A 72,082-nucleotide genomic window follows, 5' to 3' on the forward strand; every position below is an offset into this window, starting at 1 on the left:
AGAACTGCCTCAAAGAGCCAAAGTAGCACAGTGGTTAGGGTGCAGTACTGCAGGCCACTTCAGCTGACTGTTATCTGCAGTTCGGCTGTTCAAATCTCACCGGCTCAGGGTTGACTCAGCCTTCCATCCTTCCCAGGTGGGTAAAATGAGGACCCGGATTGTTGGGGGCAATATGCTGACTCTGTAAACCGCTTAGAGAGGGCTGAAAGCCCTATGAAGCGGTATATAAGTCTATTAAATAAAATAAATAAATAAATGAACTTTTAAAGCACAGCAACAGTAACAGTGGCCACTGGAGCAACTTTTTTCTGAACCGAGCAACTTAAAATTTAAGCTGCGTGGACTTCCAACTCCCAGCATGGGAATTCTGGGAGTTGAAGTCCACCCAGCTTTAAAGTTGCCAAAACGGAGAAAACGGGGCTCTTGAGAGGAGAAGCGAAGAGATACAGACAAACGGGTAACCTGGGGAAAGCGTGACCGGCGTATAGAGAGCGTTTTTCTCCGCGTCGTCCATCTCGTCTAGTGGCCGTCCGGATGAAGGATGAAGAGCGGCCAGGCACCGGATTGCAGAAGGCTGGGTTTATCTAGCAGGCGTTTTTTTCCCCAGCAATCCAGAACCGATCGGTCTTTGTCCCTTCGCCTCCTACGGTTAAACCTCCTGGCCGCCCTCCCGCTTGCTTTTACTGGGACGTTAAGAAGCGACTGGCGGGAGGCGGAGAGGCGCTCCGAGCGAGGGCGGGACGCCGAATTGAGCCTTGCCGGTGAAGGTGGGAGATGCAGCCGCCTGGTGCTAGCCTGGCTCGGTAACGGTTGCCCCCGTGGCCGCGTTCCAGCGGCGGCCCCTCCCTCCCTCCCTCCGTGCCGCCTTCGTCCGAAGGCTGGGCGAAGCCGGGCACCGGAAAGCGCAGCGCTAATGTTCATTCATCATTAATGTGGATTAACCACCAATGTTACTGCAGCCCAGGATTGCAGTTGGCTTAAAAAAAAAATTGGCAGCTGCCAAATGCGATCCTAGGCTGCGTTAACAAAAGGGTAGAATCAAGACCAGAGATACGATGCAACCGCTTTATAGCAAAGCCTGAGTTGTTATAAAGAAACAACTAAGACTGCATTTGGAGTAAGGCATCCAGTTTTGGTCACTATAACATGAAAAAAAAAGAGAGAGAAGCTGGAAAGAGTGCAGAGAAAGACAACAAAGATGATTGGGGTGGGTGGATGCTGAAAGAATGGTTGCAGAAATTAGGTATGTCTAATCTAATGAAAAGAAGAACTAGGGGTGACATAGCAAGAAGCACTAGGAGTAGGGGTGGGTTCCTGCCAGTTCTAACCTCTTCTATAGAAGAGGTTCCACAAATCTACAGTGCCGTTTAGAACCAGTTCCAGCTTCCCCCCCCCCCCCCCCGCCCTCCGCACATCATCAAGATGAAGAGCGAGAGGAGGAATTCTGGGAGTTGAAGTCCACAAATCTTAAAGCTGTCAAGTTTGAACACCCGTGGGGGTTTTTTTCTAAAGGATTAAGGGTGCAAGGGTCTTGTAACTTGACAGCTTTAAGACTTGCGTGCTTCAAATGCCAGAGTTTCTGAGTCAACATTTTGGTTGCTAAGCAAGAGCGTTGTTAAGTGAGTTTCACCACATTTTACAAGTTGGCCACCCCCACCCAGTCACATGGCTGGCAAGCCACTCCCACAAAGCAGGCCACGCCTACAGAAGAGGTTCTAAAAAAATTTGAAACCCACCACTGACTAGGAGTGACATAATAAACAAGAACAACTAGGGTGACATAGCAAGAAGAACTAAAGGTGACATGATAAGCAAGGAGAACTAGGGGTGACATAGCAAGGACTAGGAGTGACATGATAGCAAGAACTACGGGGTGACACGGGATAGTGGCATTCCAATATTTGAGGGGCTGCCACAAAGAAGGGGGTCAACCTATTATCCAGAGTACCAAAAGGCAAAGACAAGAAGTAATGGATGGAAACTGAACAAAGAGAGAAGCAACCTACAACTAAGGAGAAATTTCCTGGCGGTAAGAACAATCAACCAATGAAAAGGCTTGCCTTCAGAAGTTGTGGGTGCGCCAACACTGGAGGCTTTTAAGAAGAGACAGGGATGCCATTTGTCTGAAATTGTCTCCTGTGTTAGAACGGGATTGGACTAAATGATCTCTGAGGTCCCTTCCAACTTTGTTATTCTGTTGTGGCAGCGCCAATTGTCTGCGGAAGGTGTGTAGCAATGATGAAAGACTACTCAAAGTGTCCAGAGCTCTGAGTGTTAATGTGGTTGGGATGTCCAGAAGCAGAGGGGGTTAAACCCTCCCCCCCCAACAACATTAGATCTTGATGACATGGAATATCAATTAGGGTTTTTTTAAATCATTTTTTCAAGCCGGAAATGAGTTCGAGGAGGAGCAAATGCAACCATCAGTCCAGGACTGTACATCTGGAGTGGTGCTGCCTTTTTATTATAACAAGATATAATAACTTTCGCGTTCAATGAATCCAGTGTTCAATGTTGTTCAGGGAATGTTCAGGGCATCTAGTGCTCTTCATCTACCGATAAGCTCCAAATGTTAGGCATGAAAAGCCGTGTCGCATTAATCTCTCTAGAACATTTTTTAAAATAAAATATTTTATTGTTTCCAAGGTAACAGAAAAAAAGACACAAAGATGCATACATTATCAAAACAATGCATAACAAGTGCTTAAAAAATAAGTGAAAAAAATACAACAGAAAATAAAAATATAGAAAAATGTAGTCTTAACTGGTCATTTGTACTGTTTAAAATTGCAACAGACTTAAAAAAGCAACTTAAAAGCCATCCTTGAGGTTTTGACTGCAGCCCTCCCTCCCTTAATGGCATTTCAAGTGGTTGATACAATCAGTTGCAGCAATCCTCTGGTCACATGACAACGATTTACAAGGGCTTTTTTGTTGGTTTCCAACAAAAAATGTCTATTGGATAAACAGGATTCACTTATTAACCACGTGAGTCACTAAGCAACTCTGTCCTTTGCTAAATTACCCTGGTAAAAGTGACTGTAAAAAAAATCTAGTCCCATCTCGTAGTACATTGACTAATCATGCACAACAACTTACAACTGAAATTCCAGATTCAGTTGGGGTTGTAAGTAGAGAATTACCTGTAATATGTTGTTACAAAAGTAAGCCTTATTAAACTTGCGACTTATGAGTGAATTGCCTATAAAACCTAGACTTTGGTTGAATAAATATAATAAAATACAGGTAGTCCTCAACTTACCACCACAATTGGGCCCCAAATTTCTATTATTAAGCAAGGCAGTTGTTATGTGAGTTTTGTCCCATTTTATGACCTGTTTTGCTACAGTTGTTAAGCAAATCGTTGTAGTTATTAAGTGAAGCATGTAGTCATTAAGGGAATCTGGCTTTCCCCATTGACTTTGCTTGTCCGAAGGTTGCAGAAGGAAGTCACATGATCTCCGGGGACACTGAACTGTCCTAGATATGTGCCAAATTGCCAACCGCCCACATTTCGATCATGTGACCGTGGGGAGGCTCATAAGCCACTTTTTGAGTGCTATTATAACTTTGAATGGTCAGTAAATGAATGTAAGTTGAGGATTACCTAGATTGAATTCATTTATACAAAGTACAATAAGTTAAAAAAGCATGATAATTACACACACACATGCATAATGATTGCATTGTTGTTGTTGTTAGTTGTGAAGTCGTGTCCGAGCCATCGCAACCCCATGGGCAACATTCCACCAGGCCTTCCTGTCCTCTACCATCCTCTGGAGTCTATTTAAGCTCAGGCCGACTGCTTCAGTAACCCTGTCACTGAATTATTTAATGATTGCATTAGAGAGTTATATATAGGATTGTAACTGTTTGCTATTGTAACAACATATTATGCATTAGTATCTTTAAATCTTATTACTCTTTCTAATGCCTTTTAACAAATTTTACAATGTTAAACAATATCAGGCCAATGACTGCATAACCTTTTATCAGTTCATTCTTCTAGCCAAACGGAGGTGCTGGCCAACTTTTTCTAAACCTTTTCTTCTTGTCCAATAGACATTAGAAGTCATATTATAATAACTTGTTTAATAATTTAAGATGAGTTAATTATTGATTATTAATATAAAATATTCCATCTTTTCTTTGCAGAGTTTTTACAAACAACCAATACGAATCATAATAATATACTTTAATTGTCCAAAGAACTATAGATTTGGAATGGTGAAGTACATTTTTCAAAAATAATAATTCTTCAAGAGTTGTAGACCTGGCAACAAGTCCAGATCAGACTATGAAATCCAAAGGAGCTCTAATCAAATCTATTGCCTTTCTTTAATTTTAGACAATCCAAATGCTTTTTGCAATAACAACCCCAGATGGTTTAAAAGTTTTGTTGGCAATAAATTGAACTCAAGTGCAGTGTTATAAATCCATGAACTTTTATATATACATAGATACATGAGTTTGTAAAATAGAATTAACCCAAAAGTATAAAATTCATGAACGAAGAACCAACATCATACTTCTTTATATGCCTCGCAGCCTTCAGTGTTGGAAATACAACTGAATTTTGGCCAGAAGAAAGAACCAAGGCACTGCTAAAGCATTAAAAAGTTAACATAGCCATCTGATTTTCATTTCCTCAGTTTTAAATTCCACAAAGAAAAAAAAGGGAAAACATATGCTTAGTGATAAAACTGAAGATTGAAGAAGTTAAAATTTCCGTTATAATAGTAAATTAATCAATGGCACAATTAGATTTGTCCTTTCCAAATGCTAAAAATCCATTAAAGGTATAGTAGTAACAAATGAAACTGTATATATATCAATATTCATTTTATATAAACTGTATATATATCAATATTCATTTTTACATATATCTTTACTATCCATTTTTAATCATAACTTTATATCAATGTTGATGTGTATGTCAGGGCTGTCAATAATGTCAGAAAGTGATTTATTATATGTATCGCAAGAGCCAATTCGGTGTAGTGGTTAAGACATCAGGTTGGAAATCTGAAGGACCGTGAGTTCTAGTCTTATGCTGGACACAAAGCCAGTTGGATGATCTTGGGCCAGTAACTTTCTCTCGACCCTGGGAAGAAGACAATAGCACATCACTTCTGAAAAAATCTTGCCAAGAAAACTGTTGACTTCTCTAGGCAATCTCTGAGAATTGGACAAAATTGAAAAAAAAGGGGGGAAATGCATCGTATACATGTTAAAACAGGGGAGAGCTTCACTCACTCATTTGTACCTGTTATATTGACATTGGTGTTGGACACTCTTAATATATTTTGATATAAAGCAGGTATTCCTTAACTTTTTGTTGTTAAAGGTTCAAATGCAGTGCTTTTACATTCATATGAGTTCCCAACTATCAATGTTTTAAGTTTAAGGTATGGTAATTCAATCACTGGCTTCTTAAAAGGTCATGAGCAAAAAAAATACTCCACGAAATATGCTTAAATGCAATAATGCAGTGTTTTTCAACCTTTTTTGTGCAAAGGCACACTTTTTTCATGAAAAAAATCATGAGGCACACCACCATTAGAAAATGTTAAAAAAAATTAACTCTGTGCCTATATTGACTATATATAAAATTATTTTCCCACGGCACACCTTACACTATGTCACGGCACACTAGTGTGCCGCGGCACAGTGGTTGAAAAACACTGCAATAATGCACTGGAATAAAACTTTTATGCTGTATGCATAAATAACATCATCATTTGAATTGGAAACCACCTGACTATTATCTCAACATACTATGCATATTTTTATAACAATGTTTTCGCATATATTCACATGTTTTAAGTGTATAGAGGGGTAATTCTGATTCTACGCATTACAAAGTACAATCCATAATAGTGGTTGTAAGTAGAAATATTTTATAGTCTATAAATAAACAAAATTGTCATGTTTCCATGCTTATATGGCAACTAATAAAATGTATATGGTGTTGATGGCAAAAATAGCGCTAGCATGTTTGTAATTCTTGTTCCTTTTTATGCCTTGTTTTATTTTATATGTCCTATTTTGTGGGTTGTATCCTCTAGGTTTTATTTAGTAAGACTTACTTGATCTGGCTCACTGGTTTGTAATAAAGAATTGGATTGGATTGGTTTGAATTATTTAGGTAACCTTTTGTGCAATTGTAGAGCAGTATGGCGTTAGCACTGAAGAAAATATATGGCAGTCATTAGGAAAACAGGAAGGTATAAAAAAGTTACTCAAGATTGCCTTGCCTAGAGTCTCTCTGATGTACAAGAGAACAAAGAATTGCTGTCAAGCTTTCGGGTTTATTATAGTCTAAATCAGGCTACATCTTATCTGCACATTGCACATACAGTGGTACCTTGGTACTCAACTGTTTTGAAACTCATACTGAATTTGGTACTCAATGCATTTTGACTTGAAAATTTTGTCCTGGTACTCATCAGTTGTTTAGTATTCAACACAAGCTAGAAATTGTTGGTGTCTTATGAGGAAAAAAAATTGGTTGGTACTAGTTTTGTTGCTCTTCACGTCTCCTGAAACCAATTAACAATGAGTACCAAGGTACCACTGTATTTGATTATTTGAAAAACAATCTGAAAACTATTTTTAAATGGTAGCATTCCCTGCTAGAAAATTTATTTATCTTTGTGTCAAGGATTAATTTTATTTGTGATATGATTGATTTTATGCCTATTTATTGATGGGTCCATTCATTTAAATATAATTTTATTATCATTTGATGTTGTGAATCAGCATGGGCTATGTCAGGAGTATGCAGAAACAATTTGAAATATAAATAAAACAAATGCTATTAAAGGAAGCCTCCATACTTGCAAGCACGAAATAACTGACATTTGATTATTATTTTTTAGACTTCTTGACAAACAACAAAAATAACATCTGAGGGTATTATAAAGGCAAAGATCTTGGCTGAAGACTGAGGCTTCTTCCCCTCTTGTTTGTGAGATGGTTAAACAAGAAGAAAAGTTTGAAAGAATCAAGTTAGGAGAACAATAGTCTTTTTTCTCATTCTTACATTATTCGAGATTGGACTAACTGGATTGGACACTTGACAATTTCTTTGACTTAGGAGAACTTTTTCATGAAATGTAGCTTCAAGTAACAAATTGTAAGGAAAATGATGGTCATGCAACCCAATGCCACATGGTTCTGCCATAACCCCCAAGTAGTTGCATCGATCCCTTGGCTTTTTAGGTATTGTTCTCCAGTGCACCTAGAAAGAAATACAGGCAGAGATTTTTAATCACCAGACGCTCCACCACAGATCAGAGGTGGTATTCAGCAGGTTCTGACCAATTCTGGAGAACCGGTAGTGAAAACTTTTGAGTAGTTTGTAGAACCGGTAAATACCACCTCTGACCAGCCCCATCCTCATCTATTCTCTGCCTCCCGATCGGGAGGAAATGGCGATTTTGCAGTAACCTTTCCCTGGAGTGGGGTGGGAATGGAGATTTTATAGTCTCCTTCCCCTGCCAAGCCACGCCATGCCCACCAAGCCACACCCACAGAACAGGTAGTAAAAAGTTTTGAATCCCACCACAGATGTAACAAGCTTGTGTGATACCAATAGGGGAGAATATTTATAGTTCAGGGTTGAAATATTTGTGGTTCAGGGGTCCTTGGTGCTCTCTGAGTTTGGTTGTTTTCTTGCAGATGTTTCATAACCCAAACTAGGCAATATCAGTACATCTGGATAATGTTACCTAGTCTGGGTAATGAAACATCTGCGAGAAAACAACCAAGCCCTTCTTCTGTGTCCCACTAGGTGTATCTCCCTCGGGGATGAGGCCCTCAGCATTCCCTGCCTTCCTGCTCTGATGGGTCATGTAGATGTGACCAGCAAGAGACAGTCCCTCAGAGAACCTGGTCCCAAGCCATGAAGGGCTTTAAAGGTGGCAACCAGAACCTTGAATTGCACCCGGAAGCAAATTGGCAGCCAATACACACCAGGGTCTACACAATGTGCTAAATGTGCACACCGGGGTCTACACAAAACCATGCGGGCCACTGCATTTTGCACCAATGGGAGCTTTCGGATGCTCTTCAAGGGCAGCCCCATATAGAGCATGTTACAATAGTCAAGATGGGAAGTGACTAGGGCAGGGATGTGGATTGGTTTGAGGGGGTCTTAAAACCATCACATAGTAATATTGTAAAATCAGGCTAGTCATGCGATGACCCACTTAATGACTGACATGATTTACAACCATAATTCCAAGCTCAATTATGGTTGTAAGTTGTTGGTATTATCAGTGCAAAGTCTTCACATAGGAAAACATAGTCTGGGGCACCTGATCAGACACAGGTGCTTTCTCCTCCTGATTCCCACTTTAAAATTATTCAAGACTTCATTAACAATAATATTGAAAGGCTAAGATGTCCTTTCTTTCACTTATAGTACCTCGTACCAGGATTGCCTCAAGTCTTTAGTACTAGGTAGAGAAAAACAGAGATCATACTTACGGCTGAATTGTGCTAAAGTCTGTGCAATTGGAGGCTTCATTTGTAGGGAAATTGCAGAAGTCAAGACCCACAAATTCATTAATCTGCAGTGCCTTTGAAGATGAGGAAACAATTGTGTTTTTGAAAGCATATCCAAAACAATGCATTCAGAAGTATTACATATTACGTGCACTAGACTTACAATATACCCATTTCTGTTGGAATTGCCTGTTTAGTTATATGTTTAGCTGCACTGGAGCCATAACCCATAAAGATAAATCAATATTCTCTCCTTGTATTATTAAACTCATAAAATCACAGATTCTGAGGTCTTGAAAGGATTTGATTTGTTTGCTATTCAGCAACACAATTGTGGGCTGGAGAATGTTTGTGGATGGATGGATGGATGGATGGATGGATGGATGGATGGATGGATGGATGGATGGATGGATTCGGTGGTGCAGTGGTGAGAGTGCAGTATTGAAGGCTACTTCTGCTGACTACCAGCTGCCTGCAATTTGGCAGTTCGAATCTCACCAGGCTCAAGGTTGACTCAGCCTTCCATCCTTCCGAGGTCAGTAAAATTAGGACCCAGATTGTTGGGGGCAAGAGGCTAACTCTGTAAAACCACTTAGAGAGGGTGGCATATAAGTCTAAGTGTTATTGCTATTGCTATGGACAGACAGATGGACGGAGAGATATGCGTTCTTTTCAAGATGATGTAGCACTTACTGTCATGCCATATCGAGGGATGCTGAAGTACTGGAGCCACGAAAGCCATGAGAGAACACTGGTGAGATTTACCAGTAACCCGGAGAAAATCTGAGGATAAAATCAAAGATGCAAAATTCAATTAAAAAAAGGAATGTAATTTTTGAAACTATAATTAATAAAGGATCAAACGTTTCCAGGAATGTTGAAGGCTGTTCTGTTTTCTCAACTAAATCCTTTCGCTTCCTTCTGCGTGTAATATCTTCTGTATCCCATCTTAGTTTTACAAACTATTTACCATCAAATTGACCTAGTGGTAAGAGAAATGCCCACATTTGGGCATGCTGGCTGGATGTTGATGTGTAACATACCTGATCAGCATTATGTGGGGTATGGATGATAATAGGGTGGGGGACAAGCAAATAGTTAGGGTTTGTCAATAGGGAAGTCACAATCATGCAATGGAAACACTTTCCTATGTGTGTTGTGGCAACAAATTCCAAAGGAAAGGGCTTTGATTCCATGATTTATTTATTTAATTAATTTATTTATTTAGTAAATTTATAGGCCGCCCAATCCCGAAGGACTCTGGGCAGCTTACAAAGTGAAAAGAAGAGAAATTAATAAAAAATAAAGGAAAACAATTTAAAAATATCACACATGCACCCAATCTGATTGGGGCTGGACCCCAACAATGAGGTCAACAGCCCCAGGCCTGCCGGAACAGCCAGGTTTTAACAGCTTTTCGGAAGGCTATGAGAGTGGGCAAGGTCCGGATCTCTGGGGGTAGCTCATTCCAAAGGGTCGGAGCAACCACAGAGAAGGCCCTCCTCCGGGGAGCCGCCAGCCAACATTGTAAGATGATTGTGGTGGGTGAACATTTTTTTGAACCCTTGGCTATCTGCTGTGGCCTGTCGGCCACTGGGCCCTCCAGCAGCTAAATCAGAGGGGGAGGGGGAGGCTTGAGAGACAGGGTCAGCATCCAGGCAACCTGAGAGCTCCGAGGAAGAAGAAGGAACGGAGCTGTCAGAGAGAGACAGAGACAGAGAGAGAGAGAGACAGAGAGAGAGAGAGAGAGAGTGGAACTTGGGCCGTCTGTCAGCCCTCAGATGGAGAGTCAACAGCACCCAGATCTGGGGGTGGCTGATGAAGCAGAAGAGGAACAGCTGGTTCCTCTAGTGCCTGATGTGCGGAATGCACAGACTGCAGGGGAGAGGAGAGCAGTGGAAATCTGTGAGTCGATCCTTGGGAAGGATGAGCCACCGCTGCTGATGCAGCCCCACCCTCTGGAGATAAAAGGCAGGGGGCAGAGATGAATAGATGTGGCCGACAACTATTCATCTTCCAGCTAGATGGACATTAGCCTGTGTTGAGAAACTTTTTGCCGGAGCTGCCAGCACTCCTAATTAAAAGAATCTTTGCGTTCACTTCAGAGGGTTTCTCGCGTTTGGGGAGCTGGGTCAGAACCTCTGAAGTTGGACAAAGTAGCCTTAATGAGACATCCGTTCCAGGTACTCACAATCATAAAAACAAAGCTGATAGTCATCAGAAGATTGGCGACAGCCACCACATCGTGTCCTGTAGCAATAGCAAGTGCCATCGAGGTTGCAGTGAATGACACCATCATCAGAGTAAACATCATTATAAAGAAAGCCTCTACAGTGGGTTTCAGGCCTAGAGAACAAGAAAAGCAGGATTGGAAAATCATATTGTCAAACACTATTTTACCCTGAGGATTAGATATTTTTTTGTTACATAATTCATTCTGATTTGCATAAAGATCCCTTTTAGTTTTTATAACGCCTATAGTTAGGGATGCGGTGTTAGGATGCAGTGGCTCAGTGCAGAGGTGGGTTGCTCCTGGTTTTACTACTGGTTCACTTCATGTGCCCATGCACAGTTCAATGTAAATTGTTTTTTGTGCATGCGCAGAACAATTTACAATGAACTGCGCATGCCTGCACACTACTAAACAACAACTGGCAGCGGCGACTAGGGAATCAGTTCAGGGGCGTGGCCAGCCTGGGTCGCTGCTGGTTCTGCGACCCAGGCCAAAATACCACTACCGAATCAGGCCGAACCAGGAGCAACCCACCTCTGGCTCAGTGGCTAAGACGCTGAGCTTGTCGATCAGAAAGGTCAGCAGTTTGGCAGTTCGAATCCCTAGCACTGCATAACGGAGTGAGCTCCCGTAACTTGTCCCAGCTTCTGGCAACCTAGCAATTCGAAAACATGTAAAAATGCAAGTAGAAAAATAGGGACCACTTTGGTGGGAAGGGAACAGCATTCCATGCACCTTTGGCATTTAGTCATGCTGACCACATGACCACACTCTCTTCGCCTTAGAAACGGAGGTGAGCACCGCCCCTAGAGCTGGGAACGACTAGCACATATGTGCATGGGGAACCTTTACCCTTTACCCTTTACCTTATAGTTTTATAGTTTAGTTTTATAACATTTATACACGAAAGATTTGTTTGCAGATATATTTTTCCAGATAGACAAAAAAACAATAAACTTACCTAACATGAAATAAACTATGCAGGTGAGAATTATGCTGGGTAAAGTCCTCATGGGTATTAAATCAGCCATTAGTTTTGAGAAGAAGTATGCAGAAATTTGATAGTATCCACTGATATATTCATGTCTATAACAAAACAGCCCAAAAAAAAAACAGATACTCAATTAACTTTCACTTGCAAAAGATCTACATTTTGGACCTCTTAAAACCAGTCTACACAGTATACCACATAATAATATAACTACTATTTATGGAATAAATACATTGTATTCAAACTTCATACATAAAACCTGGCTCAGCATTTCAAGTCTCTATGGCTGAGTTCACAAACTAGATAGATAAATAAAGCAATAAACAAATAAAAAAATAAACATCACCTTTTGATATATCCTAATAATAATATACATCCTAATCACAAACTCCCATTCTTAGAATACACATATTTAACCATTATTTCAGCAAAAACTGTGATTCCTTGTAATTTAAGACATTTCATTTTTGCCCCTGTATATTTTAAAATTTACAGATTAAAGATGGTATTCCAAACTTATTTAGCCAGACCTTTTGTTTCCGAAAAACTTTGTTTTTTATCTCTTGTATATCAACTATGTTTGCCAATTTTGTTTTTAACGAATGTTTTGAATGTTCTTTTGTCTACACATGGAGCTGTGTTGGCTCAGTGGTTAGAATGCAGTATTGCAGGCTAATTCTGCCCACTGCCAAGAGTTCAATCCTGATGGGACTCAAGGTTGACTCAGCCTTCCATCCTTCCAGGGTTGGTAAAATGAGGACCCAGATTGTTGCGGGCAATAGGCTGACTCTGTAAACCGCTTAGAGAGGGTTGTAAAGCACTGTGAAGCGGTATATATGTCTAAGTGCTATTGCTAGTACTATCCAGAATCATGAAAGGACTAGGTGGAATTCTTAGTAAATACCACAGATTAAAGCTACAAATACAAAGATAGTGACCATTATCTTGAGTTTTTGATTGCCCTATAGACACACCCACAGGGACGCAGTAGTTCAATGGCTAAGATGCTGAGCTTGTCGATCAGAAGGTTGGCAGTTCGACGGTTCAAATCCCTAGCACCGGGTAACAGAGTAAGCTCCCATTACTTGTCCCAGCTTCTGCCAACTTAGCAGTTCAAAAGCATGTAAAAAATGCAAGTAGAAAAATAGGCACCACCTTTGGTGGGAAGGTAACAGCGTTCCATGCGCCTTTGGTGTTTAATCATACCGGCCACATGACCATAGAGATGTCTTCAGACAGCGCTGGCTCTTCAGGTTAGAAACAGAGATGAGCACTGCCCCCAAGAGTCAGGAAGAACTAGCACATATGTGCAAGGGGAACCTTTACCTTATAGACACAGACACACAAACACCATAATGAGATTCAAACTTGCACACCCCTTGAGGCTTAGAATGGTTTTCACCACTCCAGGGAGACCATACTGCAAGTGAAGAGCTAGTAGATTAAAAGATTTATCACCAAATAAAGAATTCTTTTAGATGTTCTTCACCTATTATTATTCCTATTTTGTCTAAGAATGCTTACTTACATAAATATTTTCTTCTCTACCACAAAGAGTTCAATTGCTGAGATGCTGCTGAAACACTGATTAGTAGTCATAAAGAACATGGCACCAATTCTAGGAAAAACACAGGTTGTCATTGTGAGAAACTGGTCTTTTCAAGCAGCTTTTAGTTAAAAAAAAAATAACTGAGCCCAGTGCTCCTGATATTTTTTCTTAGCAAAAAAATATTCTGTCCCTTGTGTTCTACAAGGTGAATAGTAGATCAAAGAGAATGGCTTAAAAAAGGAAAGGAAAAGGATCTACAAAAAACAAAACTGGCTGAGGAAAATATAAATGATAAACCACAGAGAGTGATCTGGCTGGTTTTCCCCCCTAAAAAGTTGTCAGAAAAGGAACAACAATCTTGCTTTAATCTTGATCAAAAAACACATGTTTTTTCAAAATTAAAACAAGGAAAGTTATTACTTCTGGCAACCTTTTTATGTCAATTTTATGTGAGTGGTTTTTGACTTTAGAAGCAACAGATCTTGCTATTAAACAGGGCAGAAGTAAGGATGTCACCCACTTTTAGGAAAAGCATACCCTATTTCAATATTCCCAGCCCTTTTCAGAGCAGAAATAAAGCACTATCTCCAAAATATAATTTGTATAACGATGCCATTATGCAAAAACACGTACATAGTGATAAATATCAGACAAAATAGTGGAAGTCTCTTGTAATGTCCTACTTTCCAATTCCCCATACATTTTTGTGTAAATGTCTCAATTTGTTAAAATAAGGCTTCGTTTTATTTCAAGTTATCCTTGTTGGAATTCACACTCAAAACCAATATCATTCATTTGATCACCATATTATCCCCAAAGGACTCACCTATTTTGCAAACCTTTGCCATCGTTTGTTACACCAAAGAATATGGCACCCATGACTAATCCCAGGAAAATCGTAACCAATAACTGAAATATAAATATATCATATTATGTTCAGTTGTTCTTTTATACATCGTCACCGAGCACAAATTGACATCATCAAAACCAAAGACAATTTCGGCTTCCTTTTCTCCTCCAAATGGCCTTCATTCATTCTTTTAAAAATGAAAGCCAACATGCTATAAAAAAACAAAATTCCCAGCCATCACTACTAACCCGTGTTCAATTTAAGATAAGATAAGTGGAGAAGAGAGGAGAGGGAAAGAGATAACCTTTATTGTTGACTCAGCCTTCCATCATTCCGAGGTCAGTAAAATGTGGACCCAGATTGTTGAGGGCAAGAGGCTGACTCTGTAAACTGCTTAGAGGGGGCTGTAAAACACTGTGGAACTGTACATAAGTCTAAGCGGTATTGCAATTGCTATTCTCTCTTTTTTTTTACCATCGGCATGCTGGCATACATTAAGAATGAAATTCTGTTGTCTGCTCTCATCATTTTCCGTTTTGAATACATAGCGGAAAGAGGAAACTTGAGACTTCAAAAGGTTGATGCTATATTTAACATAAGAGCCGAGGTGGCGCAGTGGTTAAATGCAGCACTGCAGGCTACTTCAGCTGACTGCTAGATCAGCAGTTCAGCGGTTCAAATCTCACCGGCTCAGGGTTGACTCAGCCTTCCATCCTTCCGAGGTGGGTAAAATGAGGACCCGGATTGTTGTTGGGGGCAATATGCTGACTCTCTGTAAACCGCTTAGAGAGGGCTTAAAGCCCTATGAAGCGGTATATAAGTCTACTGCTATAAGGTTTGAGAATATATTGAGACCCATAAAAGTTTGAAAACACATCCAAGTCACAATGAGCCAAGCATGAGACTTAAACGGAGGCTTGAATAACAATCAGCATTTAATCTTTGATCAAAGTTTAAAGACATGATGGTCAGTTGTTCCCAACATACTCCAAGGATATGCAGGGACGAACTACTCTTCAGAGAAAGTGTAGCTCCTTTGAATACAGTTAGAGACATCATAGAATAACATCCTGGCTTTACAACACTCCTCACTAGCCTAATCAGCATTATCTCTCTTCTCTGTTCCCAGGATTGGCCATTTGGCCCCCTGTTGTGAAGGGCACAGATCAAAGGTGAGATACTTTCTTAGGCAGGATGGGGACATATCAAAGGTGTCAATTTTACAGCTCTTTACAGCTCCATTCCGGGATAAGTTCTATGCCCATAGATTGCAGATGGATAAGAGTTCAAAATGGCAAGGATCACAAGTTTTGACATTTTCCAGATATTCTAAAGACCCTAATAACAGGGCCACAGGAAGTCAATTGCAGGGAACAAAAGGCACTTACAGCATGCAAGCTTATATGTTGCAAATAAAAGGCATGATATATGTGTGTTACAGAAAACAAATATTTCTACCAATCAACAAGTTTGTATCCTTGATACAAACCGAGGTGGCGCGGAGCCAAGGTGGCGCGGTGGTTAAATGCAGCACTGCAGGCTACTTCAGCTGACTGCTAGATCAGCAGTTCAGCGGTTCAAATCTCACCGGCTCAGGGTTGACTCAGCCTTCCATCCTTCCAAGGTGGGTAAAATGAGGACCCGGATTGTTGTTGGGGGCAATATGCTGACTCTGTAAACCGCTTAGAGAGGGCTGAAAGCCCTATAAAGCAGTATATAAGTCTAACTGCTATTGCTATTGCTATCCTTATTACTATTGCCCTTCATTATTTAATTTATATTAAATGTGAATGGCTAGTTTTAGGAGTAATTGTTAGTTTCAGGAAAAGTTTGGAATTGTATTAGTAGTTAAGACAACTGATGTTTCACAAATTAGAACAATTTGTTTAGTCTACATAAGATATCGGGAAACAGTTATTCTAGGGAGATCTACTGACTTTATGCAACCATCTCAAGCTGCCAATAAGGGGGAATATTTGTAATTTAGGGTTGAAATGAAGAGCCTTTGATGTTCTCTGAGCTTGCTTGTTTTCTTGTAGTCTTTTCATTACCCTAACTAACATCAGTGCTGATGATGTTACCTAAGTACATAATGAAACGTTTACAGTAGGGGTGGGTTTCAACCGGTTCGCGGCGGTCCCCGCGAACCGGTTGGTCGGCGAACCCGGAATTAAGTAACTTCCGGGAACGGCGAAGGGCCCACCCGCCCGCCCGCGCTCCTTACCGGTCTTTAAAGGCTTCTGCGCTTCCACGCAGGGGCATGGCACATACAGCGCCTGCGCGATTCTCCGTGAGCAGCTGGATGGCACATACAGCGCCTGCGTGAGTCTCCGCGAGCAGCTGGAGCATCGCGCAGGCACTAAGACGCATGCATGAACTGCGCGCATGCACGAGGACGCCGCCGACCCCGTTCCAACCGAACCGATTGGAACGGGATTAGCAACCCACCCCTGGTTTACAGGAAAACAAGCAAGCTCAGAGAGCACCAAGGATCCATCATCTCAAGCTGTGTCACCATGGGATAAGACAGATATGGTAAGGATTCCTCATCCTTTATACAAAAGATCTTAGAATGCTCTGTAAAGGCTATGTTAACTCAAGAATTCTGGAACCTGTAATCCATGTGTGGAGAGCAATAATACTCCTCCAAGACAAAAGGAGCAAAACATATTATTGAAATAGTTGAACTACCATGTTTCCACGAAAATAAGAAGGGTCTTATTTTCTTTTGACCCCCGAAATAAACCCTTGGCCTTATTTTCAGGGAAGTCTTATTATTTTTGAGGTGCAGGAGGCGGTGAGCATGGTCACCTCATGACTGCTGCTGTGTTGCAATATTTTCAGGGAGGGCTTATTTTTGGGGGAGGGTTTATTTTAGTGCATGCACTTATTATCTGGGGAGGGCTTATTTTCAGGGAAACAGGGTACAAGTTGAACTACAAGAACTACACAGCGTTGTTTAAAATTTCAGCCAACGTAATGGTATCGGGCTATTGAGAGTTGATCTTTAAGAGAGTCCAAAAAATTGTCAAAAAGACCTAGTGTCAAAAATCGTGCAACTAAGCCAATTATATTAGAGAGCAAGGATCATAGCAAGACCAGTCTGAGAAGATTAATCCAGAGGTTTAAAGGAATACCTTGGAGCATTTACAGATTTCATTTCAAAACCATTCCTAAGGAGGTTAGGAAGATCAAAACAATCGAGAGGGACAGGAAGTTAGGACTCTCAGCCCTGGGGGCAGTATAAGGCTCTTAAAGAGCATAATTCTTGTCACAAGGTCAAGCTTTTACAATGCAATTAAAGGGATTTTCTTAACATCAACATACCACATCAAAGGAGGTTATGATGAGGCGATTATCGCCCCGTGGAGAGCAAAGGTTTAACAAGAAATCAAACAGATCTAATCATTTTATTAAGCTCCACTTCTAAAGTTCCCCAACACCACCAAACCTCTAAGAAATGATGATGAAAGGGGACAGATCATATCTGCTGTGATTTCTCCCTGGCAATTAACCTTTAAAACATAACTATTACACTATCGGGGACGCAAAATCAGTCTTTGTTTATTGAATCTAAGAGGACTTCCACACAGAATAGAATAATAGACTTGGAAGGGACTTTGGAGATCTTCTAGTCCAATCCCCTGCTTAGGCAGGAAACATTATAGCATTTCAGACAAATGATTATCCAATCTCTTCTTAAAAACTTCCAGTGTTGGAGCATTCAAAACTTCTGGAGGCAAGTTGTTCCACTGATTAATTGTTCTAACTGTCAGGAAATTTCTCTTTAGTTCTAAGTTTCTTCTCTCCTTGATTAGTTTCTACCCATTGCTTCTTGTCTTGCTTTCAGAGAACAGATTGACTCCCTCTTCTTTGTGGCAGCCCCTGAGATATCAGAACACTGCTATCATGTCACCCCTAGTCCTTCTTTTTATTAAACAAGACCCAATTCCAGAAACTGTTCTTTATATGTTTTAGCCTCCAGTCCCCTAATCATCTTTATTGCTTTTCTCTGCACTTGTTCTAGAGTCTCAACATCGTTTTTACATTGTGTTGACCAAAACTGGATGCAGTATTCCACGTGTGGCCTTACCAAGGCATTATAAAGTGGAACTAACACTTCACGTGATCTCGATTCTATCACACACAGTCACTGGACTCACCCATCAAATCTTCCACAGCAATTTCAAGCTGTTAAATTAGCATCCGTCATTACTTACAGCTCCTACCGCTGGCTAATGAAAAGATACAAAAATGACAGCCAGCTTATCCTCACCCTTATTCTTCTCTTCTCATATTTGCTTTTTTGCAGCCAGAAGGATTAAAACAAAAATAGGGAGAATCAGGAAACTACTGTGTGAGATGAGCAGGAAATTAAGACAACAGGGTGTCTCAGCTGCAGGAAAGTAGTGAAACACGCTAGAGGCAAAATACCTGTAGAGAAAGAGTCTCCAACCTTAGCAACTTTAAGACTCGTGGACTTCAATTCCCAGAATTCTGGGAATTGAAGTTCACGAGTCCTAAAGTGTCAAGGTTGGAGATGCATAATAGAGGGCAGAGGTTCTAGGAGGTCCAAGAGGCAGAAGTCCCAGTCAACAAGAAATTTACAGCTCTGTTGTGGCCCAGCAAGAGCCGTTGGAGCTGCCACCAGACTCCGACAGCAAGGGGCCCTATGAGTCGGCTCTGGAAGATGTGGAGGACCCTGGACAGGGTTCCGACTCCGAACAGGGTGCAGAGAGGCTGGTTGGCCACCAGGAGGTGCCTGAGGCCTGAAGCAGCGGTGAGAGCCAAAGGGAGCATGCTCCCGAAATCAAGCCTTGGAGTAGTGGGGAGGAGACAAGGGAGTGTGATCCTGACATCATGCATTGGAGCAGTGGGGAGGAGACAAGGGAGTTGGTCCTGGTTGCCCGGCAACGGAGGGCTAATAGGCATAAAGAACAGTTATGCAATTACAGGAGATAATTGAACTCGGCTGGTGGTAATTAGGCTCCTCTCAAGACTATCAAAGGAATGGCTTTCCACACGCTCGTCGCAGGAGTCAACGTATTTACTAGAGCTGGAGAAGCTATCGTGGCTCTCTTGGCAGGCTGGATTGCTGCCAAGGTCAGTCTGTGCTAGATTGCTGCCAAGGCCTAGTCTGTGTGTTAATAAATCTTTGAAGTATCTTTGTGCGTGCTTTAGTGTAGGGCAGCTCCATAAGAAAATATGAATTACATCCTTTGGATCAGGAAATGGAGTGATGATCAAGTTAGATCGTTTCCTAGTGAGGCAGCGTTCAAACCGGTGATATTCCTGAGAATGGGAAGAGTTTCGGAGAGGATCAGGTTTTTCTCCAGCTGATCTCCTCTGAGACCCTTTCCATAGTCAAATCCCAGCTGGGATTTCTCAAATTGGAAGGTGTGGATGATCAGAGATGCTTTAGAGGTGATAGAAAGGCATGTTAACAGAAACCAACAATAGCCAGCTGCATTTCTCAACAGCACTGTAAAGATTTCTCGAAGAGGAACAGTAAAAAAAAAAAATGAAGGACTTGAAAATAAAGTAGCATAGACAACTGTCCCAAGCAACACCTCACCAACTTCAGGAACAATAGCACTTATACCAGTATTTATATATCTCTTCATTAAGCTTTACAGCCCTCTCTAAGCGATTTACAGAGCCGGCATATTGCCCCCAACAATCCGGGTCTTCATTTTACCGACCTCAGAAGGATGGAAGGCTGAGTCAACCTTGAACTGCTGAGAATCAAACTCCTGGGAGTTGGCAGAATTAGCTTGCAATATTGCTTTCAGTCTTTGAACTATGTTCAAAGGCCTTTGAATTATGGTGCTGGAGAAGACTCCTGTGAGTCCCTTGGACTGCAAGGTGATCAAAGCGGTCAGTCCTAGAGGAGATCAACCCTGACTGCTCTTTAGAAGGCCAGATCCTGAAGATGAAACTCAAATACTTTGGCCACCTAATGAGAAGGAAGGACTCGCTGGAGAAGAGCCTCATGCTGGGAAAGATTGAGGGCAAAAGAAGAAGGGGACGACAGAGAATGAGGTGGCTGGATGGAGTCACCGAAGCAGTCGAAGCAGTCGGTGTGAGCTTAAATGGCCTGGAGGAATGTTATCCATGAGGTCGCAATGGGCTGGGCACGACTTTGCAACAACAACAACAAGACAACTAAATCCCAAGCAAAACCTCACCAGCTTCAGTAACAATAGCACTTACACTGGTATTTATATATCTCTTCATAGAGCTTTACAGCCTTCTCTAAGTGATTTACAGAGTTGGCATATTGCCCCCCAAAATCTGGCTCTTCATTTTACCTACTTCAGAAGGATGGAAAGTTGAGTCAACCTTGAGCTGGTGAGAATTGAAGTCCTGGCAGTTGGCAGAATTAGCTTGCAATACTACATTCTAACCACTGTGCCACCACAGCTTATCTACACTTAGAGTAAGCGTAAGATTGGAATGTCAACAGATAGGACCAGAGGTGGGTTCCTACCAGTTCGCACCTATTCGGTAGAACCGGTTCATCAAATCTACCGAACCGGTTAGAAGAGGTTCCACCAGTGGACCTGGAAAGCATTTTGAAATTTTTTTGAAACCCACCACTGGTCCTTGGATATGATTATTCTACACTATCATGCTCATATTTATAAAACTCAGTGCCTCTGTGAAAGGTAAGGATGACTCCTGCGTTTGTGGTGCAATCAGAACATTGTGTGTGTTGAAGTTGTTTTAACGCAAACCAAAGATGCCTTTTAAAAAACAAGTTTACATCATATTCTTATGCATGCCAGTGCTGTGTGTGAGGTAATTTAAGGTGGTTCTGACAAGTGTCGTCGGCATCTTCATATCCGGTCACATGGGCAGCAAGCCACTCCCATCCGGTCACATGGGCGGCAAGCCACTCCCACAAAGGAGGCCACACCCACAGAGTAGGTTCGAACAATTTTTGAAACCCATCACTGGATAGGACGCTTGAAACTTTTAAAATTACCTGTGCTATGGAGGCTTGAGGATTACCTATTAAATTTTTGAACATCCGTTTGGAGACCCACTTCATCTGATGAAAGAAGGAAGTGGAATAGGTGATTTTTTGGAAAGTGGTCTCTTTGGTTCCGCCCTTCAAAGACAGCTTGTCCAATTCTGTTTTGGTTTCTTGATTGTGAGAAGAAGTGGAATACTTCTCTACCAATTTCTCTGCCAGTGTCTGATCTTGAGTGCCATCTTTAAAGAGATAAGAGGAAAATTAATTACGTACATTGAATACGGTTTTGCATTCTCTGGGTGGGATGTCAATTTGGCTTGGACGTTGTGAGAATATTGTTGCTTAAATAGAAGCAATCCTTGACTTGTGACCACAATTGAGCTCCACATTTCTGTGGTTAAGCGAGACATTTGTTAAGTGAGTTATAACTTTTTACAACTTTTCTTCTGCCACAGTTGTTAAATGAATCATTGTGGTTATTAAGCTAGTAACAAGGTTGTTAAGTGAATCTGACTTCCTCATTGAACTCTGCTTGCCAGAAGTTTGCAAAAGGTGATCATGTGACCCAGGACACTGCAGCCATCATAAATATGAACCAGTTGCCAAGCATCTGAATTTTGATCATGTGACAGGTTGAAGCTGCAACAACAATCATGTGAAAAATAGTCATAAGTCACTTTTTCGGTGCTGTTGTAACTTTGAACTAAATGAACTGTTGTAAGTTGAGGACTACCTATTTTTATAATAATGATGATGACAGAAAACTGTACAAACTATAGATCTCAGCAAAGCCATTTCAGAACTGTTTGTTTGTTTGATCGATCTATATCTGCTTTTCCTTTAGGAACATGAGGAAACATACACATACTGAATCTCTTCATTTCGATTTTCTCCTTGGGAGATAAGTTAAGCTCAAACAAAGTTACTGAATCAAAGTCACCCAGTGAATTTTTGTGTAGGTGAGTTCAAACTTTGACTTGCATCTCACCGATCATGATCCAAAACTTTCCTTGTCACTCCCAAATCGGTGGGACTGTATATATCCTTTTATTTATTTTGAATTTTTTACTACACTTTTACATCTAAAGGTGGCTCATAGTGATGCATACTAAAATCTGAGATGAAATAACAACAATACAATACCGAGATTAAAATAGTAGAAAGAACCTAAGTCGGTCAATGATGGCCAAAAAATCCAGAGTCTGGTAGTATCTTACTAGAAGGCAAGACAAGAAACAATGGAGGGAAACTAATCAAGGAGAGAAATAACCTAGAACTAAGGAGAAACAGTGACAACAATTAGGAGAACAGCTTGCCTTCAAAAGTTGAGTGTGTTCCATCACTGGAGGCCTTTAAGAAGAATGTGGACAGTTACTTGTCTGAAATGTTAGAGTCTCCTGCTTGAGCAGGGGGTTGGACTAGATGACCACCAAGGTCCCTTCCAACTCTGTTATTCTTTTTTGGGTAATAACTTTTATTAAAAGGTACCAGCTTTTGTGGGCTGTAGCTCACTCACTTGAACTGAGAGCCGAGGTGGCGCAGTGGTTAGGGTGCAGTACTGCAGGCCACTTCAGCTGACTGTTATCTGCAGTTCAGCGGTTCTAATCTCACCGGCTCAAGGTTGACTCAGCCTTCCATCCTTCCGAGGTGGGTAAAATGAGGACCCAGACTGTGGGGGCGATATGCTGACTCTGTAAACCGCTTAGAGAGGGCTGAAAGCCCTATGAAGCGGTATATAAGTCTAACAGCTATTGCTATTGCTACTTCACCAGATGCATAGAGTAGCTAGATGTTTGATAAGGCCATGGTTTAATGCAGTCCAATTAACCCTGTGGAACAAAGTATTAATCTGGTCAATTTTTCTGGCATCCATTTATCAGGGCTGGTATTAAAATATAATCTATGTAATGATGGATGCAGCTTTCCCTACTTTCTGTGGCGCCACGATTAGTGGAAGCTATGCAGCCTTTGGGAATAGTGACATGCAAAGGAATCTAATATACTTGGATATACGTTCCTTGCTGTTCCATTTGCACTATTCAAATCCTAAGGGAGTTCAACAACAGAGTTGAGAGTGCAAAAAGCAGATTGCCTCTCCGTATAACATACCAGATTCCGAACAAGGAGCTATGTTTTGCACACTATACCTTTGTCGGTGTCATTATGAGAAGCCACAGCTGTCGAGTCTCCATTAATGATATCCAGGAAGAAGTCAGCAGGGTTATTGTATGGTTCACACTCGTAACCTCAAAAAGAAAGAAAAGAAAGAAATGCTTCTGCGTCCTTTCAATGGTTGATAAAAAAACATAGGGCAAAGCTTTTCTGACAATACCTCAAATATCTACCTGACTGTATGCTAGAGTTGGGCCAAAACAGGCTTCCTAGATTCATTCATAAAATTGAGGACAGAGAAATTGGGTAGACATTTTCTCTGAATTTCTCCAGGAGAAGCAAAAAACTTATCCACCAGTTTCAAAAATGCAGGACTCCACCTTAGCAAAGCTAGTAGCATCGGCACTGCTGTTTTCCTTTGGGATTTAATGCTGATGACAGGAACAAGAGCGGATTGTTTATAGCGGGGGTCCCCAACCCTCGATCCATGGACCAGCACTGGTCCGCAGGATGTCAAAACCTAGGCTGCGCAAACAAGCGAAGTCCCATCCGTTAGATGCAGGCAGCACATGAAACTACGTCCCTCCTATGGTCCAAGAAAAACCTCTCCACAGAACTGCTCTTTGGTGCCCAAAAAGTGGGAGGCCGCTGTTTTAGAGGAGGACAGGATATTTCCATCAGGGATGTGCAGTTAGGGGAGGCAGGGGAGGCAGAGCCTCACCACTGAAAAGAGAAAAAATGTAAAAGGAAAAAGGCTGAGCTAGTTGCTGCCAGAATCACCATGGATGACTCTGCTTAGTGCTTAACTGTTTAAAAAAGCCTCTAAAAAGTGCCCTCTACAGGAGGAGGTGGGAGAACGACGTGCCTCATCTAGTCTGACTTTATGATCACTCGAGCAGAGCTAAGCAAAGGTTAAAAGCCGAAAAATTCCTGACATAGATGAGGCACGTCGTTCTCCTGCCTCCTGTAGAGGGCGTTTTTTTAGAGGCTCTGGCAGCAACTAGCTCAGCCTGGCCTCAGCTCTTGCCTTTTTCCTTTTACTTTTTTTTTCTTTTCACGATGGCAGGCAAGAGCAGAGTTGAAATCCTCTCTGAAACAGCTGGAAAAGGTACGTGTGGTCAGAGGGAGGGGGAGGAATTCAAAAAGTTTGATTGTATGCAGAGCCACGTTGTCTTTTCAAACACACATACACACACAGAGCTGGATAAAACGATATAAGCCCAGCTTCACTGATTACAAGTTTGAAAAGGCAACATGGCTCCACCTGCAATCAAAGGCTCGAATCGGAAGGCAGCAGGGGATTTGGGGGGGGGGGGTATGGCAGAAGAGCTGCTTTCAAGCCATTGGAAAATATATCCAATCCAACTTCTGTGTTTGTGTTTGTTTGAGAGTGAGTGAGTGAGAGAGGGATCCAACTTCTCTGTGTGCGTATGTCTGTTTGAGAGAGGGGGGAGTGAGGGAGAGAGGGAGGAAGGAGGGGGAGGGAGAAGAAAAAGAATGAAATAAAACTTTTTCGCAAAGGAGAAAAACAAATGCTGTCGCTTTAAATCGGAACTGAGCATGCCTGGCTGTGGAATTCTGGGAGTCGAAGTCCACAAGTCTAAAAAAAATTGAAACCCCTGTGTCAATGCCTCACCAGCTATAAACCTCACCGCACGTCACTGATTTCCATACATATCCCCCACGGCTACTTCTAAATAAATGTTTCCCCAAAATTATTTTATTACATAACAGTACATTGCTAGACTCCAAAGTTTCCAAAACACATTTGCGGTATTTGGTACATCTTATTTATTGTGTAATAGAACTGTAGAAAGCCTTGGGAGGACGGCTTCTGAAGACCACGCTTCTACAAGGCTCACTGTGGCAACTTTTTCCTCAGGTTTTTGAGCATAAAGACCCAAATGTAAAAGATGGCTTCCAGGTCTGACATAGGCACACAAAGAAGGGGTACCAAGCAGTGGTGCAATTCTAATTTTTTTACTACCAGTTCTATGGGCATGGCTTGGTGGGCATGGTGTGGATTGGTGGGCATGGCAGGGGAAAGATACTGCAAACCCCCCATTCCCTCACTACTCTGGGGCCAGCCAGAGGTGGCATTTGCCAGTTCTCCGAACTACTCAAAATTTCCGCTACTAGTTCTCCAGAACCTGTCAGAACCTTCTGGATTTCAACCCTGGTACTAAGAAAATTGAGGGAAGGCCTCGAAATATGATGAGCCTCTGAAGAAGATCTGTGATCGCTTTATGCAAAGCCTCTCCAAATAATTACCAAGATCTAATATATAAGTTTAAATTAAGCAAGGTAATTTATAATTTTGTTTATATTGATACTCGATGAGCAATCTTGCCCTTTGCTGTTGTCTTGGAACTAAGAGTCCTACTGAATCTTTGGAAGACTAATCTCAGACGTAAATACTTCTCCATCAACATTATGGTTCCAAATAAAATCAGATCCCAGATCTGTTTTTTGAAAAAGAAAAGGTGATATTCAGACATTCGATAAATGTCTGAGTCAAGCCTTCTTGACTCTTACCAATGGTCTTGAAGTATTCTAAGGCATTCTGAGCAGGTCCATGATATAAAAGTCTCCCCGCAGCCAACAAGGTCAGTTTATCAAACAGCCTGAAGATGGAATAGCGTGGTTGATGGATGGAAAAAATAATGGTTTTCCCTTGCTTGGACATCCTGCACAGAAAGCAGAAAAATGTTAAAGAGCTAAAGTTAAGTCCTTAAGATAAAATACCCTGAAAATTATTATTGATCATTCAAATCCTAGGTTTTGGGATTTTTTTTTGGTGGGGAGGGGATGAATTAGCAATACCAATAGCACTTAGACTTATATATTGTTCTACATGCTTTATAGCCCTCTCTAAGCGGTTTTCAGAGTCAGCCTATTAAAACACCCATCTATCCATCTGTCATTTTGTGTGGCTGTGCAAAATGTCAATATTTTAACTGGTCTCTTTCTTTTCATTATCCTCTTTATTTTTTTTCCCTAGGAAGTGGGTGGGGCTTTTAAGAAAGCTGTTTCTGAATTATATCTTGAGCCTCCCAATGGGATGTTGTTATAGAAAATGGCCTTCTTTTATTCTATGTGTGAGCATAAATACTGTAGCGTAGCATCATTTCCTATTATAGAATCATGGAATCAAAGGGCTGACATGGACCTCAGAGGTCATCTTGTCCAACCTTGTTCAAGACAGGAGTCTTATTCATCACAGCCAAACGATTGTATAGTGTGTTTTTGAAAACCTCAAGTTATCTTCTGTCATTTCTGCATGGGAGGCCTTCATCTTGTAATTACCTTTTCAACAGCAGCAAAACGGCATTGGCGGTGCTGGCATCAAGGCCAGTGGTTGGCTCGTCTAAGAACAAGATAGCCGGGTCGGTAATGAGCTCCATTCCAATATTGGTCCTTTTCCTCTCTCCTCCTGATATACCACGAATGAACTGAGTTCCAACCTAAAGGAAAAGGGGAATGTCTACGATACCATCTTCTTGAAAACATTTTCAGGCAGAGATTGTTAAGCACCCAACAATGCAAGACTCATATATGAATCTGTTGGGTTTTTTTTAAAAAAAAGGAAGATAAAGGAGAATATTTGTAGCTCGGGGTTGAAATGAAGGGTCTCTGAGCTCGCTTGTTTTCTTGCAGATGTTTCATAACATCATGAAGATGTTACCTAGTTTGGTTAACAAAATGTCTACAAGAAAACAATCAAGCTCAGAGAGTACCAAGGACCCTTCCAATTCCAACCAATATATATTGATTAGCAGTAGTACATTAGTACAGACACAATGTTAATACATTGCCACTTTTGGGAACCGTTTGTTGAACCCTAGTTCAGGGATGATAAGAACAAGCCATAATAAAATCTGGTTTAAGTATTCACTCTGTACTTCACCTCCATTTATTTGTCTAATCATCTCTTAACCTGGTTCATATTTCCTTCTACATTGTTCATTAGAAAGCTAATACACTGCTTCATCTTCTTAAGACCAATTTCTCTCAGTCTGATAGTTTAGTAGGCAGAGTTTTTGTAATTTTCATATTTGTATATTTAATGTAAAAATTTAGCACGTGGTAGCATGTAAGTCTCCTGTTCTTCACTTCTCCTAAAGGTTGATATTGTAGTTAGATTATGCAGAAGTGTTACAGATCATACAGTAGGTCTCCCTTTTAATGCCACAAAGAGCACAGCCAAATTGTGTTTGACTTCAAATAAATTAAAGGAGGAATATTATATTCCCCATGTCCTGGGAGGCGTGGGATAGACTTTGGAATAAGTATAGTGTCAACTCGTAAAGCATTCATGGTCTGCTCTCAAGTTGCCATGGGCCAGATATATAGAGATAGAGAGATATACATATAGATATATAGATCCAAATCTAGATGAAGGCAGATCTTCTATATGTGTGTGGGTATATGTATATTGTAGACAAAATCCTGAATATGGTGTATCTAGAAAATCATGTTATATTGCTAACAAATATTCCTGAGTAATAGGTCCCAAATGAAAATATATATCAATTGACATTATAACACCCTCTTGGTGCCCTCCAGAAGGTTTTTTATCAATTCTGGCTGCCTTGGTGACCTTAGGGCATGAGGTTAGGCAAGGTCTAATGCAGGGGTCTCCAACCCCTGATCCCATGAACCAGCGCCAGGCCACAGCATGCCCAGAAACCAGGCCATGCAAACAAGGGAAGCCGCATCCACGGGAAACCATGCTCCCTCCAGTCCCCACGCTCCCTCCATGACTTGGACGAGGGGATAGATGGAGAACTCATCAAATTTGCAGATGACACCAAACTGTCAGGAATAGCCAACACTCCAGAAGATAGGCTTAAGATACCGAAGGATCTTGAAAGACTTGAACATTGGGCACTATCTAACAAAATGAAATTCAATGGTGAAAAGAGTAAGGTTCTACATTTAGGCAAGAAAAACAAACTGCACAGGTACAGTATAGGTGGTACCTTGCTCAATAGTAGTAACTGTGAGAGGGATCTTGGATCCCTAGTGGATAACCATTTAAATATGAGCCAGCAGTGTGCAGCAGCTGCCAAAAAAGCCAACACAGTTCTAGGCTGCATAAACAGAGGGATAGAATCAAGATCACATGAAGTGTTAATACCACTTTATAATGCCTTGGTAAGGCCACATTTGGAATATTGCATCCAGTTTTGGTTGCCACGATGTAGAAAAGATGTGGAGACTCTAGAAAGAGTGCAGAGAAGAGCAACAAAGGGGATTAGGGGACTCGAGGCTAAAACATATGAAGAATGGTTGCAGGAACTGGGTATGTCTACTTTAATAGAAAGAAGGACTAGGGGAGATATGATAGAAGTGTTCCAATATCTCAGGGGTTGCCACAAAGAAGAGGGAGTCAAACTATTCTCCAAGGCACCTGAGGGTAAGACAAGAAGCAATGGGTGGAAACTAATCAAGGAGAGAAGCAACTTAGAACTGAGGAGAAATTTCCTGACAGTTAGAACAATGAATCAGTGGAACAACTTGCTTCCAAAAGTTGTGAATGCCCCAACACTGGATGTTTTTAAGAAGATGTTGGATAACCATTTGTCTGAAGTGGTGTAGGGTTTCCTGCCTGAGCAGGGGGTTCGACTAGAAGACCTCCAAGGTCCCTTCCAACTCTGTTAATCCTATTCTATTCTATTCACCCCATGGAAAAACCTCTCTCTGTGGAACCTGTCCCTAGTGCCCAAAAGATTGGGGACCACTGATCTAATGGATCTGGCTTGAATATTTTCATCTGTCTCCCCTAAATTATCAGCTCTGAAATTCTGGCAAAAGCATCACTTAACATCATCACGTAAGTGAAGGATAGTCCATTTCTAGCGCTGTCTTTATGGAATGCCATCCTCTGCGAGATTTAATTTCATTACCTTTGAATCTGCCACTTTTGTCAATCCCAGCTCTTTGATGATCTGGTTGATTCTCTCCTCTTTTTCACGAGCTTTTACTGTTTTTGGTAGTCTGAGTGCAGCTGAGAACTGGAAGTTTTCCCTCACCGTCAACGTCCCCATCACAACATCATCCTGGAGATACAAAGGACACATTTAGATTATTTCCATTTATTTGCTTCAAACCAGAAATTTGATGAGCAATAAGATATGGGAGGGAAGGATAATCAATTTACCTGTACTACATAGCCAGAGATGCATTTAAAATTGTCAGGCTGGGGGGCACCGTTGATGAAAACGTCTCCAGTTAAGCCATGAGGATCTTTCCGTGCTGCTAAAATATCCAGTAATCTAAAAGAGAAATCAGAATTACATGACGTTTGCCACATTGTGCTGAAGTGAAAAGCGCACAATTGCAATTAACACCTTTGTACCGGAGGTGGTATTCTATCAGTTCGGATTGGATCGCCCGAACCAGTAGTGGAAATCGTGGGTGGCTTGGCCCACCAGGGGTGGGATTCATAAAATTTTACTACCAGTTCTGTGGGAGTGTATTGGTGGGCATGGCATGGCTGGGTGGGCGTGGCTGGGTGGGCGTGGCAGGTGAAAGTTAATGCAAAATCCCCATTCCCTCTCAATCAGCTGGGTCTCGGGAGTCAGAGAATAGATGGGGGCAGGGCCAGCCAGAGGTGGTATTTACCGGTTCTCCGAACTACTCAAAATTTCCGCTACCGGTTCTCTAAAACTGGTCAGAACCTGCTGAATACCACCTCTGGACTGACCTAAAGCGGGACTAGAACTCACAGTCTCCTGGTGCCTGAACTACTAGAAACCTGTCTCATTTACTTCCCTAGGTTCTCAGCTCAATGTATCCTAATCGCAGTAGAAGTTCCTCAATGTACCTATTGGCATTGGGTCACAATGTCCCTGGTTATTCTGTATTTGTCTCTTTTCTATAATTTATTGCGTAGGGCAGTGGTGGGTTCATACTGGCATTCCTACCGGTTCGCTGACCGTGCACATGTGCCAGACGCATGCTGCGCACATGTGCGCACTTGAAAGAAACTTGCTTGGAAAGCAGCTGAGGAGCGGCAATTCAATCTGCTGCCCCTGATCAGCTGGGCTTCAGAAGCTGAAATTAAGGTAGGTATAAGCCAGGGGCAGGCGGGCGAGCCCACTTTCAAAGCAACAGAGAAACAGTTTGCTCTCTGCTTGACGGCAGAGTTATCGATTCGGGAGAACCAGTGCGAACCGGTAGAAACTCCTGCCTTGCTCTATGGCATCCCATTTAGGCCCTTTTTCCGCCAAAAGCACATGCGCAGAATGTGAACTGAATATGAACGTACACGGTCACTTTTGCGAACCAGTAGGGAAGGTAAGTGTATACCACCCCTGGTTTGCATGATTTCGGTTATTTAAAAAAATCTGCAACTATGGGGAAACCCTCAATGAAATGCAATGGAAGGTTAGATAGGGAGTTGGGCAGAGATAATCAAAATCCATCTGGCTCATCTCTCCCAGTCTAATTTTGCAAGCCATTGTTATTCAAGCATGTAAACCAGTTGTTTCTCAACCTTGGCAACTTTAAGAGGTTCAATTCCCAGAATTCCTTAGCCAGGATTACACCATCCTCTCACCAGTGTTATGATCTAGTCTCATGTTGCAAGACCGGCGGTAGTTAAGATTTCAAAGGAAGTAGGACATCATCAAAGCATCAAATTATGATTGGCATCAAAGTAATTTCTGTTACTTCGTTAGCAAAGGATTATAGAAAACCACCGTGAGATGGCGGCTCTTGCGGTTTGGAGGCTGGGTTGGAGGTTAGCAAGCCTGTGCTTGAACCCCGAGTGCTGTCTTGGGAAGGGGGAAAGTGTAAGCACCCATCCTTTGCTCCAGCTATTGCTGGGGATGTAAAGGGAGTCCTCCAGGGGTGGGTTCCGGTAGTTGCTACTGCCAGTTCACTTGTGGATGCGTCGTGTGCACATGCGCAGAGCAATACAAATTTCTGTGCATGTGCAGGACCGAAAACAAGGAGAAGTGGTTCAGGGGACGTGGCAGGCCTGGGTTGCTGCCGGTTCCAGCGACACAGGCCACCAAACTACTACCAGTTCTGCTGAACCAGGCCGAACCGCTAAGAACCCACCAATGGAGTCCCCCAATTGGGCATACCCTGGGCAAGGGTGATGTCACTTGCTAATCCTTTCAACGTAGAAGCGCCTCGGCTTCTGGCACGAGTGCGCCAGCGGTGGGATTCACTTACCTACCGGTTCGCAAATGAGAGCCCACGCGCGTCTACACATGCGCAGTGCTCACGCATTATGTCGGGGTGGGTGGGCAGAGCCTCCCACAGCTGCTGCTACCAGTTCTCCTGAACCGGACAGAACCGGCTAAATCCCATCTTTGGAATGCAGATTTATAAAACCACATTTGTCCACTGCTGTAAAACTTACGAAGATTTGCCACTGCCTGTCGGCCCCAGAATTGCATTCAGTCCTGGCGTCATGATTCCACTGAAAAACAAACCAACAAAAAAGTATCACTCTCTAAGCCAGTAGAAACAAGCATCTCAGGTCAGAAATGGGTCTCTGGTGTGGAATACCCAACAGCTGCAAGTTAAAGGCAAGCCGTAATTAAAGGAAGTTTTTCCACCACTGTGGAACTTCTTGAAAAAAAAAATTTTATTTAAAAAAATAGTCAGAAGAATCCCAATGCAGAAGAAATACTCTGTACATTACAGGTGGTCCTTGAATTACAAGCATTTGTTTAGTAATCTGTTCTGATCCCCCCTCCTTACAGTGAGTCACGCCGACACAAAGCTAGACAATTTATTCACAGTAAATTAACACACTGACAAGACTTTGGCAGCAACCCACAGATAAGAAATACACACAAGAGCTTCTCCAGCTTGTGTCCTGCAAAAAGCCTCCTCCCAAAGTCTCTTCTTATATACTCTCTTGGGAGGAGCCTAATCACAACCACCTGGTCCCAATTATATTTTATATCTCCGTAATTGCTGTCGGCGCTTATCTGCCAGTCTTTGCCTGGCGTCCGGGACCACCTCACTTAGCTCCTCCCCACTGCTCCAGGGCCTGACGTCTTCACCACTGCTCCAGGGCATGACATCAGGGACAAACTCCCCTTGGCTTTCACCGCTGCTCCATGCCTCAGGCGCCTCCTGTGGGCCAACCAGCCTCTCTGGTCCCTGCTCGGAGTCTGAACCCTGTCCAGGGTCCTCCACATCTTCCAGAGCCGACTCATAGGATCCCTCACTATCGGGAGTCTGTTTGCAGCTCCAACGGCTCCTGCGGGGCCACAACAGTAACCATTCGACCCCCTGGAAGACTGCAATGGCCATAAATATGAGTTAGTTGCCAAGCATCTGAATTGTGGTCACTGTGAACCACAGGGATGCTGCAAAAGTCATGTGTGAAAAGGAGTTGTAAGTCACTTTTTTCAGTGCTATTGCGACTTCGAACAATCACTAAATGAACTGTTGTAAATCGAGGACTATCGGTAGCGGAAGACTATTTTACCCAAAAAATGTTGCCCCAAAACCCTGCAAATCTTGCCCACATTTTCCATACAATCGATGATTTTTTTAATATCCAAGATATCCTTTGCCTTAGTTGCTTTTTTTTTCTTGCTAACCTAAAAAAGGAAATCCAGCTTGTGCCTTTCCTTGTATAAATTGTCTACATCCCTGATGGTGAACCTATGGCACACGCACCACAGGTGGCACAGGGAGCCATTGGTTAAAGCATGTGAGGCATTGCCCTGTTAGCTCCACTGCGCATGCGCGCACTGGCAGCTGACTTCAGCCTTCATTTTCAGCCTCCAGAGGGTGAAAAACAACCAACACACAAACCGGAAGTCCGAGAAGGGGTCATGCGCGCATGCGCGGGGGATTGCGTATTTAGGATTATGGGTGTGGGCACGCGCGCGCACAACCCACCCACCTCTGCGCTCCCCCCACTTTTGGCATGCAATGGCAAAAAGGTTAGCCATCCCTTGTCTACATCCTTCTCATTGTTGCTTTTCTGCATTTTTTCAAACAGAGTTTAAAAATTGGATGAGTAAATGAAAGTCCTTCTAGATACTGAAGAAGTGAAGAAGCTTCTTGGATGGGAAGCACAAAGACTTCAGGGAAAAACAATGAAAGTCCAAGTCCCTTTTGAAAAAAGCATCTCTGGGACAACTATGACTGGATCAGTGGTGGGATTCAGCCGGTTCGCACCTATTTGGGAGGATCGGTTGTTAACTTTCTAAGCAGTTGGGAGAACCGGTTGTTGGAAGATATCTCATTTTGTGTTTTTTCCCACTTCACAGGGCTAATCCTGTAAGGAAGGCAGGAAGGAAACATTCTGGTGTTTCTAGCCTAATCTTCATTGCTCCGCTTACAGAAAATGCCTCTCTGGTTAACCCTTATTATATTGTTACAGCTAAGGCGAAGCACCCATCGACCTGAGTGATGTTGAGTTGGCCACACCCAACCAGTCACATGACCACCAAGCCACGCCTACCCAGCTGGTCATTAGGGCAGAGAACCGGTTGCTAAATTATTTGAATCCCACCACTGGACTGGATGACTGAGAATCTCCATAGACATCTAGATACAGATAGTCCTCAATTTACAACAGTTCATATAGTGACCGTTCAAAGTTACAAGGGCACTGAAACAAGTGACTTATGATCATTTTTCTTACTTACGACCATTGGAGAGTCTCCATGGTCATGTGACTTATATTGAGAGAGAGAGAGAGAGAGAGAGAGATTGAGATGCTTTATTTGTATGCCGCCCTTTTCCCTGGGGGGACTCAGGGCGGCTCACAACTCAAGGGGAGGGAGGACAAACGAGTCACAGACATGAAAACGATACATCATTAAAAACACAACAGTCATACAATTCGAGTGGGGTTGAAATCTTTAGCCCCAGGCCTGCTGGGACAGCCAGGACTTAAGGGCTACGCGGAAGGTCTGGAGGGTGGTGAGGGTACGAATCTCCACGGGGAGTTCGTTCCAGAGGGTCGGAGCAGCCACCGAGAAGGCTCTCCTCTGGGTAGTTGCCAGCTGACATTGGCCGGCTGATGGAATTCGGAGGAGGCCTAATCTATGGGATCGTATCGGCCTAGTGGAGGTAGATATTCTGGACAACTGGTTCATATTTCTATATCCAGGATCATGCGATCCCCTTTTGCGACCTTCTGAGAAGCAAAGTCAACCCGGAAGCCCGATTCACTCAACAACCGTGCTACTAACATAACCACTCAGATGATTCACTTAACAAATGTGGAAAGAAAGTTCATAAAATGGGGCAAAACTCAATTAACAAATTTCTCAATTAGCAACATAAATTTGGGTTCAATTGGGATCGTAAGTAAAAGACTACCTGTAGTAATCAATTGAAATCCATTGATCAAAATATGCAGAAACTTACATCTACTTTCAGAAGTTTTTGCGTGAAAAATAATAATCTTGGCTTCAAAATATAACCGCGACCTCAGGGATACTCTCTGAAACATTGACTTTTTTATGGTTGTCATTAAGTTTGATTACTTCTGCTTTCATCAAACATCGTTTCTAGCTACCTACTGTACATGTACTTGGTTGGATATTCTGCAGGGAGTAACATTTTACTTTTCACACAGAGAGTAATATAATTCAGTTAATTATTTATAGCATCAGACACTGATCCCATATCGTAATGAACTCCTTACACAGATCAATGATGGAATGATGCAACGATGATGGAAAGTTAACATTTAAAGGGAGAGCCAGACAACAAGCACCCAAGGACAGCAGACAACGGAACCTGATGTTTGAACCTGGGTTATTATACTTCGTGTTTGCTTAATACTTTCCAAGCTAGACAACGCCTTATTTCTCATGTTTTTTCCCCGTGATATCTGGTGGTTTACACTTCATGCCCACAAGATTTTGGAGATTCATCTCATATTCTGTTCTCTTCCAGCTGATTCGGAGGAAAAGATTTTTTTGTAGGATCCAAACTGAGTCCTTCAGCGGGACTAGAGGTTTAATCTTCTGAGTTTTTGGAGCCCATCCTCGGGGAACTTCTCTCTACTGGACATTCTGGTGAGAGACAACTTCCCTGAAGATGGCCTTCAGCATGACTCTGAAAGCTCAACAGATAAAGATTCTGGTCCCGGTGACCAACCCAGATTGGATCGATCTTACAACGACCCACCTCTGACTCGATCCACTGAAATTTACCAATGGCCATCATAAAAATTATTCTTAATAGAAAGACACGTCTATTTCTTTTCATTCATAATTTTTTAAAAAATAAGTATGGGATATGACCTAAGAGACTGTAGTACACCTCAAAAAAGACAGCACTTTTTTCACTGCTGCACAGCTTCCACTGGACTCAATTTAGAGGTGGGCTGCTGCCAGTTCAGACCAGTTCGGGTGAACTGATAGTTCTCAGCAGCATCTGGCCCCGCCCATCCGCCCCAGCGCTATCACGTCCTATGTAATCGCCATGTATTGGATGCCACGCGCATGCACATTTTCAGTTCTGGGCGAATCGGTTGTTACATTATGTGACGCCCACCTCTGACTCGATCCACTGAAATTTACCAATGGCCATCATAAAAATTATTCTTAACAGAAAGATTAGTCAATAAACATTTGATTAGATATGTCCTAGAACAGGGGTGTGAAACTCGATTTCATTGAGGGCCGCATCAGGGTTGCGTTTGACCTCAGGGGGGGCAAGTGGGCATGGCTAGCTCAATGTCCTACAGTCCATATACAGTCCTCTTCGGCTCTGTTTTCAGCTGCGACAGCTTCCTGCAGCCCTCTGCCAGGCCTTGTGCAGCCGTCCCAACCTCCATTTTCGCTAGAGGCACCGCGTGCCGGTCCTTCTCTGTTTCCAGGGAAGCCCCACTCTAAGCAACTCATGGGCCGGATCCGGCCTGCGGGCCTTGAGTTTAACACCCCTGTCCTAGAATATCAGATGAGCTTGTCGTCCTGAGAGGGAAAAAAACACAAACTATATTTTTTCTCATGAGTGTGAACCCTTCTTGATTGGAACTTTCTGTTGATGTAAAATAAATATCACAGATAAGAGTTCAAATATTAACTGTCCAGGAATAGATTCAACTAGTAGATCAGCTGAAGCTGAAAAAATCCACTCTTTACTACGGAAGCCACTGGGGCCTAAATGAAGCTATGCAGGCCCAAATTATCAGAGTCAATTTAGTGTAGTGGCTAAGAATTATAGAAATCATGTTCCACGTTGGGTGTGATCTTGGGCCAGTCATTCTTTCTCAGCCCAAGGATGGAGACAATGGCAAACTACTTCTGAAATCTTTCCAAGAACACTAATTCAGGCCAGGCCAGGCCAGGAGTCTTAAAAGTGCACTCACACAGACTAAAAAAAATAATTCAAATTATACACCTGATGCTTCAGTGGAGTACAACCTCAAAAAATAGACAAACTCCAAATCCCAGGGATATTATCCAAGTGCCACCATCTGGTCCTAAAAGTTTCCAAAATATTGCATATGAGCCATGTTAAAAAATCCTATGCAAATGCTAAGGATAACTACAAGGAAAACAAGCTGAACACGCAAGTGGGCTTACTAAATGTACATACTTGATATCTCTCAAAATTTCTTTTTCAAGTATTTTTCGACAGCCGATAAATCCACTCTTCGTCTTCACTCTGTAGCTGATGTTACGAAAGGCAACGGTGCTGGTTTTTGTTGAGCTCCATGTCTGAATCTGGATACCATTTGTATTGCAATCTGCCATTGGGACAACAACTTCTGGGCTCTGAGACATCTTTCTGGATTATATTTACTCCTAGGAAACACAGATATGTGTTATTTTTCAGAGAGGCTCTGTCTTTCATTTAATGTTTTATTTTGTCCTGCAAATAAAAAAAAAGTATAAATGCATAAACAGTATTAAACAATTAACACACCGGCTGCAAATTAATACGCCCTAAAAATTATGTTATAAATTGAACCGTTTTAAAAATATTGATCATATTGCTCAAAAAAATTTACTCCTTTTTTTTAACACTTGTTCAAATGTTAACAACATGCAATTATGGACAATCCAATTCTACATTGTAGATTTCTGCTTTCTATGCTGTAAAAATTATTTCAGGCAATGCCTCTTAGGATATCAGGATCCTCAATCTACCAAATACTAAGAATATACCCATATGTATTCTTAACATTCATTGATTGACCCAGAGCAGGATGAATAGAATATAAAAATAATAATGAATCAAACCTTTATGGAAAAAAATATCATTACACACTGGAACTTTGCTTTTTAAACATATCCCCCAAAGACTCTCAGTTATTGATTTTTGAAAAGTTTTTAGATTCTAAAAATGAGAAATTGAAGCAATCTATTTCCATAGGTCTAGTTTTAACAAGCTTAAGGATTTAATTAATCCCATATCAACGCTAAATGGATTTTATATAGATTTTAATTATTTTTTTTCCTTCTGTAATGTTCAGTTTATTTTAAGCCCATATCGCTGCTAAATGGATTTATATGGGTTTTGATTGTTTTTTCTTTCTATTATGTTTATTTTAATCACTACATAATATATGTCATTTTAAAAAAAAATGCTATCTGGGTGCATGTATAGAGAGTTAGAAATATAATGGGAGGGAGGGAGGGAGGGAAGGAAGGAAGGAAGGAAGGAAGGAAGGAAGGAAGGAAGGAAGGAAGGAAGGAAGGAAGGAAGGAAGGAAGGAAGGGGGAAACTATTTCTTAATTTTTATATATATATATATAAAGTTTTTTATTTTTTTATTTTCATAACATATAACCACATGTATACTATTACATAGCCAACATCGTATTGTATTATTAAATGTTTACATCAATTCATCTTACCATCAACTCCCAAAAACAATTTTTGGCTCTTCTGCATATTTGTACCTTATCCATCACTTTATTCTCTCTCTCTCCTCCCTACCTCCTTTCTTCCCTAGGAATGGGGGAGGGAACTATTATGTGGCTTTAAATGTGTTGTCCTTTTTCACTGCCAGAGACAATGCCACTATGATTCAGCAAGAGTTAAGGTTTCTTGGCACCAAGGAACAACTACAAGAACATAGAACACATGTAGACAACAGATGTTAGCTGTGTGAATCGGATTGTATCTGAAAAACACATTTTGCCATTCATTCCTACTTATGGCTCGACATCCTGTAATCAACAGACACTCTGCTCTAAAGGTCTCAGCACATGGCAGATGGCTGGTCAAGAAAAGGAGACTTTTGATTGAGACTTTTGACTTCCTGACTGACATACTATTGGAAGAAATGTCCTTCTGGGTTCAGTTCCAAGTGGGGAAGAAGACACTGGAAACATGGAGGCTGCTTAGAAAGATGGTGTAATGGTGGACAGGACCACAGGGCTTGAGGTCCTGGGTAAAAAGGTGATGACATGCTTCCAGGTGAAGAAGAAGAAGAGAGAAAGCAAGAGGAGGGGCTTGCTGGGTTTTTAATACTCTGTTCGGCCCCACCTCTTTGCTTCTTGTTCCTGTGCAAGAAAATGTATTCCGAATGGGTGTCAGACTCCCATTGGGCCATGCAGGGGCAACTATCTAGGCTGAGTCCAGGTTTGGTTCAGTTCTCAGATGCCATGTGGTGAGTTGGGTAAAGGGCTAATACTAGCATGCCTTGATTCCATGACCTGGATCTGAAGGGGAGGGGTCTTTGTTATGTAAATAGATTGCCTTGGGCTTCTTAATGGCCCATTGACAAAAGGGGGGTGGGCAGGAAGCTGCAGGAATTTACTTTGTGTTTAAAACGTGTTTCTCCCTTTTCACATCCAGGAAAATATAATATTCTGCCTTTTCAATATTTCCTAGGATATTTAATTTTTCTTGGAGAGGAGTGGGTTTTAACTTCCTACAATACCAATGGCTTAAAGTCCTCTTGACATTTATTTTTCTCACGTTACCAGCAAAAACAAAAACGGAAGTCCTAACTTGCTATATAAATTTAGAAGCAGACAGAGATGGGGTCTTTGGTAGCTAGGATATCCTGCAGGCATTAAATAACACAGGAGGATAGGAAAAGGCAAGAATGAAAGATTTAAAAAAACGATACATCTTAGGCTAAGTGAGCAGAAGACAGGAAGCAAAATAAAGAGAGATGTGAAAGAGCAAAGGATGATATTGACCTGAAAGCTTGGGATGAAAATTTTGAGAAATTCAGGGAAGTCTCTTTCTCTGCCTCTTTCTTGTATTGGCAAGAAAGTAGGGATATTTTCATACATGATACGCTAATATTATACTGAATGTCTATGGAGATTCTCAGTCATCCAGATCATGTTTGTCCCAAAGGTGCCTTTTCAAGAAGCAACTGGACTTCCTGGTTTTTCTTTGAAGACATTTCACTTCTCATCCCAGAAGTTTCTTCAGTGAGAACTTGAAGAAGTTTCTTGGATGAGAAGCGAAACTTATTCAAGGAAAAACAAAATCTAAAAACATGGTTCTATCAAGTGCTAGTAGCATAATTGTAAGGAAAGTCATTTGTACTTATATCTGAGCTGATATGATATCAAGAACAATACTTAAAGGAGTGAAGATCATTCCATTTTCCCCAGAATTTTCATTTCTAAAGTCTCTCTTTGTTTTTATTCATTTATTTAAAATGTTTCTATAGCTACCAATCTTATAACCAACTCTGGGTGGCTCTTTAACTTTTACTTATTTAATAACACACAGCTAATGAGAGTGGGGGTGAACAAGTGCGAAAAAAGAAAAAAGGAAAGGGAGGATAAAGAATTTTTGTTGTTTAAAAAATTGATATATACACATGTAGGAGAAAGAAAGATAGAAAGAGAAAGATAGAAAGAGAAAGAAAGAAAGAAAGATAGATAGATAGATAGATAGATAGATAGATAGATAGATAGATAGGAAGGAAGGAAGGAAGGAAGAAAGAAAGAAAGAAAGAAAGAAAGAAAGAAAGAAAGAAAGAAAGAAAGAAAGAAAGAAAGAAAGAAAGAAAGAAAGAAAAAAAGAAAGACAAACAGACAGACAGTCAGTCTTTGTACTGATTTCTAAACTGTCTTATTGCAAAGTAGAGTTTTCCCTGGCTTGGTTCCTTCAGGATATGCTGAGAACATCCAGAATTCCCAGATTCACAAAAGATTCATCTGAGAAACACCTTGTTGGGAAAATTAAATAATTAAATTAACGTGTGACAATCCTGCCCCGTACCAAAAGGAAACATTTAGATGGTTAGGAAGAGGTAGGATAAAAGGAGGAAAGAAAAGAGAGGTGACAAAAATCAAAGGGCAAATATATATATATATAGAATTGCGCATGGATAAACATGCTTCTGTTTCCCCTTTAGCACTCTAAAACCAAATGATTCTTTATTCTTAAAACGTAGGACAGAAAAGTAAAAACAGAACTAATGAAAGAGGAACGCCAGCATGCGAAATTAAAAGAAAAGCCAATTACGACAGCGCTCCCAGCAACTGGTACAGATCCGTTGTGCAGCAACAGTATTTCCAAATTGATTCATACAACTGTATTCTAAAATGGCTTTTTTTCCTGTATGGAAAGGTTTTGCCTTTGTGCTCCACAAGCCCCCATTAGCCTTTCCGAGCATAGAATTATACAGACAGGAAGCCGCCAACAAAAGCCTTTGATTTCATAACATAAGAAGTCAATCTCGAAGCCCCAGATGCACACATGGGAAAAGCCAGAAACACAACACAACACACAAACGCACACGCACACACACACACACACACACACACACACAGAGCGAGCTGCATAGCACATTAGAGAGAATTATATACTTACTTTCTGGGATTCACCTGGGTGGCTTGCATGGAAGTTGTTACCTAATCTGTAACGACCTTTGGCTTTAAGCAAATAAGTGGTTTCTGTCTGACATAACCCACAAGGAGGACAATCCCAGACTTAGCTCTGTGAAAGCTTCTGCTGTCAAGCCTGCCTGAGTCTTTAAAGTGCTATTGAGACACTTTTTGTGTCTTTTCAATTGTAGGAAGTTATCACCCAGCCCTCTCCCAGAAAAATGAAACATCCTAGGAAATATTGAAAAGGCAGAATATTTCTCTGGATGTGAAAAGGAAGAAACATGTTTTAAAAGACAGAATAGCTCCCTGTAGCTTCCTGACCATCCCCACTTTGTCAATGGGCCATTAAGAAAGCCAAGCTAGTCCACTTTACATAAGAAAGAGTTCTCCCCTTCAGATCCAGGGGGGATGGGATTAAGGCATGATAATATTGGCCCTTTACCCAACTCGCCACATGGCATCTGAGAACTCAACCAAACCTGGATTCCACACGAGAGTTGCCCCTGCATGGCCCCATGGGAGTTTGACAACCAATCAGAATACAAGCTCAAGATCAAAGGCCAGAGGGGGATAAAACCAGGGACTTTCAGCATCTCAGTCGGCCCTTCTCTTTTCTCCACCAACATTGAAGCATGTGATCACCTTTTCTGTTCAGGACTCAAGCCATGTGGTCCTGTCCACCGATAAACCATCTTTCCAAGCAGCCTCCATGTCTCCAGTGTTTTTCCCCCCACTTGGAGCCGAACCCAGAAGGACATTTCTTTCAACACAATGATGCCAGACATGAATAAAACCCGCCTTTCGGGAAATGTCTGGTGGTATAGAAGCCTAAATTGTAAGTCTGAACAGCCCAGGGTATGTCAAAAAAAATGCAAAGGCACTGTGAGATTTTGGAGATATTTCATTTCTCCCTTAAAAATACGGTGGGGTCAAGGCAGGTTTTTAAAAATACCCTGAATTTATTTTAAATGGAGGGATTACAAGTGATTTCTATACCTTTCCAGATGGGGAGAGTTATGGTGCTGATGTTCTTTAATACTCAGTATAAAGCTAATGCAGGTGATGTTAGGTATAGTTTTTACCCAATATGTCTGTAAAAATCTTCTCTCAAGGCCAGTCAACATAGACGGTTTTGTTAATAAATCAGCCTAAAAAGATCCAAATTATTGACACAGGGAAGGAAAAGGGAGGTGGGGGGGAGACACTGTTAAACTGACCATTGTGATAACTAGTTAAAACGTTACGCTTTAATATTGGATTCACATTCCATAATATGCCTTGCTTACTACCCTAGTAGCAGTAACAGTAGGGAGCTTTCCAAAATATTGTGGGAAGATAGTCCCATGTTTTTTTTTAAATTCTATTTAGTTTTTTAAAAATTATAAATGGGGAAGACTGTTAGGCTTTCAAAATATTGTGGGAAGATAGTCCCATGGTTTTTTTTAATATTCTATTTAGTTTTTAAAAAATTATAAATGGGAAGACTGTTAGGCTTTCAAAATATGGTGGGAAGATAGTCCCATGTTTTTTATTCTAGTTAGCTTTAAAAAAAATGGGAGGACAGTTAAGTTTTAATCAGGTCCGAAGGAAGTGTATATCTTCCAGATTTTAAAGGCATCAGAATTAGTCCTTTAAAAAGAAAAACACAGCTTGATTTTTTTTAAATAGTGCATTAAAAAAAAACAATCAGGATTACTATTCAGTAAGATTAAGTGTTGGTTAGATTCATTATCATTTATTACATTTATTGGCTGCCTGGTTTCCGGTGACTCCTAACGGTTCTACCTCTAGCTCAGTTTTAGTCCAATCTCTCTTTTTTATATACATTACTGTAATTTTCAGTTATATGATACAGTTATGTCTTTCGAGTCTGGCCATTGCAAAACTTGAGTACATCTGGGTACTTTGCTGTATATGAATCTATCATGGAACATTCCTACCCTACTTAGAATAGTTGGCATTTGTAAAAAGAAAAAAATGGGTGAGTTTCAATCACGCGAGCTAGAAACTGGTTTATTATCAGCGGTGAACAACTGTAAGGAAACCCACAAATGCTGCTGCTAACAAGGACCATTTCTTTCTTTTCTTTCTTTCTTTCATTCATGCAAACGACTGAGAAGTTAGAACCCAAACAAATAAACAAACAAAAGAAAACTAAACTATCACAAAGGAAAGGGAAAGAGGGGAGGGAAATCCCCAGATGCCCATTTTGGACTTACCTTCAATGAATGTAAGAGGCAACTGAAGCAGCAGGAAAATGAAATGAAGTGTTCACAGCACATCTGGAACTAAAGTATGGATTGCGACTTGCAGGCCTTTCTACAGCTCTCAAAAAGGCACCGTCTGGGGCCGGACCAGGGCACCTCCAAGAGACCGCTCCTTACAACAAAGAGAAAGCAGTGAGTTTCTCCTCTCTTTCAATTCAAGCCATTCCTTTTGCACCGCTTGGTAAAGTGATCACGACTCATCCCTCCTCCCCCTTCCAGCTGCAATTAAGGGAGGGGTGAAAGGTCTGCCTTAGGGAGGGACTAGCACCGAAGAACACTTTCGCCCGTCTCTGTTTCACCGGCTGATAATGCTCCAAGCACAAGGCAGAAGGCGCCACAGGAGGTCCATGGACATTTGAACATGCACCCAGATCCCCCACTCTAAACACGCTCAGAGAAAAGCTCCAGAGTCATCCAGGCTGCCCGCAAGTTTACGCCCATGTGAGAAAAATTAAGGAGAATGCTTAGGGAAATGTATTTTTCCCCACTGCCTCCAGCTCTGAAATTCTACTGTAACGGGAGTAAACATGCAGTAGATCCAGGCCTCACCCATATCCCTATGCTTTAAGCAGAAAAGAAGCTGAACGAAGAAGGGCACACACATCCTGGGCTGCCAATGCAGGCTGGGGATTTCTGGGAAACCAACCAACCAGCCAACCAACACGAAGAGTTTGTTTGGAAAACAGGAGAACATCCTCCATTTATAACCTGCTGTTTCAAGAATGGCAATTCCTCCATTCCTATTGCACAGGTAGGAATCCTTATGCCAGTGGTGGGTTTCTACCGGTTCGCACTGGTTCTCCCGAATCGATAACTCTGCCGTCAAGCAGAGAGCGATGTGGTTCCCTGTTGCTTTGAAAGTGGGCTCGCCCACCTGCCCCTGGCTTATACCTACCTTAATTTCAGCTTCTGAAGCCCAGCTGATCAGGGGCAGCAGATTGAATTGCTGCTCCTCAGCTGCTTTCCAAGCAAGTTTCTTTCAAGTGCGCACATGTGCGCAGCATGCGTCTGGCACATGTGCACGGTCAGCACGAACCGGTAGGAACGCCAGTATGAACCCACCACTGCCCTACGCAATAAATTATAGAAAAGAGACAAATACAGAATAACCAGGGACATTGTGACCCAATGCCAATAGGTACATTGAGGAACGTCTACTGCGATTAGGATACATTGAGCTGAGAACCTAGGGAAGTAAATGAGACAGGTTTCTAGTAGTTCAGGCACCAGGCTAGAAACCAGGAGACTGTGAGTTCTAGTCCCGCTGGTTGACTTTAGGTCAGTCCAGAGGTGGTATTCAGCCGGTTCTAACCAGTTCTGGAGAACCGTTAGCAGAAATTTTGAGTAATTTGGAGAACTGGTAAATACCACTTCTGACTGGCCCTGCCCCCATCTATTCTCTGTCTCCCGAGTCCCAGCTGATTGAGAGGGAATGGGGATTTTGCAGTATCCTTCCCCTGGAGTGGGGAGGGAATGGGGATTTTACAGTAGCCTTCCCCTGCCACGCCCACCAAGCCATGCCATCCCCACCAAGCCATGCCCACAGAAATGGTAGTAAAAAAAATTGAATCTCACCACTGGGCCAGCCCCTCTCTCTCCACCCAACTCACATCACAGGGTTATTGTGGTGGGAAAAATAGGGGGAAGAAGGTGTGTTGGATATGTTCACCACCTTGAGTTATTTGTAAAATTATTAAAGGCAGGATGCAAATTAAATAAACAAATTCTGTACGATGCTGAAGAGCAGTACTAGGACTGTTTCCCCAACATATTCCCCTCCCAATGTATGGGTCTCCAATTCTTAACTGCTACAACTAGGTTACAAAAAGCTCAATATAAATAAATCTGGACCTAAGGTGCATTTTGACCCTCAGGTATAATTGATATAATTACATACATACCTACACGTACAGCTACAATCAAGCTGTTAGAAACTAACCAGTTTAAATAGAGGGAATTAAATTAGCTAAAGAAGACAAGTCCTCCTTTTTTTCCAAACACATGGAATCTTTCTTATCAATTTTCCAAAGGAGACAAAGGATTATTCGGGAATGTATGTTGCATATTTGAATCCATCTCTGAGAAGCAATGCAATGCTTCTCAGAGGGCTGTAAGCATTAGGGCAACATTTAGCATTCATAAATAATTTGGCATTCATAAATAAATTAAAACCCAGTTTTAATATCCAGTATTTCCACTTAAAGGTTCTTGAGTAAGAAGCACATGCTAAAGAACCAGCTGCATTCAGAATGCACCAAATTTTGATAAATCAACCCATAGCTTGATGCAAAATAAGCCAACAGTGTAGATCAAATATAGAATAGCAATTATTCTTCTCCTTGAGTTGTTTTAATCCTTCAATTGGGTTAGAATCTGTAACTTTCCATTGGGAGGAAAAAGCCAGAAAATTAATTATCATCATTTCCCTATCTAAACTGTGAGAAGTGGTGACAATGAAGACGGACATGATATGTAACCTACACCATTATATGGGAAGAGGAAATTATAATCATTTTGATCTATTCATGTTTAATAATCTTGGGATCTCTCTTGTTCTGTACTTAGGGCAAGCAGGGCCTGGAAAGGAGATATGGTATCTACCAGCTGTCTGGAACATACAGATATCTTATCACCATCACCAATTCTTCAATTGTTTTTGGTTCGCTACACGTGCCATGCTTTAAAAGTTGCATTGCTATGAGTATGTTCTGATAGATAACGAACTGAAACAAGACTAGGGAAGTTTTCTACCTGAAAGGCTGGAGAGCCTTTTGTAGACTTATATGATCTACCAAAACTAGTGGAGTTTGGTACTGTTGGAAGAAATGTCCTTCTGGGTTCAGCTCCAAGTGGGGGGAAAAGACACTGGAAACTTGGAGGCTGCTTGGAAAGACAGTTTAATGGTGAACAGGGTCATATGGCTTGAGCTCCTGAACAGAAAAGGTGATCACATGCTTCAAGATGTTGGGTGAAGAAGAAAAGAGAGAGGAAAAAAGAGACTTGCTGGATTTTTTTATACTCCGTTCGGCCCCACCTCTCTGTTTCCTGTTCCTGTGTAAGAAATGCAAACTGATTGGTTGTCAGACTCCTATGGGGCCATGCAGGGCAGCTCTCTAGGCTGTCTTTTGAGTCCAGGTTTGGTTGAGTTCCTGGATGCCATGTGGTGAATTGGGCAAAGGGTTAATACTATCATGCCTTAATCCCATCACCCTCGAGCTGAAGGGGAAACTCTTTGTTATGTAGAATAGACGGTCTCGGGCATTTTAATGGCCCATTAAGGAAAGTGGGGGATATTAAGAGTGAGTTTGTTTCCTGCCTAAAAATGTGTTTCTCCATTTCTGATCCAGGGAAATATAATATTCTGCCTTTTCAATATTTACCAGGATATTTCATTTTTTCTAGGAGAGGGGTGGGTGCTAACTTCCTACAGTACCATTTTAACACTTGGCTTCTATTCTGTTATAGGGAAGTAGCCATCCCACAGTGTATGACATGAGCCTTGAGATACATAATAGTAAATTCAATAATTGACTGTATAATTGGGTCAATGTAGCTCCAGCATTTATCTAATCTCTCAAATCCAATCATTTCTGCATTAGGAGAAAGGCCAAATTCTGCACACATGCACGCATGCGCATACATAGACTATGCACATACACACACATAGAGGTACACACAAAACAGAGTCAGTATTAGGGCTTTTTGTTGCTCACTTAATGATGGTGCAAAGATGTCCTAGTATCCTTCATTTTCTTCTGTATCTGAAACTTCATCTTCATGATGATCCCAGCCCATATCAAAGCAGCTTAAAATGGCTCTACATTGTTCCAATGCTAAAGTACCGTGTTTTCCCAAAAATATGATATGTCCTGAAAATAAGGCCATGCCAGAGTTTTTGGGGGTGGGCAAAAATATAAGCCTTCCCCCCAAAATAAGCCCCCTTGGACAACCCCCCCCTCCTTTTTCGGCCACGCAGAATGCCACTCACCAACCTAGTGGTATCCCAAAGGCACCAAGTCACAGGAGCCAGGGGGAACAGGTGCTCGCACGACTTGGCTTCTTTGGGATACCACTGGGTCAGTGAGTGGCGCTCTGCCCGGCTGGAGATGGGGATTGCGCGAGCGCCTGTTCTGTCCCCTGCTCGCGCACCTCCCAGACTTACCACAACCTGGGCCACCTCTCCTTGTAGGGCCAGGCCGCCGGCGCCGCCCAGCAACCCCAGAACAATAAGCCCCCCCCGATAATAAGGCCCACGCCATATTTGGGGGGGTCAAAAGAAAATAAGACCCTGCCTTATTTTGGGGAAAACATGGTAGAAGTTTTCCCTTAAGGAGAAAAAACGTTTTTCCGTGGGCACAATTTAATGTATTTTTGGTTAGGTGGCACCCTCCCCCCTCCTCCAAAGGAGCAGGATTGACTCAATACCTCAACATTTTAGAGTAGGATTCAGCTCGTTCAGAGGTAGTATTCACTTGCCTTCCCTACCAGTTCGCAAATGTGAGTGCACGCGCCCCATCTGTGCAGGCACGCGGCCTTCCACACATGCGCTTTGACTAAAAAAAATATGCCTCAATGGTATGGCATAAAGCTAGGGTGGGTGAGCAATTTCCACCACCAGTTCGGGCGAACCGGTCCGAACCGGCCAAATTCCACCTCTGAGCTCTTTGTATGGTGAATAAAGATACTCATTCTCATAAATAACTATATTCCGTGACTATCGTTCATATAGTTATAATTGCTATTCTGCTCTTTTGCAACAAGTGCCAAATTGCTCTTTTGTAACAAGTGCTATTTTGCAACAAGTGCCAAATTGAGTTCAGCTGTTTGTACCGTGAGTAAAGACACTCACTCCCATAAATAAATAATTACATTCTAGGCATTAATGCGTGACAACCGCTCATATAGCCGCTCATATAGCCGTAAAAAACAGATAGGCAATAAAAACCTTGTATATGCTGCATGGAAGTATTGGAACTTTTACATCAAGAATGCCTGAAGGTTTTTAGGTTGTATTAACAGAGGTTTCCTAAGATGTGATTTAGATAAGAATATTATTTGAAATTCTGCCCAGTTAGCCATATGTTCGATACTTATTTGAAGCATTATTTGAGAAGGGGGGAAAAAAACCTAAGATATTAATGCATGGAAGCAGTTGAAAGCAGTTTTCGTTTTTGGATTCACTACAGATAATGTAGCCCTTCCCTTCCTTTTCCTTCCTCCATAGAATTCATCAAGGATTCATACAAGTCTAAGACTGTAAGATTAAATTTAAATACTGTGCTAGAAATTGTACAGGGGGAATTCCAATGGAAAAAGAATATTCAGTTCACATGGAACATTATACTTAGAAAGCATTGGTATAAAATGTTTTATTACTGATGTGTTACTATTGCTAAAATAAGAGCCGAGGTGGCGCAGTGGTTAGGGTGCAGTACTGCAGGCCACTTTAGCTGACTGTGATCTGCAGTTCAGCGGTTCAAATCTCACCGGCTCAAGGTCGACTCAGCCTTCCATCCTTCCGAGGTGGGTGAAATGAGGACCCGGACTGTGGGGGCAAGTTGCTGACTCAATTTGCTAAAAAAATTTGTAAACTGCTTAGAGAGGACTGAAAGCCCTATGAAGCGGTATATAAGTCTAATAAATAAATAAAATAAATAAATAAAGTACTTCCTTTCCTCTAAAATGCTAGAAATGCAATCAGCAGATTGGATTTCTTCCATGTCCTTCTTCCATATGTCCTTCTTCCATATGTCTGCTATGTATGTAAGCTGCCCACTGTTTTGACCTCGGCTTGACAGAATCACGAAACAGACACCTTGTCCCGCAAATAAACCTTTTCATTTCGTTAATGTGAATTCCTAGCATTCATATCCAGAAAAGTCCCGGCAAACAATCTTTCAAGGTGTAATTGCAACAACAGACCTTATCAGTCCTTGGATAGTTGCCAGGCTCAGAACTTCTAGTCACAACGCTCTACAATGAAATACTTGGCAAGAAGTCTCTGTGAGGCACGAAGTCAGATAAGCAACTCTTCACAATAATAAGCAAACTAATTGTCTCCTGCAAACACACACACCCCTTTTGCTACTATTTATTCCCTATGGGAGGGGCCATTCAATGTTCACTTGTGCCTTTACTCCCGAATTGACCCGTTCCTTAATTGTTTCATTCTCCTGACAGCTCTGCGCATGTGTGCATCCGGAACAGGCTCCAGCTGTTCTTCTGCCCCATTTATCTCTGACTCCGAAGGTAGCTGATAAATGTTGGACAGCCCTGGCCCCCTCTCTGCCTCCGACGCAAAGTAATGTCTACTTTGGAGGGGACTAGGAGCTTATAAAGCCGGGATGTCAAACTCAAGGCTAGCAGTCTGGGTGCTTAAATCCAGCCTGCGGGGCCAGCCTGGAAATATCAAAGGACCAGCCTGCGGTACCTCTGCCGGCCAAAACGGGCCTCCGTGCAGCCCGTTTTTGGAGTACTGCTGGAGGCCGGGGAGGCCGAAAATGGGCCATGGGGGTGCTTCACAGGTAAAGTGCTGCAGGAAGCATCCATCGCATCTCCCCCTCCCTCCCCCACGCAGGCCCACAGAGGAGAACTACAATGTCGATCTGGCCCTCGAAGAAATCCAGTTTGAAACCCCTCTTGCAAAACAAATTGAAGGCAAACGAACCTATTTTAACGTGCTGTAAAAACACCTGCAAGGTTCTTTTTCTGTGGATTGACAGCAAAAAAAGAAAAATATATAAAAGTGATTGATACATTACCTTCTTGACATTAATAATAAGGTTATTGTTAATGGCTGCTCCCTCACCCGAGTTTTTCAAGAAAAACAAATTGGACAGCTAATTGCCCAGAATTATGTAAGGACTCCCCTGTGATTCTTTCATACAATAAGGCAACACAGAGCCTCAATTGAATGCGTTCGCTCCCCCACGCCCATCATATAACAACATTGCCAAGTGCTTATCAGAGCAAATTAGTGCTAACTTCCTCCAATTCTTGCTTTATAGGAAATCCCACTTTTAAACAGTGTTTGTCACTGCCAAAATGTCAATATTTTGCTGTGCATGGAAGACTCTGTCTCATCCTGTCCCACAGCTACTGGAACTTGTCTACATGACATACCTGGGAAAGGGATCAAAATGTATGATTGCCAAAGGAGATAAACAACCTGCCAATAATACCATTAGAAGAACACCAGTTCTGACACCAAAAAACACACACGCAAACACATTTTTCTTTTCTTTCCTAAAACAGGTAGAGGGGATTTGTAATTCTGCAGGAAAATGAGGGGGCAGAATGAAGACCCTTGGCTGCCCAGAGATTAGGGCTGAGACAATCTTCTATGGCAGTGATGGCAAAGCTTTTTCTTATGGTGTGCCACAATTGTGAGGGCGCGTGCGATATCACACCAATGCCCACACCAATTCGATTCTCTTTGCTCACCTGCACATGCGTGCACGACCCACACACACACATTCATGTGGGTGCATGACACCTCCCCAGTCTCCGGAGGCTTTCCTGAAGCCCGGGGAGAGAGAAAACGGCCTCCCCCAGCCCGCCAGAAGGCTGAAAATCAGCTAGCCAGTGAGCGCATGGGCACTGGAGCTGATGGCTGGCAAAACAGCAAATATGGCTCCGTGCGCCACCTGTGACACGCGTGCCATAGGTTCGGCATCACGCTTCTATGACAATCTTCAATCTTCTCTAAAAGGGTTAAGGGTCGTTAGCTTCATATGAGCATGGTAGACTTGCAGACAAGACAACACACCAGGGGTGGGTTCCTGCCAGTTCTAACCTCTTCTATAGAAAAGGTTCCACAAATCTACCGTGCCGTTTAGAACCGGTTCCAGCTCCCTCTTCCCACCCATTCACACATCATCAAGATGAAGAGCGAGAGGAGGAATTCTGGGAATTGAAGTCCACAAGTCTTAAAGCTGTCAAGTTTGAATACCCCTGGGGTTTTTTTTCCTAAAGGGTTAGGGGTGCAAGGGTCTTGTAACTTGACAGCTTTAAGACTTGGGTGCTTCAAATGCCAGTTTCTGAGCCAACATTTTGGTTGCTAAGCAAGAGCGTTGTTAAGTGAGTTTCACCGCATTTTACAAGTTGGCCACGCCCACCCAGGCACATGGCCAGCAAGCCACCCCCACCCAGTCACATGGTTGGCAAGCCACTCCCACAAAGCAGGCCACACCTACAGAAGAGGTCTAAAAAATTTTGAAACCCACCACTGCAACACACCCATTCCTGTGTGGTGGGGAAAATAAATCTAACAAACACAATGAAGGCTGCATCTCGTCTTTTGGACATGAGCAGACTCAAAACCCAGTTGATCTCCTTGCCTAATCCCATCAGATGATCCGATCCAAAAATGACGTCTGGTTGCCCTAGACATAGTCTTCTGTAATCCCATTCTAAACCGAAGAATAGAGGCCTTCTCATCCCTCACAATACAGCACAAGGACCTTGCAAACATCTGCCAAGTGTCCAAAGTGCGGTCACATGACTGTGGGGAACGGGAGAACCATCGGAATTTCAGTTCCAGATTGTAACTCCTCTTTTTTTGGGTTGGTTGTAACTTCAAACAGTCACTAAGTGTTAGCATCGTTTTTAAAAACCAGGGTATTGCCTTAATCTCATGTCTAGATCTGAGCAAGATGGACTTAGGTTTTCTTTAATTATATCACTGTTAAGTAACAGTTTCTCTCTTTTCTGATAGGGCAGCCTCTAAGCTTATAAAACCTGTTGGACTTTGTCATCATTGACCTGGAAAGACACGGAGGATTGCAGTGTTGAAAAACATGAGCAATAAAGGAAGGATGGGGTGTCATGTGTCACGCCCGGATAGTTTTCTGCCAGCTCAGGCATGAATGGGTAGAACTTTAACCCAGTAATCAGGAAAGGCTGTAACATTATTGACTTGACTTTCTTCATTTCCCCATTTCCAACTCTTTATTTAACCATCAGTATCAAGCAGAATAAGACAAGACATGAAGCAACGGAAGGAAACTAATCAAAGAGTGAAGCAATCTAGAACTAAGGAGAAATTTCCTGGCAGACAGAATAATTAATTGGTGGAACAACTTGCCTCCAGAAATTGTGAACATGGGAAGATTTAAAGAAGAGATTGGACGACCATTTGTCTGAAATGGTATAGGGTTTCTTGCCTGAGCAGGGGGTTGGACTAGAAGACCTCCAAGGTCCCTTCCAACACTGTTATTCTATTCTATTCTATTCTATTCTATTCTAATGAGGTACAAATTCAAAGACAGAGAATGGTTGCAAGGAGGACCCATTGACCGATTGATTGTGTGCCATCAATTTATGTTCAACTCTTAGCATCACACTGAGACTTCATGATCTATTCCCAACCTAACTACTCTTTTTTTATTTAAAAATTTTTTAATTTTTAATTTAAAACAAGTACAACATCTTTCTTTACATGCTATAGAAAGTGTATCAGTTGGTCACAAATAAACTTTCGTACATCTCCTCCACAGTCAACAAACATAACTCATGTTAACTCGAGCATTTTAACTCAAATATTCATACATATCACCATCATCATAGATCCATTTTCATTTGACTGTAATTATTATTTAAAAATATTGATAATAATAATAATCTTAAACAATACATGCCCACACCAGTGGGAAAAGAAAAAAATAAAAAAAAGAGAAAAAACAAAAAAAAGAAAAAAAGAAAAAAAAGAAAAGACAAGGCAGGGAAGAAAAACAAAACAAAAACACACACACACCAAAAAAAAAAAAAAAGAACACAGGTATATATTATATATATATATAAAAAAGTATATCAGCTGGTTACAACATGTTTTGGTGCATCTCTTCCATTAATTCATATTAATTCAAATATCTTAACTCAAATGTTTACCATATTGACATCATTATACCTCCACTTTTAGTGAACTACAGTTATTTAAACATCCTTCAACCTTAACTATGCCAAAGAGTTAATCCATAACCACATGCTGACATTTCATTTACTTGTTTGTAAAATCCTCTATTAACAACCTAACTACTCTTCAGGTCTTCAACAGTGCATCCATCACTGCTGTAGTCATATCCATTCCCCTTGTTTTTGGTTACCCTTTTCTTCTCTTTCTTTCCACTTTCCCCAGATTTTATAGTATAGTCTTCCCTAGGGAGCTGCCCCATTGTACTTTTCAGACACTAACAAGAGTAGTAGGAAAAAGAAACGTTCAAAGCCAAATCCTATTTCCAAACCTGATTCTCATCATTTTATTTTAAGCCATGCATCTGATATGCACATCCTTCTTCCCAATCCCTCAAATACATTCACACATGTTCTCATGTTATGACTTCATTCTATGGCTTTCTGACAGCACCATCTTAATTTATTCTGGCTCCCAGTGTTTTCATTTATTTCGTAAATTTTATGGCTGCCCATCTTAAACACAATTCAGGGCAGTTCACTGTTCCATCATTATTTTAAAAATCCCTATAAAATAACTATTAAAAGTTCATATCTCAATAACTACAAATTTGTAAGCCATCAAATTTAAAAAAAATAAAAACCTAGTGGCTTAGGTATTAATTAATATATCTTCCAAAAATATCATACTGCTTTATGCCGATCTGTGAAATTATGCTTATTCTTGGTACTTTGTTGGTTACAATTGCATTGCCCTTCTCCACACATCTAACATATTAAATGATACCATCACATTGACCACAATTATTTTACATTGTGTATAGGAACATGTTTACATACAAATTAATTTCTTAAATCCTACATTCGTTCCTTTTTCATTCAATATAAAGCAAATTGCCTGTTTTCTCCCTTTCTTTCAGATGTCCTTGCTTTTTGTCTCTGCTCAAGAATATTCATGCCACAGAGAATACATCTAAAACGATAAAGGTTCCCCCGCACATGCGTGCTAGTCGTTTCTGGCTCTAAGGTATGGTGCTCATCTCCGTTTCTAAACCAAAGAGCCAGCGCTATCTGAAGATGTCTCTGTGGTCATGTGGCCGACATGGCTCAACTCTGAAGGCACACGGAAGGCTGTTACTTTCCCACCAAAGTGGCCCATATTTTTCTACTTGCATTTTTAACGTGCTTTCAAGCTGCTAGGTTGGCAGAAGCTGGGACAAGTAACGGGAGCTCACCCCGTTACCCGGCGCTAGGGATTCAAACCGCTGAACTGCTGACCTTCTGATCGACAAGCTCAGTATCTTAGCCACTGAGCCACAGCTACCTAGACATAATTTTCTGCTTCAAACCCTATTACTTCAGAGTCAATTTCAGGATTTCCCAGTCTGCAAACCTAACTTAAAATCACATGTAAAAATAATAATAATAATAATTACACTTGTTAAAATGGTTCATCCCTCAACAGATATAATTTCCCGCTTTTAGTTTTCCTCCAGAACATTCATGACTTTTCCTTCATAAAATACTTTCTGGAGGAAAACATATCCTATGAAAGGCACCAAATCCACATATCATACATAGTAATCAAATCTCAGGTTATATTATTTAGTTGAATTTTTAAAAAAATATTCCATTACTGTAGGAGGAACCAGACAATATTACCTTTTGTCACCTATGCTATCTCTACCATTTTCAAAGTGCAGCTGTCCATCTGTCAGCTCGAGAGAATCAAAAGCACTCTCAGAGAATCAAAAACTCACATTCCCAAACATGCTTCAATATTAAATTATCCTGCAAGTTTCTTTTTAGATAACTTCTGTGCCTGACTAAGAAGTATTACAAAAGCATGAGCAAGCACAATGGAAATGAATCGGCAATTATCAGTTGTGTTTACATGCTTTGAATGACTATTACATCAATAACAGGGACAGAGTTCATTTTCCACAGAGGCACATTTCTGTACACCCGTAACTATTCTGAAAATATTTTCAATCCCATCAGAGTTCATTCAGAATGTCTTTGTTTTTTTTTCTTTTACATCTCTTGATCTTCTGGTCTCCCTTTTTTACTTGGTATCAGGAGCAATTCTGCTTTATTTAAACTTCATGCAAGTCCATTCAGAAGTTTGTTGCGAATACGGATTAAGTTGTATTTAACAAACCTTAAGCTCTTTTTTAAGCTATGATTTCCCAGTTGCAATATATGGCTGTGAAAGCTGGACCATAAGAAAGGCTGAGTGCCAAAGAATTGAGGCATTTGAAGTATGGTGCTGGAGAAGACTCCTGCGAGTCCCTTGGACAGCAAGGCGATCAAAGCGGTCAGTCCTAGAGGAGATCAACCCTGACTGCTCTTTAGAAGGCCAGATCCTGAAGAGGAAACTCAAATACTTTGGCCACCTAATGAGAAGGAAGGACTCACTGGAGAAGAGCCTCATGCTGAGAACGATTGAGGGCAAAAGAAGAGGGGAACGACAGAGAAGGAGGTGGCTGGATGGAGTCACCGAAGCAGTCAGTGTGAGCTTAGATGGACTCCAGAGGATGGTAGAGGACCTGGAGGAACGTTGTCCATGGGGTTGCGATGGGTTGGACATGACTTCGCAACTAACAACAACAAGCTCTTTTAAGTTTCCTTGTATGACTGTTAAACTGATCCATAGGGTACTTGCCATGTGTGCCTCAGTTTTAACTGAACCAAACATAGTAATATAGACAGTCCCCAGATTAAGAACAAGTCCCATTCCTAAATATGTCTTTAACTTGAATTTATATGTAAGTCAGGACTTGTACAGACTGCCTATTACTAAAAATGGGTGACATCTTTGTTCTTTCTCAATCTAACAAACTGCTGAAGCCATGTAGTGCTTTCGGAATTAGATATATATTAAAAACACAGAGTTTCAGCAATTCAGAATAACAGAATTGGGAGGGACCTTGGTGGTCTTCTAGTCCAACACCCCCACCCCCCACCCGACCAAGCAGGAAACCCTGTACCATTTCAGACAATGGTTGTCCAATCTTTTCTTTAAAACCTCCACTGCTGGAGCACCCACAACTTCTGGAAGCAAGTCATTGCACTGATTAATTGTTCTAACTTTCAGGAAATTTTTCCTTAATTCTAGGTTGCTTCTGTTCTTGATTAATTTCCATCCATTGTTTCTTGTCCTACCTTCAGGTGCTTTGGAAAATAGGTTGACTCCTCTCTTCTAGTCTAATGAAAAGGAAGACTAGGGGTGATATGATAGTGGTGTTCCAATATCTCAGGGGTTGTGGCAACCCCTGAGATATTGGAACACCACTATCATATCACCCCTAGTCCTTCTTTTCATTAGACTAGACATACCCAATTCCTGCAACCGTTCTTTATATGTTTTATCCTTCAATCCTTTAATCATCTTTGTTGTTCTTCTCTGTACTTTTTTTCCCAAAATCTCAACGTCTTTTTTATATCATGGCTACCATAAATTTCTGAAAGCATTGCATGGTTTCAGTGATTCATGGGCTTAAGAAAAAGAGAACACTATTTGGCATTTTTAGTAATACACAACCTAGCGGTATTCATTTCCGGGCATCAATATTTTTTTTTGATAATTAAATGCTTAATCCTGCGTACATTCGCTTATTTTTTCATGGCTTCTATTTGTATAGTTTGCTCAACTCAATCTGATTTTTCCATGCTAATTGTTTTACAAAAGCTCAAAAATTCTTGGAGGCCTGGTTTACATATGGCTCATATTTGATGGCATTCTGGTTGCCTAAAATATCCACAGGCCTTAAAAAACTTAAGGAGGTGTCCATTCTGTGACTGAAACCCCACTTTTTAAATTTGTGTCACAAGGTGAAGGACACCATCTTGACTTTTTTGACCCCCTTCTGCCAACAACTTTGCTGCCTGCACTGAATATTGCAAACTGTTAAACTAAAGACATCCTGGCACTCCACTGGAAGCATTTATATTCTAGAAGTACTCTCTTTTCGTCTTCTCAATATATTTCTTAACTTTCTCCAATTGTCAGGACCACAGCTAGATGTGGGGATCAGTTTATAGTTCTCATCACATCTCAGTGTATCCCCCTCTGGTAGTTCAGTATTTGCTGTCTTTAAAAAAATGGCTACTTGGAATTACTTGTTAATCCTAATCCAAATTGGGACTATGCTAACAGTACTGCTATTGCAACAGTTTAACAACACGGAATAGATTCCATATTTAGTAAACCTACTTAGGCAAGTAAATCCATTTTATTAATTACATGTTTAAGATATTGATTATTAATTACACATTTAAGATTATTATTAATTACAATATAATACAATACAATAACAGAGTTGGAAGGGACCTTGGAGGTCTTCTAGTCCAACCCCCTGGCTAGGCAGGAAACCCTAAACTTTTTCAGACAAATGGCTATCCAACATCTTCTTAAAGACTTCTAGTGTTGGGGCATTCACAACTTGTGGAGGCAAGCTGTTCCACTGATTCATTGTTCTAACTGCCAGGAAATTTCTCCTCAGTTCTAAGTTGCTTCTCTCCTTAATTAGTTTCCACCCATTGCTTCTTGTTCTGCCCTCAGGTGCTTTGGAGAATAGCTTGACTCCCTCTTCTTTGTGGCAACCCCTGAGATATTGAAACACTGCTATCATGTCTCCCCTGGTCCTTCTTTCTATTAAACTAGACATACCCAGTTCCTGCAACCGTTCTTCATATGTTTTAGTCTCCAGTCCCCTAATCATCTTTGTTGCTCTTCTCTGCACTCTTTCCAGAGTCTCCACATCTTTTCTACATCGTGGTGAACAAAACTGAATGCAGAATTCCAAGTGTGGCCTTACCAAGGCATTATAAAGTGGTGTTAACACTTCACGTAATCTTGATTCTGTCCCTCTGTTTATGTAGCCTAGAACTGAGTTGGCTTTTTTGGCAGCTGCTGCACACGGCTGGCTCCTATTTAAATGGTTGTCCACTAGGATGCCAAGATCCCTCTCACAGTTACTACACATTTAACATATTAAGATATTAAAATAGCTTAATGAATTTAGCATGCTTTCCCAAGGCTATCGTTACGCAAAAGGCCATAATCATAGCAGAAGATATAATTACCAAAGAGGATGGCTCCCTATGGTCTGAAGGTCAGTGTTGCATCTTCAGGTAGAAGAGGAGAAGCTTAGTCCAGGAAGTTAGTCCCAGGTGGTGCTCTCATGAAAGAAAAAGCAATGTATCCTTGGAGGAAGAACTTCTTGAAAGGTCTCCACAGTTGCAGCTCCTCTCATTTAAACCTTTTCTCTCGGTTCTTCCAAATCTCGGTCTTAGTCAGCATTTGAGCAGAAAGCAGAAATGCTTTTATAGGGCAATGTCTCTGGTTCCCATTTTATTTCAATGTTGCAGCTCCCTTCCCATGCCTAAGAGCCGAGGTGGTGCAGTGGTTAGGGTGCAGTACTGCAGGCCACTTCAGCTGACTGTTATCTGCAGTTCAGCGGTTCTAATCTCACCGGCTCAAGGTTGACTCAGCCTTCCATCCTTCCGAGGTGGGTGAAATGAGGACCCAGACTGTGGGGGCGATATGCTGACTCTGTAAACCGCTTAGAGAGGGCTGAAAGCCCTATGAAGCGGTATATAAGTCTAACTGCTATTGCTATTGCTATTGCTAACTGCTTTCTTTTCTAATTTGATCACGTGCAATGCCGGGTCTACGTTTTGACACTGGATCACTTGACATTCGTTAATGCCAGATTCTCGGATCAAATGAACCCAGGTCAGAATCCACTATAACTCATTCACACGAGTGCTCCTTCCACATGCAAGGGGAAGTATGTCTCATGGGCTTATAATTGTGGCTTTCCCCCTAGTGATCCAGGGCCCCGGGTGCAACGGGGATGAGAAGATGGGGAAGGATACAGTTGACTCCCAAACATTTTCACCGGGCTTGAGAAGTGGTTAGAGGGAGGCCAATAGTATTTGCTGTGTAATTAGACATTGCCTAGAAAGGCAGAGTTCAATGAATAAGAGCTGTGGTGGCGCAGTGGTTAGAATGAAGTATTGCAGGCTGATTCTGCCGGCTGCCAGCAGCTCGATTCTGAGGGGCACATGACATGGATTTTGTAACTTGCTAACTAACTTAGTTACTTTGCATTTTTAAATTGATGTACTTTCTCTCTCTTTTAAAATGATGTTCAGGTTTGTTAGCTTTTAACATGCCTAAACTGATAAACAGGATGGAGACTGGCTCCAGATAAGAAAAAGTTTGTTAGTACAAATTGAGGTCTGGTTTATCTCTTTTTGTGAACTCCAAAACAACCTTTTTCCTTACAATGTACACCCCTTCTGATGTCAGACCTCATTTTAACAATATTAAGGGATGCGATATTATGGGATGCAAATATGCAACACGTTTGACTACCTGCAACTGATTTCCTATGCAAAGGGGCGGTTACTTTTATCCTGTCCAATCAACTTTCCTCTTGCATTTTCTTGGTTGTGGTAACTATAAAAAGGAATGTAACACAGGGCTCAAGGTTCTCTCTTTCTCTTTCTCTTTCTCTCTCTCTCTCTCTCTCTCTCTCTCTCTCTCTCTCTCCCTCCCTCCCTCCCTCCCTCCCTCCCTCCCTCCCTCCCTCCCTCCCTCTCTCTCTCTCTCTCTCTTGTTTTTCATAGAGAGATCCCACTTTATCAGGGTACCCTAATAAACGGCTTTTAAATGATTTTCCAATTCTGTTGCTTATTGGGAAGGTAAAAACTATGGCAGAGCCTAGGGTCAGATTTGGCTATCAATTCTTATTAAGTATATCTCCTTTTGGAGACTAGAGTTGAGTAGCAGAAGGTAGCAAGGAATGTGTCGCTGAATAGTCACACTATCAATCACAGCCGCCAAAGTTAAAGCAAGGATAACTTTACTTGTTTTAACAAAAATAAAGTAGGATAAACAGTCTCCAAAACAAGCGATAAGTATATACACCGTCTATGATACAACACATTGGTTTACAGATGCTCAACTCACGATTCACCATGTAGACAGGTAACTAACATACAGAGTAGCCACCATCCAATATACAGTATTCAACTCCAATAACAAGCACGGAGAACATACAGGAACAACCAGGAATAAACAGTAGTAGTTCCTACTCCCTCTTATGGCTGATTAAAGCAACAGCATCAATCGTATCTCACTTGAGCATTTAAAGTGACAGATACATTTCAATCATGGCATGTATATATATATAATGGCTTTCTGTCGTGATGGTCTCTTGTGATGAGCCGATAGACAGAGAAAGGAAGCAGTGTGCTTCCTCCCATGTTTGGGCATACCAGGGGTTGTGACACAATACATACCTAATTCCCTGGCTTAGCTGATAAAGGAAGAGAGCCTGTGGCTTAGTGGCTAATATAACTGCCTGATATGTAATACAGCCCAGGTTCGATTCCCAGTAAGGGTATGACTAGCTGATGAGAGCTAAATAGCTTGAAATAGATCTATACTAGTCTCCCTTTATTTATTTATCAGCAAAAATGCAATACATATACATATACATATACATATACATATACATATACATATACATATACATATACATATACATATACATATACATATACATATACATATACATATACATATACATATACATATACTCACTGAGTAACTTTGTGCCAGTTATTCACTCTCACTGCAACTGACCTCACACAGGAATTTTTTTTTACAAAAAGAGAGGAAGGAGCATTATCTATTTACTAAATAAATTTATATGGCTGCACAACTCACACATGAGTCTTACAACTGTAGGAACTGCTAGAAAACTGAAATATTTTGGGAAATATTAAGAAGGCGGAATATTATATTTCCCTGGATGTGAAAAGGGAGAAGTATGTTTTCAAAGACAAAGTAACCACCTGCAGCTTCCTGCCTACTCCCCTTTGTCAATGAGCCATGAAAGCCTGAGATAGTCTACTTTACATAATAAAGGTAGGATTAGCCTTCCACAGAAACTCACCACATGGCATCTGAAAACTCAAACTTGGACTCAAAACATAGCCTATAGAGTTGCGCTTGCATGGCCCCATGGGAGTCTGACAACCAATCAGAATACATTTTCTTACACAGGAACAGGAAACAGAGAGGTGGGCCCGAACAGAGAGTATAAAGCCAGGAATTTTGGGGCTTTCTCTTTTTCTTCTTCATCCAACATCTGGAAGCATGTGATCCCACTTTCCTGTTCAGGAGCTCAAGCCATGTGATCCTGTCCACCATTAAACCGTCTTTCCAAGCAGCCTCCATGTCTCCAGTGTCTTTCCCCCCACTTGGAACTGAACCCAGAAGGACATTTCTTCCAACACAACTTTTAACATTTCACAATGTAAAACAACCATAAACATCCCACCCATGGCAACTCTGCTATTCTCTGCTATTCCCTCCTCAAGGAAAGGCAGGATATGAATCGAATATACATTCAATGTTACCTTGTCTAGCACAAGACATCCCCTGATTTCTTTTGCAAGGGCCCGTCAAAGCTTTGAGATGAGTGGTGATGACAGATAAACTGCAACCTTTACTAGAATCCTCGGCTACCATTCTGATCTCACGGTGGAGATGATCTCTGGGTGTTGCCTGCCTTAAGATCTGTGAAAGCCTCTGGGGAGGCTCTAAAAAGAACAGAAGGGAGGATCAAATGTCAACAACCAAGAGCTGAGAGGATAGTCAGTTGGCAGCTTATTGATAAACAACAACTTAGCCCAGGAAAAAAACAGAATAACAGAGTTGGAAGGGACCTTAGAAGTTTTCTAGCCCAACCAGCTGCTCAAGCAGGAAACCCTACACTATTTCAAACATATGGCTATCCAATCTCTCCTTGAAAACCTCCAGCAATGGAGCATCCACACCAGTGGTGGGTTTCAAATTTTTTTAGAACCTCTTCTGTAGGTGTGGCCTGCTTTGTGGGAGTGGCTTGTCAGCCATGTGACTGGGTGGGAGTGGTTTGTCAGCCATGTGACTGGGTAGGAGTGGCTTGTCAGCCATGTGACCGGGTGGGTGTGGTCAATTTGTAAAATGTGGTGAAACTCACTTAACAACGCTCTTGCTTAGCAACCAAAATGTTGACTCAGAAACTCTGGCATTTGAAGCACGCATGTCTTACAGTTGTCAAGTTACAAGACCTTTGCACCCCAACCCTTTAGAAAAAAAAAACCTCAGGGGTGTTCAAACTTGACAGTTTTAAGACTTGTGGACTTCAACTCCCAGAATTCCTCCTTCAGTCATGTTGGCTCAGGAACTCTGGCATTGAAGTGTGCAAGTCTTAAAGCTGTCAAGTTACAAGACCTTTGCACCCCTAACCCTTTAGAAAAAAACCCCAGGGGTGTTCAAACTTGACACCTTTAAGGCTTGTGGACTTCAACTCCCAGAATTCCTCCTCTCGCTCTTCATCTTGATGATGTGGGGACGGGCGGGAGGAGGGAGCTGGAACTGGTTCTAAACGGCACTGCAGATTTGTGGAACCTCTTCTATAGAAGAGGTTAGAACTGGCAGGAACCCACCCCTGATCCACACCTTCTGGAGGCAAACTGTTCCACTGCTTAACTGTTCTCACTGGCAGGCAATTTCTCCTTATTTCTAGGTTGGATCTCTCTTTGATCAGTTACCATCCATTGCTTCTTGTCAGAGGTGGGTTCCTACCAGTTCGGACCAGTTCGGCCAAGTCGGTAGTAACTTGGCTTGCCACGCCCCCCGAACCCATTCTATCATCGGCGGCGCCATCTTGATTTTCGGCTCTGTGTATGCGCAGAACAATCTTCATTGCAAAAATGTACTCCCCCCCCCCTTTTAATGTTGTGTGCATGCCCAGACTTTTTTAGGTGCAAATGCACATGCGTGCAGAGCAAAAAAATTTGCGCACCGAACTGGCAGTAATGCCGGAAGCTACCCAGCCCTGCTTCTTGTCCTACAACAGCAACAACAACAAAAACCTGGGCCGATGTGTTTTAAATGCATTCAAAATGGCGGGCGGTAAGTACGCATGTGCGTGCTGCGTGCATTCATGTGGTGGATGCCTGCCCCCATTGCACCATACCGCTTACAATGGGATCTGGAACCCACCAGTGGCAACCATGAGCAAACCTGTAGTAAACCGGTTAGCAACCCACCACTGCAAGATGCCATCTTTTTCCCCAGACTAGCATTCATTTCTTTAAATAAAATAAATAAAATCAACATCAACATCTTTGATTTTTTTCTCCTGCCTTTATTATTTCATAAATAACTCAAGGCAGCAGATATGCTTAATACTCTGTCCTCCTCTTATTTACTCCATCACAACAACAACCCTGTGAGGTGGGCTGAGCCAGTGGCCCAAAGTCTCTCATCTGGTTTTCATGGCTGGGATTAGAACTCACAGTATCCTGGTTGTTAGGCCAGCACCTTAACCACTACACCAAACTGACTGATAGGTTGAGCTGCGGATTATTTCTATAAACAATCAATCAATGGAGTTCTAATCCCACCTTGCTATCAAAGGGCTGTTGTGCTAGGCAAAATACCACCTCTCACATTTTGTTGGAGGAAAAAGCAGTCTGCGGTGGCAAAGAACCAGAAGGAATACAAATAGCACATTTTCTAAGTAGCAAATGTTATTAAAAGGGAAAAAAATAGTTGTCATTTTTTTTGTCAAATCCCGCAAAAGCAACACCATACACCTCTCTTAACACAAAAGAATAGGGCAAATTCTCCATTAGAGAAGCATTTCTTTGCAAAGGTCAGTGGTAGCCCCTGGTGGCCTACAGTAGTACTGCACGTGATCCTAGCCTAGCTACTGGTGTGACAGATTTGGGCAGGATTCTTATAGATCCATAATTGCAAGAGAAATAGGCATCTGTGAAATGTTTTTAGATATTCATATGGTACTGGTTTTAGACCTTGTTGCTTCGAATGGATTGACGTTATTTTTATTTCTCTAAGTAGGCAATGTTTAACATTTGTATTCTGTATGTAGGTGACATATTGAGAGCTATTAGCACAGTGTTTTTCAGCCTTAGCAAATTTAAGATGTGTGGACTTCAAATCCCAGAATTCTCAGATAACCACAACTGGAACTAACCAAATCCCTAAGGCAGGGGTGTCAAGGCCCTGGGGCCAGATCTGGCCCATGGGGTGCTTTGATCTAGCCCATGGGGCTGGTCCGGAAATAGCAAAAGACTGGCCTGCGGTGCCTCTGCCAGCAAAAACGAAGCTCAGGGAGGCCGCGACCTCCGCTTTTGCTGGCAGACGGCTGTAGATGGCCGTCACAGCTGAAAATGGAGCTCGGGACTCCATTTTCTCTGGCGCTTGGGGCCCACAGGCACCCCCCCCCAACATGAGTGCTGTTGAGCTGGCCACGCCCACCATGGCCACGCCCACCCTGGCCCACCAAGGTCAAACACAACCCTGATGCATCCCTCAATGAAATCAAGTTTGACATCCCTCCCCTAAGGAATTTTTTCCTAGAATCCAGATGTAATCGAGAGCACCATCTGCAGGGAACAAAGAGTAAATACAAGAGCTTTGCTCTACATTGAAATGACTACAGGTAGCCCACGACTTACAAGCTTTTCTTTAGGGACCATTTGAAATTATAATGGCCCTGGGACAAGGGATTTATGACCGTTTTTCACACTTAACAGCCATTGCCATATCCCTATGGTCATGAGATCGAAATTCCGCCATTTGGCAACTGGCTCATATTTATGACCGCTGCAGTGTCCCGGGGTCACGTGATTTCCTTCTGTGACCCTCTGATAGAGAGAGTCCTTGGGGAAGACAGGTTCACTTAACAACCTTGTTAGTGTAGGAAGTTAGCACCCAGCCCTCTCGTAGAAAAATGAAATATCCTCGGAAATATTGAAAAGGCAGAATATTATATTTCCCTGGATCAGAAATGGAGAAACGTATTTTTAGGCAGGAAGCAGACTCACACTTCATAGCCCTCACCTTTGTCAATGGGCCATTGAAAAAGCCTGAGCCAGTCTATTCTACATAACAAAGATCTCCCCCCCAGGCTGATAGGATTAAGGCATGATAGTATTAGCCCTTTTTCCCCATCTCACCACAGGGCACCTGGGAAGAAGCAATGCTCAACCAAACCTGGACTCAAAACACAGCCTAGAGAGTTGCCCCTGCATAGCCCCATGCGGGTCTGACAACCAATCAGAATACAATACCAGCCCTATCCCTAACCCTAACTCTAAACCCTTTACCTAAACAGTTATTGTTATTCTGCCTAATGCCGAGGTATTATATAAAATGCCTAGGGAAAGTGTTGTGGCCCAGCAGGAGCCGTTGGAGCTGCCCCCAGACTCCGACAGCGAGGGGTCTTATGAGTCGGCCCTGGAGGATGCGGAGGACCCTGGACAGGGTTCCGACTCTGAGCAGGGCGCAGAGAGACTGGTTGGTCACCAGGTGGCGCCTGAGCCTTGGATCAGTGGGGAGGAGACAAGAGAGAATGATCCAGATACCACCTGTGAGTTGTTCCGGGATGCACGCCGTCGAAGGGCTACTTGGCGTCAAGAACAACTACGTAACTACAGGAGGTAATTACGCTCAGCTGTTGCTCATTAAGATCCCCTCCTGATTATAAAAGAGACTGCTTGTGCCACGCCCTTCTTGCAGAAGTCTAAGGACTAACGAGAATACATACTGAAGTAATCAATACATTTCATGGTTTGCCTAAAAACATAACACATTCTATAGATTTCCTAGGCATTGTATATAATGCCCGCTTTTGACACATTGCCAATAACATATATATGTTATTTGGGTAGATTCTATGCATCCCTTCCTGCAATTGCTAGTAGAAGATTTCTGGTAGTAGATTTAAATCTCATAGAATAAGTTCTGGCTAATTTCAGCTCAACAGCCCCAATGATTATATAATGCTTGCCCCCTGGTGGCCAGCATAGGTCAAAACATCAGGGAACGACCTCGCGGCAGCTGCATGCAGCCCTCAAGAGAGATGACACTTTGAACAACCAACTCAAGAGAGGCAATTCAGTGATGTTTCGAAGTGCCCCTCAAAGTGTAAGAACGTTATTACCAAGAGGTCTTGGGTGAGATTGGTTATTCAGGCCCAGAGCTTCCTTTAACTACAGTTTATCAGAATTAAAAAAAAAAACCATTCTGTTTAAAGGCTGTACATATCACTGCCTGGGGGGATTCTGGGAGTTGAAGTCCATATATGTTAAGATGGATGTTGTTTAGAAATGTGGGAAGTTATCATCCAGCCCTCTCCCAGAAAAACGAAATATCCTAGGAAATATTGAAAAGGCAGAATATTTCTCTGGATGTGAAAAGAAACATGTTTTAAAAGACAGAATAGTTGCCTATAGCTTTCTGCCCATCCCCAGCTAATGGGCCATTAAGATGGCCAGGCCAGCCCACTTTACATAATAAAGACTTCTCCTCACTGCAGCTGTAGCGGAAAGGGATATTACTCAACTGACCACAAGGCAACTGAGAACTCATCACAGCCTAGAGAGTAGCCCCCTGCATGGCACCATGGGTGTCTGACAACCAGTCAAAATACATTTCTTACACAGGAACAGGAAACAGAGAAGTGGGACTAAACAGGGTATAAAAAGCCTAGCAAGCCCCTTCCTCAGCCCTTCTCTCTTCTTCTCCATCAACATTGAAACATGTGATCACCTTTTCTGTACAGGCCATGTGGCCCTGTCCAACAATAAACCATCTTTCCAAGCAGCCTCCATGTCTCCAGTGTCTTCTTCCCCACTTGGAGCTGAACCCAGAAGGACATTTCTTTCAACAGAAACACCTGTCTAGAAAGCAGAGAGTAAAAGTGGCGGCTCGCAGGCTGGATGCGTCATGTGCAGGCCATGCCCCCCCCCCAATCCGCGAAGGGAAAAAAACGTTGCTATTCCTCACATGATGGCAATGTGACACCACCAGTTTGACACCCGTGATCTAGATTGACAGCACAGGACTGAAAGGGTAAGGAGCCATCCAGGAGAAACGCAGGCTCTCTGTGTAGAAGGTGCCAATAAGATGCCAGCCAGAGATACTTTTTTCCCCCTGTGTTCACACCTCAGGCTGTGTGGACACTTGACTCATCTCAGTCAGTGACCTTGGTTGTTTAGCTCTAAGTGAATGTGTGGGTTGCTTGTTTTGATTCTAAGATGGAAACTTATCCTGCTGTTCTTGTTTTGTTTTTGTTTTTTAACTTTTGGAGGGGATTTTTAAACTTTTGCAGTTCAGTAATCCTATGAGCAACGTGCCAGCTGCCTCAACGGAATATTTTGGCCTCGGGGAAACACTCTATGTTTGGCATGAAGTTTGAAAGGGGGTAGGATCAGCAGGAAAAGCTCTGATTGGAGAAGACGCACACACCTCCTCGGGATAACTGAATGCTGTTGACAGTAAGGCAATCTCTTCTGTTGCCAGTTTTGTGACTGGCCTGGGTGAGTCTATTCTGGCTCTTTCCCAGTTGGGTTGTTGTACGACCAACATAGACCCCCCCCCCAAAAAAAATATTTGGAAAAGATTGAAAAATATTGGCCACTCCTAGAATTTGGAACACAAATTATAAACTAACACGATCAGCAGCACTTAAAGAAAATATATACAAAATGTTTTATCGTTGGCATTTATCACCAACAAGATTGGCTAAAATGTACCCAAACATGAAGCCGACCTGCTGGAAGTGTAAAAAAGTACAAGGGACTTTTTATCACATATGGTGGACCTGCCCGGAAACACAAAAATATTGGACAAAAATTTGGAAATGGGTGCAAGAAATTACAGAACAGATAAAATACAAACCCGAAATCTTTCTGCTGGGAATAATCAAAGTACATATTAACACATCTGCTAACTACAGCTAGAATAGCATTTGCCCAATGCTGGAAACAAAATAATACCCCTCGGACGAATTAGTGATAAAAAATTTTTGGGGGGGATTGTGCAGAGATGGACAAATTAACACTGAAATTAAAAGATAAAGAAGAGCCGGAATATTATGAAATTTGGAACAATTGGTACAAACGGCTGCAAAACAAGAATAAAATTAATTAAGCCAAAAAAACAATATATATAAATATATATAGAACTGTGTATAAAGGTGTGTAAATATAGAAGCGAAATATTATATACATGTACAGGTATGATGACATAACAATGTTGATATAATGACTGTAAGGCATTGTAGAAAAGAAAAAAATAATAAAAAAATCTGCTAAAAAAAGAAAAAGAAAAATATTGGCCACTCCTCAGAAAGAGGGAACCATAGCATCTGTTTCAACTTCTTAATAAATGAAGTGATTGTGATTTTTTTAACCAGACTTGCATTACCAAGCCACACAATTGGAAAATTGGAAGAAGGCATTACAAATGTGTCCTCAAGGAATGAATCCAGTAGCACCCCGTCACTTAAGCAGAGGGCTATTGAAGAAGGAATTTTCTATTCTTCAATCGCCCAGCTCTCTTATCGAATTTTACCGAGAATCCAAGTAGTTGGTAATTAATCTCATCCTGCCTTTGAATTTCTGGAGCCTGCTTATCAGGAAGCATTGGCTGAAATTGGTGCATGACTGTTTCTGATGCATGTTTAGCAACCAAATCAGAAATGTTATTGTAGGGAGAACATTCTGTCTAGAAAGTCCTGAGAGAAACAAACCACATGTTATTAAACATCTTAACTTTTTAACAATAGGAAGAATGTGTTTGTTTGTTTGTTTGCTTATAAAACTTCTTAAATGCCCATCTCCCTTAGAGGGACTCTGACAAGTGTACACATTAAAACCAAGATGATTAGGGGACTGAAGGCTAAAACATATGAAGAACAGTTGCAAGAACTGGGCATGGTTAGTCTAGTGAAGAGAAGGACCAGGGGAGACATGACAGCAGTCTTCCAATATTTGAGGGACTGCCACAGAGAGGAAGGGGTCAAGCTATTTTCCAAAGCACCTGAAGGTCAGACAAGGAATAATGGATGGAAACTGACCAAGGAGAGATTCAACCTAGAAACAAGGAGGAACTTTCTGACAGTGAGAACAATCAACCAATGGAACAGAAGTTGCCTTCGGAAGTTGTGAGAGCTTCATCACTTGAGACTTTCAAGAAGAGATTGGACTGCCATTTGTCAGAATGGCTTGAGCGGGTGTGTGTGTGTGGACTAGATGACCTATAAGATACCTTCCAACTCTAACAGATTCTAAAAGCTAAATAATTATAATTGTGTGTGTGTGTTTTGTGTGTTGCATTTTTGCTGATAAATAAATGAAAGGGGACTATTTCAAGCTATTTAGCTCTCATCCGCCCGCCATACCCTTACTGGGATTCGAACCAGGGTATGGCTAACAAGAGCTAAATAACTTGAAATACATCTATATTAGTCCCCCTTCATTTATTTATCAGCAAAAATGCAACACAAAAATGGTTTTTCTGCCTGGGTGTGTGTGTGTGTGTGTGTGTGTAAGTAATTTAGTGTCACAACCCCTGGTATGCCCAAATGTGGGAGGAAGCTAACTGCTTCCATTATCTGTCAATCGGCTCGTCACAAGAGTCCATCACGACAGAAACCCAATATTTTTCTGTTGTCTTTGTTACATTTGTGTTGTATTTGTGCTGATAAATAAATAAAGGGAGACTAGAATAGATCTATTTCAAGCCATTTAGCTCTCATCAGCTAGCCATACCCTTATTGGGATTCGAACCTGTGCTGTATTATAACACATCTGCCTAAAATACAACACACACACACACACACACACACACAAAAAGCTTTTCCCCCAGTTCCAATCAATGGATGAAACAATGCTTCATCTTTCCTGGCAAAGCTGAGCATTCCTTCACCATACACTATTGTGTATACATTTGGAGTGTGTAACAAGATGGGAAGGTGGTTCTCCATATGTGTCAGTCAGTGCTGGCCGGCATTTTAAAAACGATTTGAGTTTTATATCTGGGTCAGTCAGAGCACCTGTCACTAAAGAGGGCGTATCTTCGCTATGAATCTAAGAACCTGAATTTAGCCGTTCAGATTAGCCTATTTAGTTTCTCTCTCCAAATTTGGGTTAAAGCGACATGCTATTTCAATGACTAATTCATGTGACAGGCCCCTTCCGACGGCTGGCTAGGGAAAGCCCTGGCAAAAGTTTACAAATAAGAACCTTGTCTTAACATGGTTGGTTGCTCTCAACGTTTGCCATGGAGAGGATCCAATTTTGCATTGCCTGAGCTATTTGACGTAATGTGTGCCATTCCTATCTCGTGCCAACCTCTTCCACCTCATTAATTCCCTCGTCCAAATTTCTGCAGCTACTGTTTGCTATTTCTCCATCGTCTATATTGCAAGCAAACATGTAGTCGGAGTGCCTTTGTCATTCAACATAAGGCTTACATTTTCTGCGTTAAAAATAGTGACATGAAATAGATCTGTCTGGAGAGGGGGTTATAATAGCATGCTGTCACTGAGCTTCCCTTTCAAGGATGTCTTCTACTGCAGGGGTCTCCAACCTTGGCAGCTTTTAAGACTTGTGGACTTCACCTTCCAGAGTCCCTCAGCCAGCTTTGCTGGGAGTTGAAGTCCACAGGTTTTAAAGTTGCCAAGGTTGGAGACCCCTGCTCTAGTACAAGAAAGATGGTCAGTGTCTCATTTGTGGATGGTTTCATTTGGATTCCTCCTTCCAAATCTTTGATTTTACGAATGGAATACAAGAACTTAGTTCTACACCATAATGTAATTTGTTTTGCTTGCCTTTGGTGTGTTGTGTGAACTATTGCGGTTTGTCAATTAGGGTAATAAAGTAGCATGTGAGCATTCCAAAGGCGGACCCACTATAATAAGTCATATTATTTGGCTACCATACCCAGCATTCTCTATTCAGACTGGGAATAACAAACCACTGAGATCTTTTTAACTGGAGATCCAATTAACCTCTATATAGGAGGCACACATTTTCCATCAAATTACATCCTTCCCCCTTGACAAAGCAACTTGGAATTCCTGCCTTAAGTTCCCACCCAGCAGGGCAATAAATTTCAGATGTGCTGAGTGGCGCGGTGGTTAGAATGCAGTACTGCAGGCTACTTCTGCTGACTGACTGCAATTTGGCAATTCAAAACTCACCAGGCTCAAGGTTGACTTCCATCCTTCCAAGGTGGGTAAAATGAGGACCCAAATTGTTGGGGGAAATATACGGACTCTGTAAACTGCTTAGAGAGGGCTATAAAGCAGTTTATATGTGCTATTGCAGGCTAACTCGTCATTCCACTGTTTGATTCTCAATGCTCAAGGTTGACTCAGCCTTCCAAGGGCCCAAATTGTTGGGGGCAATATGCTGACTCTGTAAACTGCTTAGAGAGGCCTGTAAAACACTGTGAAGCGGTACATAAGTCTAAGTGCTATTGCTAAATACTATAGCATAAATGTGACTACTAGTGATTGACTATTTCCAGGCAAGGTTTCTATTGCACCATTATTCTGTATACACACACACACACACACACATTAGATTTATGGATTTCCTGATTGAGATTCCCTTTATTTCTAGATTTATAAGTGCCAAAGGAGATGATCTATATGTCCTTGTGTTTATTGTTGTAATTAAAAAAAACCACCAGCAATGTCAGCTGAAGGAATGGATATCTAGGATAGGATAACTAAGATTAGAAGGAAGGAGGTGTTTAACACCTTTCTATTGTGCTCAGGAGGAAAATTCCATTTTTTCTGAAAATGACATGTGCTTTGTGGGGACAGGGCCATAATGAAGGAAAAACATATTTGCTTTCCTTGCCTTTGGTAATTATTGGCTTCCTTTTCTTTTATCAGCTGCTGCTATTGAGCGGTGTGGTTTTCTAAAAGAAAGAAGCTGAATCATGGCCTTCTCCTTTACCTGGAAGTCTGTTTTATTTGCACATTATATTTATATTATACCATGGTGATCATTCTGATTGCGTGCCTGTTTG

The 72,082-nt window shown here is 41.7% G+C and overlaps 1 protein-coding gene across 2 annotated transcripts; it reads right to left on the bottom strand.

The window, feature by feature from the left end:
- Positions 1-5,691: 5,691 nt before the first annotated feature.
- On the bottom strand, positions 5,692-43,471 carry LOC106553390 (broad substrate specificity ATP-binding cassette transporter ABCG2-like). 2 transcript variants are annotated; one of them, XM_087724091.1, is made up of 16 exons: positions 43,204-43,471; positions 36,771-36,979; positions 31,603-31,662; positions 29,389-29,503; positions 29,135-29,287; positions 26,532-26,689; positions 25,761-25,912; positions 23,261-23,359; positions 21,123-21,352; positions 14,111-14,193; positions 13,264-13,353; positions 11,706-11,830; positions 10,703-10,857; positions 9,205-9,294; positions 8,494-8,585; positions 5,692-7,243 (listed from the first exon to the last, which is right to left on the bottom strand). In XM_087724091.1, the coding sequence occupies exons 2-16, from the start codon at positions 36,956-36,958 to the stop codon at positions 7,096-7,098; spliced, it is 1,938 nt and encodes a 645-aa protein (XP_087580217.1). In that variant the 5' UTR covers positions 36,959-36,979; positions 43,204-43,471; the 3' UTR covers positions 5,692-7,095. The 2 variants fall into 2 exon arrangements, with proteins under 2 accessions (XP_087580217.1, XP_087580218.1); XM_087724092.1 differs by lacking the exon at positions 43,204-43,471 and adding an exon at positions 40,968-41,126.
- Between the last annotated feature and the right edge of the window lie 28,611 nt (positions 43,472-72,082).

This window comes from Thamnophis sirtalis, unplaced genomic scaffold (assembly GCF_051295495.1).
Source record: "Thamnophis sirtalis isolate CommonGarterSnake01/CBP01778 unplaced genomic scaffold, rThaSir2_p1.2 scaffold_10, whole genome shotgun sequence".
Lineage (NCBI taxonomy): Eukaryota > Metazoa > Chordata > Lepidosauria > Squamata > Natricidae > Thamnophis > Thamnophis sirtalis.

Excerpts from the sequence above, each read along its gene's own strand:
- LOC106553390 (XM_087724091.1), bottom strand. The coding sequence starts at position 36,958 with ATGTCTCAGAGCCCAGAAGTTGTTGTCCCAATGGCAGATTGCAATACA. Across the intron at positions 11,831-13,263 it reads GTAGAGAAGAAAATATTTAT|ACATGAATATATCAGTGGAT; the intron begins GTAAGTAAGCAT and ends GTTTTGTTATAG. Across the intron at positions 10,858-11,705 it reads CATAGTTTATTTCATGTTAG|GCCTGAAACCCACTGTAGAG; the intron begins GTAAGTTTATTG and ends CTTGTTCTCTAG.